The sequence below is a fragment of the Lithobates pipiens genome, unplaced genomic scaffold, assembly GCF_037356315.1.
Source record: "Lithobates pipiens isolate NorthernLeopardFrog02 unplaced genomic scaffold, aLitPip1_a1.2 Scaffold_30, whole genome shotgun sequence".
NCBI lineage: Eukaryota > Metazoa > Chordata > Amphibia > Anura > Ranidae > Lithobates > Lithobates pipiens.
In genome coordinates, this window is record NW_027507791.1 from 89,146,021 (window position 1) to 89,218,109 (window position 72,089).

General features: G+C 45.1%; 1 pseudogene; it reads right to left on the reverse strand.

The window, feature by feature from the left end:
- Window positions 1-4,893: 4,893 nt before the first annotated feature.
- Window positions 4,894-51,776, reverse strand: LOC143942227 (GATA zinc finger domain-containing protein 1-like; annotated as a pseudogene).
- Between the last annotated feature and the right edge of the window lie 20,313 nt (window positions 51,777-72,089).

Genomic DNA, 72,089 nt, shown 5'->3' on the forward strand with positions numbered 1-72,089 from the left:
AAACCTGGGAACCTGAAGCGTGGAGGCAGAAGGGTTGGTAGGAAGACCAACGGGTACCCGTTAAGATTTCAGGAGAGGAAGTGCTTATGGAAATGCACTCGGAAGAAAAGTTGGGAAGGTTGCATCAAAGCTCATAGCAGAGTGACAGTAAGGCTTAGAGGGAGACACCAGAGGAGGCATTGGGTGGAGTTCCCCGTTAGGAGAAGCGAGGTTGGACAGGAGGGTACTTCTGTAAATGGTATCTGGCACAGAGGTGCCAAAAGTAACTTGGGTGTTCCGCCCTCGGGGTCGAAACAAAGGGGGGGGGATATGTGGTAGTACGGAATCTCCAATCCTGGGACCGGGTTTTGGGAACAGCCAGCAGTCTTGCTGGATGATTACACAGGTGGGTCTTGGGCTTAAAACAAAGCCAACACCATGGTTCTGGGCTCCACCCTCCCGAGGAGTCCAGGCGTGTAAGGGAGAAGAAGTGTGCATGTCTGCACAGGTCGGTCTGTCAGAGCAGACAGAGGGTCCAAGCTTGTGGGCTGAAAGAGAAGCTGTTAAAGAGTGCTGAGGTACTGGGTGTACAGGAACTCTGTTAAAGAGCCAAGAGGGCTGCAGCAGAAGTCTGAGCAGCAGTGCTGCTAAAGAGAGCCAGGTGGCTTGGTATTTTTGGTTCTACATACATTACTGCTGTGGAAAGCTGAAACCCCTGTGTGGGCAACTATTTTGTTATCTGACTTTACTTTCTTTAATAAAAGTGGGCCTACGAGCCCTTAAACGACATCTGGTGTGGATCCAGCTCACTGGTAAGCTCTACCTTTAAGCTAAAATAACCCCCAAATATTACAATATATATATATATATATATATATGTATATATACATTTTTCATTCATTTATTTCATCAGCACTTAGCACTTTTAAAGGACTTCTTTGGCAGATTTGCGCAGGACTATTTATTCACTTTTATTATAGTAACTCTTAGTCTAAAAAATCAAAAAAATAATAATAAAAATTAAAAATTAAAAGATAAATAAGAGGCCCCACATTCGCGTATGGTGCGTGGGGCTAATTTTGGAGAATGACCCCATAATAGCGACACTCCAGCTGTCAGACCTATCTGCTGCTGAGGATGCAAAGCATACGCAAATGTGGGGCCTCTTATTTATCTTTTAATTTTTAATTTTTATTATTATTTTTTATGGCCCCCCATTTATCATCTCTCCTGATCACATTCTTATTTTCATCTCCATTTTTTCTTTTACCATTTATTTCACTCCTTCGGTCATTCCGTTGTTTGTCTTTTTATATCCATTATCATTTATAATTTTTCCCCTTTATATTTTATATATATATATATCATATTTGATCATATTATATATTTTATTATTTTTCCATTATTCTTTAAATTTTTTACTATTTATTTTCATTTGTATTGACCCCTTTATTATTTATTATTTTTAATTTCTTATTTTTATTATCAATTTCTAATTTTTATTATTAATTTCTAATTTTTATTTTTTTTATTATTTTTTTATTTTATGTATTTATTTTCATAATTTTTCATTCATTATTCATTATTTTTCATTCTTATTTTCATTTTTATTTTTTATTTTTCATTTTCACTTTTTATTTTTATTTTTTCTAATTTTTCCATCCACATTTAGTTATGACCCACTTCCTATTATCTCTTATTTTATTTTTCTCCACTGACGCTTTCTCTTCCACCACCATCCGTTTTCTTTCCTCCCCTTTGTCACTATTTCTTTCCAGCTTATATTTCATTAGTGCTTTTCCATTTATTCATATACATCCATGCCCAATTCTTTTAAGTCTTACACAAGGGGTTAATTAGATTCAGCCTGTCTGCCCCCTTATACAACCCAATGTCTCTTATTCCCGGGTTGCCGTATGCCGCTCCAGCTTTGAAAAAGCGCATGCGCGTGAAAAATGTAAGTGGCGAGTTGGCATGGCAACCCCCTCACTACGGAGTCCTCCACATAACAACCAGCCACTCTGGCAAGGGGCGTCGCACATCTGACCCGTGCATTGCGTTCCAAGCCTCTCCCCATGCCAGGCGAACGTCACCTTGTGTTCTACACTGGACTTCACTACCCAGCCTGCACCACATCTCTCCTTCAGAGCCCTAACCACCATATGGGCACGCATCCAGGAGCAGGACACCCCCCTACAGGCTAAGAGCGGCGGCGTCCCAGTCTTCTCGTCCATCTACTAACAGTGAGTGATTTCAGGAACACAGCTCCTCTCACCTGCACCTTACAAGTATTTTCCCACCAAGCACCGTAATTTCTCTTCCCTGGGTGAGGATTTTATGTAACCATTAATCCCCCGTGCTCTAGCTGGTTGGCGGTAGTGAAGTCGTGTTGTCTTATAATCACAAACACAGACTTTAGGGGAGGCATATCACAAAAAATCTGCCATTTTACACTGTGACTCTATGTTACGATTGATGGATTTTTTGCTTTTAAGATCCCAGGAGGATCGGATGTCTTTGTCATTGTTTTTTTAAATCTTTATTTAATAAATGATTTTTTTATGTTTTATCATATCACATCATAAGTTTCTTTGGTGTGCTGTATTCTGCTGGTTGTTTTCAAAAATTACCGTCAGAACATACAGTGGTGTGAAAAAGTGTTTGCCCCCTTCCTCATTTCCTGTTCCTTTGCATGTTTGTCACACTTAAGTGTTTCGGAACATCAAACCAATTTAAACAATAGTCAAGGACAACACAAGTAAACACAAAATGCAATTTGTAAATTAAGGTGTTTATTATTAAAGGTGAAAAAAAATCCAAACCATCATGGCCCTGTGTGAAAAAGTGATTGCCCCCTAAACCTAATAACTGGTTGGGCCACCCTTAGCAGCAACAACTGCAACCAAGCGTTTGCGATAACGTGCAATGAGGCTTTGGGGGAAATGGGGCAAACACTTTTTCACACCACTGTACATATAAGAGAATGTACAGTAATGCATAAGAAAATGCACTGATAGAGAGCACCAACTTGAGTAGCGGACAAAAATGGCCCCCAAACCACATGACCCACCTCCAAGCACTGTCAGATGGACAAACAGCTAGTTGATCCACCCCACAAGTTTAATATTGCCAAATAAACCGTAGAGGGCTAAAAGTCCAGCTATAAACGAAAAAACAAAAAACAGGAAGACTCAGAAAAAAGGACGAATAATTGTATCGATCACAAACAATATAAATGATAAGTTGCCAAACAGCGCAACAGCTGGGGATAAAAATCCTCCTGATATTTTTTTATAAATATGCTTACATAAAACCTGAAAAAATGGATCACATAGAGATATGACTCTAATGAAAAGTGCCAATACGCTTGGTAAATATCAATTCGATCTTAAAAGGGACTGAAAAAATAAATCCCTAAAATAAACAATAAAAAATGAAGGAATATATACCTAACGAAATGTGAAAAGAAACTGTATAGATCTTCAGTGTGTATTAAACATACGCTGAAGAAAAAAATCCAACAATTAGCCAATGGCTCATAACTATGTATCGCATATAGCAATGGGGGCAAATAGAGGTAATACATATATACGGTGTAGTGACACAGATGACTAATATAAGAGCCGGTTGTATATATTAAAGTAATCCATAGTAATTTTACACCAAATCCATTGAGCTTCCAATTAAAGAAAATTTCGATCTACACTGCTGCCCCTAGAATCTAGGGGGACATGTTCCAAAGCCGAGAATTTAATAAATTATGGATTAAATGCATGAAAAAGGCCAACGTGTCGGCTAATAGCTGTATCCATTTTTTTCTTTTTTATAGGTTTTATCTGATCTCTGATTCTGACACAAAATTGTCGCTTTGTTTTCCCCACATAGAAGCCATCGCACAGACATCCTGCTAAGTAAATTACGTGTCTGGCAGGTGACTCTATGTTTAATGGCGTGCCACTTACCGTTAGGTCATTTAAATTTGGAATGAGAATCCACGTAACAACACACATCATAATAACCGCACGGGAAAGTACTAATATTAACATCTCTATTTACTGAGTTAGTTCTGTTGTAATGACTCTGTACAAGTTTATCCTTTAGTGATGGAACTCTTTTAAATGTAACTTCTGGAAATTGTTTGAAATATTTACTAGCAATTGGGTCAGCCATTAGAAGTGGCCAAAATCTGTTCAAAATTTGTTTCAATTCCTTGTGTTGGTTCGAGTAGCGAGTAATAACTCTAACGGTTTCACATTTGTTTGAACGTCTAGTGGAAAAAATAAGAGACGTTCTATCCCTGAATTTGACCCAATTATAGGCTCTTTTCAGACATTTATGACTGTAGCCCCTTCTTTTTAGTCTCCAATATAAATCTCTTGCTGTTAATTGGAAATCAGATTCCTTACTACAATTTCGCTTCAAGCGTAAGTATTGACTATAAGGAATGCTGTTTACAAGTGAGGTAGGGTGGAAGCTGCTGGCATGCAGAATTGTATCCCCTGCAGAGGGCTTTCTATAGAGAGAAGAATTGAGTTTACCATCAGTATCCAGGGAAATGGTTAAATCTAGAAAATTCACTTGCATTTGGCTATTATGCATTGTGAATTTTAGATTGAAATTATTGTTTGAAATTAGACACAAAAATTGGTCTAATTCTGCTTCGGTACCTGACCAGAAAAAGAGGACATCGTCTATATAGCGAAACCAAGAGATGATATTATCCAAAAATGGCATCAGATCATCTCTTGAAAAAGTGTCCTTCTCCCATCCCCCCCAGGTACAGGTTAGCATACGATGGGGCACATTTTGTCCCCATCGCTACTCCCTGCACCTGGAGGTAATGGGAGGAGTCAAAGATGAAAATGTTGTGTCTCAGAATATACTGGAGTAGATCTATAACAAATTGGCTATATTTCAAAGAGGATCAACTCTTTCAAGTAAGAAAGCCCGCACAACTTCAAAGCCCTTGTCATGGGGAATTGTGTTGTACAGGCTCTCTATTTCCAAAGCCACCAACCAGGAATCAGGAGGGAGAGAAATTCCTTCAATAATTCTTAATAAATCAATTGTATCCTTGACATAAGAAAACAACGATGTTACATGAGGATGTAAGTAACTATCTACTAAAGCGCTAGCATTTTCAGTCAAACTGGAGCACCCAGAGATTATTGGATGTCCCGGGGGGGTTAGTTAGTGATTTATGAATTTTAGGCAACACGTAAAAAGTGGGTCAATGACCCCCTGCTTATAAGCCTTGAAAATAATACTGCGATAAAGTGTATGATAGTTATCAATAACGGTTTTAGAAATAGGGCGATACCATGCTTTGTTGGATAAAATATTTTGACACATAGTAGTATATTGTGATGTTTCCACGATGACTAGATTTCCACCTTTGTCAGCAGGCTTAATAATTAAGTCTGCATTGCTTTGCAGAGATTTAATCACTGCTTTTTGTTGCAAAGTAAGATTAGCTGGCATAGTTGACGAGAGAGATGAATTTTCAATAGCTTTCGATGTTTGCTGAATGAATGCCCAGATATTGGGATTTGTATTAAACAAAGGAAATACTCTAAATTTAGGTTTGAAAGGATTGAGGGGGGAAGGACATGCCAGCAACTGACAACCCCGGTGCGGAGATTGCTCCCGAGTCGACGCCGTCAGCATGACCCTCCTCCCAAAGTTCAATCAAATTTTTCAAGGCATGAGATTCAGCAATATTTTCTTGTAAATTTACATTAGTCAGTATGGGAGAATTCTGTTGTTGGTTTATCAAACATGACCCTATATAAGTCTCCGACATAGGGACCCTCCGCCCTGTTCTGACGTAGGGCGGGCAGGGTCTCCACCACTGCGCGTCGACGTCATGTTTCCAGCGCCGGATGTTTGGCGTCCTCGTGGCGCACTTATACCGGCTGCCCGGTTTTCCATCTCCGACAATTTAAGGGCTCGCGGCTGCCTAGCCTGGTTGGCATGGCAGGCAGCTGTTGGCACCTCCCTTACCCTTTTGGATGTCGGGTTCTTGACGTTGGGGGTAAGTCTATGGCGGTGCCCTCTGCATGAGTCCTCCCCCCTGTAGGTTCTCATACCCAGGTCTTTTTTGATCACTCCTTTTTGCAATCACATGTACAATGGTTTCCTTACCTCCATCCACGTATTCTTAGGTACTCACACATTTGCATCTCCATTTCCTATTTTTTGTTTAAGATTTAATTCCCCCCCTTTTTTTTTTTTTTTTTGCAGTTTTTTTTACCACTTGATTTCGTTTTCTGATTCTTTACTTCTCAAGTCTTTCCATTTTTACTTCCTTCACCAATTTTTCTTGATTTTTAACTTTTTCTTGCACTCTTCACCTCTTCCCCTTTTTCCTTTTCTCAGTATTATACTTCACTTTCACATTCACTTGTTACACTCAGATTTTTTGACTGTTTTATTTTTTAGATGTCCCTTTATTACGAGCCACTCCATCTTCAACACTGAATTTGTGTCACATTCTACACCTTGACCTGCTTGGGGTGTCATTTGTGCTTTTTGGGTGTCACTTGAGTTTTGCCCCCTCAACCCCGGTCTATGGCATTTTTGGCCGGCCTGACTGCCAATGTGCCGCACCACCTCTGCGCAGGTATATATGTAAGTTTATGGGTCAAGTGTACATATGGGTTTCTTCATATTGTATATTTGTCCACTTTTTCCCAGACCATCCCAAATATGGTTGTTCTCTCTATTCATAGGTTACCATCACGGTCTTTCTCCTGACGAGTGACAAAAAGGTGTCAACTTCCGTGTTGTGTACACAATTTTTAACAAAGAATGGACGTTCCTTTTTGATTTATCCCTTTTTTTGTTTTTATTTTTTCCTAAGTGACACTTCAGTGTGTCACATACCCATATATAACTGGTGCTTACTGAATGTGAAGTTTCTCATGTATTTACTATTAAGTCCTTGATGGAATGTATATTTTGATGAAATTGAAAATATTAATGTATGGTTATGTGCAATAATATGTAAATATATGACTATTCGAATTTATTTTTTTAACAAAATATATTTTTCTGCTTCCGTGTGCCTCATACAAAGTCCCGCCCATTGCTCCCCCTTTTTTTCTAAATATTGAACCCAGGATGGAGGAGGGGATCTGAACGGCCCCTTCTACCTCATTTAACCACTTCAATACAGGGCACTTAAACACCTTCCTGCCCAGACCAATTTTGAGCTTTCAGCACTGTCGCACTTTGAGTGACAATTGCGCGGTCATGCTACACTGTACCCAAATGAAATTTTTCTGAAGCCACAGCCGGGTGCCCACAGTTGCAATGCCGCCGCCGCCGAGAGGAGGGGGGATGAGCGGGGCTTCGTTTAATAGAGGGAAAATTCTCCTAACAGAGCATTTTTTCCAGTGACAAACATCTAATGCCCTGTACACATGGTCAGATTTTCCAACGGAAAAGGTCCGATCGGATTATGTTGTCGGAAAATTTGATCTTGTCTGGGCTCTATCGGACTTTTTTCCAACGGAAATCCCGACGGAAAAAGTTTGAGAGCTGGATCTAAAATTTTCCAACAACAAAATCCGATCTGACTTCTTCCGATCGTTTGTAGAGAATTTCGATGGACAAAGTGGCACGCATGCTCAGATTAAATTATGAGACCAAAGCTATTGGCTACTAGACATGTGCATTCGTTTTTGTCTGAATGCATTTTCGTCCGAATTTCAGCTATTTTCATTTTCGTTTTGACAAGCGATAACGAAAGCACAGAATTTGAAAAACGAAAGATCCGACATAAATAAATGCTTTATTTTCGTTTTCATTGTTACAACAGTTCGATATAGAATAGGAGATTCAACATGACTCTGACAATAACAATCTGTGTCTATAGAACCTGTGGTCGAATGTGCCTAACCTTACCTCTATTTGCCCAAGATTATATAGAGAAAATATTCAACAGAGAAAAAAGATTTGACAGAGAGAAAAGATTCTGCAAGTTACTGTCCTAAAAAATGTTTGGGGACCCAGGTCCTGCCCCAGGGGACATGTATCAATGCAAAAAAAAGTTTTAAAAACGGCCGTTTTTTCGGGAGCAGTGATTTTAATAATGATTAAAGTGAAACAATAAAAGTGTAATATTCCTTTAAATTTAAATTTCGTAGGGGGGGGGGTGTCTATAGTATGCCTGTGAAGGGGCGCATGTTTCTGGTGTTTAGAACTGTCCCTGCACAAAGTGTCATTTATGCAGGAAAAAAAGTCCTTTAAAATCACTCGCAGCTATTATGAATTGTCGGCTCCGTAATACAGAGAACACTCATTGAAAGTCATTGATAAAATAAATAAATAAATAAAAAGCATGGGGGTCCCCCAAATTCAATTACCAGGCCCTTCAGGTCTGGTATGGATATTAAGGGGAACCCCGCGTCAAATAAAAAAAAATTGACGTGGGGGTCCCCCTAAAAATCCATACCAGACCCTTTATCCGAGCACGCAACCTGGCAGGCCGCAGGAAAAGAGGGGGGGACGAGAGAGCACCTCCCCCTCCTGAACCGTACCAGGCCACATGCCCTCAACATTGGGAGGATGCTTTGGGGGTCTGTGACCTCTCAAAGCACCTTGTCCCCATGTTGATGACAGGGGACATGTATCAATGCAAAAAAAAGTTTTAAAAACTGCCGTTTTTTCGGGAGCAGTGATTTTAATAATGATTAAAGTGAAACAATAAAAGTGTAATATTCCTTTAAATTTCATAGGGGGGGGGGGGGTGTCTATAGTATGCCTGTGAAGGGGTGCATGTTTCTGGTGCTTAGAACTGTCCCTGCACAAAGTGTCATTTATGCAGGAAAAAAAGTCCTTTAACCGGTTCCCGACCAGCGCACGACGATGTACATCGACAGAATGGCACGGGCAGGCATATTGCCGTACAGGTACGTCCAATCTTCAATGCTGCCCTGACATCGGGAGCGTGCCACCGGTGGCGCGCTCCCGCGCTGGTCGGGAACCCTGTGAGTCTGGTCGCGGGACCCGCGGAATACCCGCGATCGTCTCACGGGACGGCTGAATGGAGGAAATGCCGTGTAAACAGCATTTCTCCATTCTGCCTAGCAACTAGTGACGCTGATCTCTGCTCCATGTGATTGGAGTAGAGATCAGTGTTCACTAAATGAAAGCCCAACCCCCCCACAGTTAGTAACACACCCCTAGGAACACTTAACCCCTACACTGCCACCCACTGGTTAACCCCTTCACTGCCAGTGTCATTTACACAGGATTCACTGCATTTATATAGCAGTGATTACTGTATAAATGACAATGGTCCCAAAAATGTGTCAAAAATGTCCGATGGGTCCCCCACAATGTCGCAGTCACAATAAAAATCGCTGATCGCCGCCATTACTAGTAAAAAAAAAAAATAATAAAAAATTATTAATAAAAATGCTATAAAACTATCCCTATTTTGTAAACGCTATAACTTTTGCGCAAACCAATCAATAATCGCTTATTGCGATTTTTTTTACCAAAAATATGTAGAAGAATACGTATCGGCCTAAACTGAGGGAAAACATTTTTTTTTATATATTTTTGGGGGATATTTATTATAACAAAAAGTTAAAAATAATGAGTTTTTTTCAAAATTGTCGCTCTATTTTTGTTTATAGTGCAAAAAATAAAAACCGCAGTTGTGATCAAATACCACCAAAAGAAAGCTCTATTTGTGGGAAAAAAAGGACCTCAATTTTGTTTGGGAGCCACGTCGCACGACCGCGCAATTGTCAGTTAAAGCGACGCAGTGCCGAATCGCAAAAAGTGGTCTGGTCTTTGACCAGCAAAATGGTCCGGTCTGTAAGTGGTTAAAATCACTCGCAGCTATTATTATTTGTCGGCTCCGTAATACAGAGAACACTCATTGAAAGTCATTGATAAAAAAATAAAAAAAAATAAAAAAAAAAAAAAGCGTGGGGGTTACCGAGATAACCCTCTTTAAAAATAGAACGTACATCGGCGCGCGCTGGTCGTTAAGTGGTTAAAGTGTAATTCCACTTTTTATGGGGGAAAAAACAAATTTTTTTTGTGTACACACGACCGGACTTTCTGGCAGAAAAGGTCCGATGGTCTTCCCGACGGTCTTTCGACAGAGTTACGACGGACCTTCCGAACGAACGGACTTGCCCACACACAAACGGACTAAAGTTCGTTGGAAAGTCCGTTCGTTTTGAATGGGATGACGTACGACCTATAGCTGCCCTTGCGCCGTATTTGGTCGTTGGACCAGCATACAGACGAACGGTGTTCCCGATAGGAATTGAGTCCGTCGGACAGATTTGAAACATGACCTATTTCTAGGTCCGTCTGAATTTTTTAAAGAAAAAGGATCGGACTTTACGACGGAATCATTCCATCGGATAGTCCGATCCTTTTTCTTTAAAAAATTCAGACGGACCTATTCTGCCCGAAGGTACGGTCGGCATTATACATGGAAAGCATTCTGGCAAACTATACTGCACCGATCTACAGTACCTGCTTCTGTTTGTACTGGAATCCACCTAATTCCCATGTGCTGCACCTACTTCTCCAGTGTTAAGTGGAGGATCTTCTTGCTGTAGTCACATAATCAGTCACAAGGATGTAGCGACAGAACAGCCAATGCCAGTGTAGCGCTGGCTCCTGAAGAGCACTCGCTATGTGTTTTTGGCATTTAATATTCCTGGAACCGCAGTTTGGTTTTGGGTTTAATTACTCTAAATTTTGGCCTCAGTACCAGTCTGGCTGGATTGCATTGTGTTCTGCTTGACCATAGGTGGCGCTGTCATCTATGGCAGGTGCTAGAACGTAGTCTAGTTGGGTGCATTAAGTGCCAGTTCTCTCTCGGAACCAGCCCAGTGGGAGTGTCACTCTTGCTGTGTATTCTGGGAGAGGGTACTTAAGGTGCGGAAGTCACGTGCTTCGATGTTCCGGTCCAGAAGTGCTTTCTGGCTGTTTGGTCCTGGTCCTCCTAACCAGCCCCCAGGGCTCTCATGGCCAGGGGTGTGGATCCACCCGACTCCAAGTCTCCAGCCTGGCTAGCCCGAGGCAAAGAAACTGAAAGAAGGATTTGAAGGTGGTCCGTCACACTTACATATACCCAGTGAAGTGACTGGCTTCAGGTGATACAAATCCTCCTACATAAGTTTTATGTGTTTATCTGCATCCCTCTTGTCTATACATCTGTTTAAAGTACAGAATTTATACAACATTTCTCAACTCCAGAAGGCAGGGGCAAGGATCTGATGTCACACACTGCACGGCATATATCAGGAAGCTAAGTGTAATCTGATACCTGAGTGGGGGGGTGGACACCCCCATCCAACACAGTCTCATAGGGAAGCATACACACCCACAGTTTCCATGTAGGGGTGGTGTTTCAATCGTACAGAGAGTTTCTCGGTTACTGGACATGTAGGACACCATAGCTATAATGTAATGGGGCCCATTACATTATTGCTTTAGGCCTAGGCCCCCCTGGCCTGACCACCAACATTCACCAGGGCCCACCCACTGGCCGCCCCAACAAATCTGCCCACTGACCATCCCATCTTTAGTGCACTCACTTTTAGCTTAACACTCTTACAACTTAATATATTCTTCATCCCATCTCCTCCTGCTCCAGTCCCTTGTCCTCCATCCCATGTTCTCCCCCTCCAGTGTCATCTCCTCCATCCCATGTCCTCCCCCTCCTCCAGTCACATCTCCTCCATCCCACATCCTCCTCCTCCTCCAGTCCCATCTCTTCTATCCCACATCCTCCTCCTCCTCCTCCAGTCCCATCTCCTCCATCCCACATCCTCCTCCTCCAGTCCCACCTCCTCCATTCCTTCTCCTCCTCCTTCTTCGGTCCCATCTCCACCATCCCGTGTCCTCCTCCTTCTCCAGTTCCATCTCCCCATCCCATGTTTACTATGCTCAGTTATCAATGGACACAGCAGCAATCATTACTGATTGCACACTATGCCCATTCATTTACTAAAGGAAGGAGCTTGTAAATTACACTGCTCTGCATCCCGACAGATGCTCCTGTGTACCCGCAGGCAGGAAAGGGAAGCCTGTAGAGTTGTGGGGGGGGGGGCCCGAGCACACAATCGGGGCACACAGAAGGGAACTCGATGTAGGCAAGGGAGGGGGATTGGTGTGGTGGGGGGCTATTATAGGAACTATGTGTAGCCAAGTCCCGAGCCTCTCCAGGCCCAATGGTGACCTCCAGAATTTCAGCTACTCACAGTTATCCCTGGTAATGAGGTGGATTGTCCCTTAGTGGTGACAGCTTCCATTCTACCTCTATCCACGACAGATCCTCTGGGCCGGCAAAACCATTACTTCTGGTTGGACTGCAAGCCGCAATCCCAACCTTACAATGAATGCCATAGAATGCCTTAAGGTGAAAAAAGACGAGGGTGTGAAACCCCCTTAATGGCGTAGATTCAACAAGGTTCAACAAGGTGTTGGAAACATTTCTCAGAGATTTTGGTCCATACTGCCATGCAGGGCCGTTTGAAGGAATTTGGGGGCCCCAAGCAAAATGGACATGGAGACCCCCCAACCCCCCCCCCCCACACACGCACGCACGCACGCAAAGCCTACAGGAATCACAACATAGCGATACTGTTTAAGTTCACCAACACTTTATATAAATAAAAAAGGTTTACAGTGCAAATACTGCTGGTGCATATAATGTGCATAAAAATGGAACATTTGCCACAGTGTACTGTAGAGTCTTTTCTCTGCTTTGTAAATTTTTTTAAAAAGCTTTAATAAATATTACCTGATTCAAAAAAGAAGCAATAAGATGGAAATGGGATGGTAAAGAAAGAAAATGGGAAGAAAGCTATGGTAATTGTTTATATTATGGTCAGCAAGCTACCATATTTTTATTGCTAAATAGGTCTTGATGACTGCCTCCCCCCCTTACTACTCCCCCCCATGTTCTTTTTAACCCCCCTCCCTGTTACGCGCGGCAGGAGATTCAGTTTTCTGTTTCTGGGCAGCCGGACTGAAAAGAAGTGAGCACTCAGTCCGGCCGGGAACAGGAAACTGAATTTCATGTACCGCATGGACTGCAGGAGGAAGGAAGAGGAGCTAGGCCATGCTACAGACTGCAGCTTATAGGAAGTGGTGGCACGGCTGGGGCCCCAGGCCAGCTTGGGGCCCCAAGCACTTGCTTGTTTTGCCTGTCCTGTTGCGACGGGCCTGCTGACATGATAGCATCACACAGTTGCTGCAGATTTGTTGGCTGCACATTCATGATGGGAATCTCCCGTTCCTCCACATCCCAAAGGTCCTAGTCTTTTGGATGAGATCTGGTGAATGTAGAGGCAATTGGAGTACAGTGACTTCATTGTCATGTTCAAGAAACCAGTAGTGACATGATTTGAGCTTTGTGACATGGTGCATTATCCTGCTGGAAATAGCCATCAGAAGATGGGTACACTGTAGTCATAAAGGGATAGATATGGTCAGCAACAATACTCAGGTAGGCCATGGCATTCAAACGATGTCCTAAGGGGCCCAACATGTGTCAATTAACATAACACCCCCCACTCCCACCCCTGAGAGTTAAGTGGTGGTGATCACCATCCACCCCCCCCCCCCCCCGAGGGGCGAAGACACTAGACACTCTGAATGTGCTTTACCTTGCCATAGGGGAGAAGTAAGAGCTGGGCCGCTCCAGTGAGCACACAATGGGACATCCTCCTCCCGGCCACACAGGAACTGGAAGTGTGTCTTGAGACACACGTAGCACCCTTTACTTAGGTAGGTGCTAGAGTGGAGATTTTTTGTCAGTGCAAGTAAATTTAGGCAGGCCTGACTGGAAGCTTGGCCTGTTTATTTTGATCTGTGTGGGCTGGGAGTGGCTCAGAGTATACTTGTGACTCACAGATAGCATCATCTTTCAGTTAGCTCCCTCTGGCTTCTAGAGGATTCTAGAAGGAAAGAGGGGAAAAGAGATGAAGCTCTCTGAAGGTGTCTCAGGGGGCTCTGACCAGTCCCCAAATAGGATTGGCAGGGGGCAGGCTCCTTTGATATACCCTGGGCCAGCCCAGCTGGGAAGTAGTTGTAGGGTGGAAGAAGAGATACAGCTCCACATCAGACCACAGCAGACCCTCACAGGCACCTTCCGGGAGCATAACACACAGGACCCAGGACACCGCTAGCCAGCCAGCCCCCATCTCAGGTGAGAGCCCAGAGAGATCCCCTTTATATCACACATACACCGCTCAGCAGCCACATGCAGCACCCCCCCCAGGGAGGGAAGATAGGGACAGGGGAGAGAAGAGAGGAAGGTGAGGGACCCCCGAATTGACCTCCCAGGGAATGCCCAGCCACTCAGCCCCACCGAGGTAGGGAGAGCTGTACTTATCAGTCCCGACGAGCTGGGAGACATTCCATTGCAGAACTACTCACTGATCAGTACAGGGTAGCTGCTGGCCCGGCATACTATGACGCAGACATCAGTAGCCCAGTCATATGTGTGCCCCGGAGCATAAAAGCTCACAGACCACCTCTGGAGCTGAGGTTTCGTCGTGGCCTGCCGAGCCATAGCTGCAGCCTGCACATGCTCGATGGCCAGACTGGGGAGACTACAAGGATAAGGGTATCCAGCCTGTCACCCAGCCGGCTGTTGATAGCAGATCACAGGATCATTCATCTTGTGCAAAAAATCAAGCTTCTGCATAAAAAAGTATGGACCGATATGTCCGCAGGGTTCCTAGGTCCTTCTCCTTCACTAGGCAAAATACAACTGAGATCTGTCTGCAGAGGGGAGGGTTGTTACCCAAGGGACCGCTCCCACTGGGCGGAACTAAGAGTTCTGAGTGTTGTATTACAACTAATGCCTAGTATTCACCTAGTGATAAGGCTAACAACCCATTTGTTACAGAGAGGAGCTGTGTCGGTCGGTGAATATAAGAGAAATCTTTTTTTAGCAAAATAGTCCCTTTAACCACTTTCAGACGGGGCCATTTTGCTGGCTTAAGAGCAGAGCACTTTTTGAGATTCGGCACTGCGTCGCTTTAACTGACAAAATTTACATATTTTTTTCCCACAAATAGAGCTTTCTTTTGGTGGTATTTGATCACCTCTGCGGTTTTTATTTTTTGCGCTATAAACAAAGAAAGAGCGACAATTTAAAAAAAAAAACGCATTATTTTTTACTTTTTGCTATAATAAATATCCCCCAAAAATATATAAAAATAAACATTTTTTTTCCTTAGTTAAGGCCGATAGGTAATTTTCTACATATTTTTGGTAAAAAAAATCGCAATAAGCGATTATTGATTGGTTTGCGCAAAAGTTATAGCATTTACAAAATAGGGGATAGTTTAATGGCATTTTTATTAATTGTTTTTTTTTTTTTACTAGTAATGGCGGGGATCAGCAATTTTTATTGTGACTGCGACATTATGGCGAACACATCGGACATTTTTGACAAATTTTTGGGACCATTGTCATTCATACAGCAATCAGTGCTATACAAATTCTTGATTCTTGTGTAAATGACACTGGCAGTGAAGGGGTTAACCAGGAGGGGGCAGTGCAGGGGTTAAGTGTGTCCTCGGGGCGTGTTGTTAACTGTGGGGGGCGTGGCTGTGTTTTAAAGATCACTGATCTCTGCTCCAATCACACGGAGTCACTTGTTGCTAGGCAGAACCGGGGGATGCTGTTTACATCGGCATCTCCCCCTTCTTCCTCCCCGTGAGACAATCGCGGGTATCCCCGTGGCGATCCAGTCCACGGGACCCACGATCGGACTCACGGAGGTCCCGACCGGCGCACACGTGATTGCATGGCAGCAAATTCAAAGGGACGTACCTGTACGTCCATTTGCCTGTCCGTGCCATTCTGCCGACATACAACGTCGTGTGCTGGTCGGGAAGCTGTTAAAGTGGTTGTAAACTCAAAAAAAATGAAAAGAAATAAAAGCCCACAACCTACAAGACAAAAGGCATGCGCAGGTTTAGGAGATACTCACGGTACCTACAGGTAAGCCTCATTATAGGCTTAGCTGTAGGTAAGAGTGGTAGTACAGGGTTTACAACCACTTTAATGAAATCTCCGTTTATGTTCTTGCAACGTTACATTCTTAGATTGAATATGCTAGGATTGTGATAAGTCAATGAAAATAAAAAAATAAGGTATCTGCCTACATTTTTCAGCTTAAAAATATGCCGCTTCCTTTGCCTTTGGTGGAAACCTTCTTTTCTACAGCAGGAACCGACTTATACTTTGTATTCCTTAAACAGACAGATCTTCTGTGAATTTCCTGCTTGGACTATGGAAATGGGAAAAAAAAAAGAAAGATGGCAGTTTTTTCAAACTGTAAATACTGCAACTATCTGCAAAATGTATAATAGTTAAAAAAAAAAAAAAAAAAAAAAAGTCTGTCATGTTCAGCCCCTAAACCCAGGACATATGTTATAATGAAATACTGACCTATGTCCACGTATCCACCAGTTTCAGACAAAATCCATCGGAAAAAATCTGACGGATTTTGTGGTCGGAATGTCCAACCGTGTGTATGGGGCATTATTCACAGTAGGGTCATTACAAAGAAGGGGAGTTTTTTATGCCTGGCGGTAAAGATATTTTACCTCCACATATGGAAAGGCTTCTTCACAGTAAGCCCTTGTACACACGGTCGGAATGTGTCCTATCGGACCGTTTTGTCGAATATTCCGACTGTGTGTGGTATGCATCGGCACTTCCCACCAGGCATCCTTCGAGGCTGTGGATCGGCTCCTGTAGTTGGGGCAGGAGGAAGAGAAGGAGGGTGTTGGTCGACCTCCTGGCTGCCACTTACCACAGCCTCCCCCTGACTGAGGTCTTCCTGTGTATGAAAAGGGGACATAGTTTTAGTTTTTTGATCATCAATCACACCATTTTGTGCTCCTGGCTTTTGCAAATTGAATGTTACCAAATAGAACAGACTATCCTTCTGAGACCAGCATTTTTCTTTCCCGTCCCAATCATTTTTGGTCACTACTGTCTCTTGATATGTAAACCACTTTGTTAAATCACAACTTACTGATCAATAAGAACATCTAGTTAGCATCATTAAATGTAACACAAGAAATATGTTCAACAATGCAATACCTGTCTCAAGCTGGGCCCCACCACATGTTGCTGCCTGAAAGGCCCAGGTTGGACGTTGGAAGCCTCAGCTGGGGGTGAAGGATGCCTTGAAGGAAGACTGGAGAGTGGTGGCCTGAGTGGTGGCCTGGGTACCCCCTGGTCTACCAGAAAATGCAGCCTCTCAAACTAAACCATCCTGGGGCAATAAACGGCATCTGGATCTCCTGCTCTCAAGGACTCCAGGTGCTTCTTTCTCTCCCTGAGATATGTAATCTTCATGGCCCCAATTTTCCTATTCAGATAGGCACCAAAGAAAGAAGTTTCTCCAGCGCTGCATTCCTCTTTCTTATGTCGTCGTAAAACTCGTTGTGGAACTGCCACAGGCAGGGCATCTCCTTGTATAGTTCGAGGAATAGCCCCATAAAATTTGGGTTTTTGAATGGATCCATATTGTCTGCAAGACACAACACAAGACAAACCCTCAAATCCTAATAATGCCATTAAAAACCCTCCTAATCTTGTCCCAACATCGGCCTAGATAGAAGCAGTCTAGTCTAGTGATGCACCAAGTTAAAAATTTTATCTTCGTTTGCACGATCGTCGCGTCTGCGCCTCACTCTCTTCCCAGATCGTACGGACGATACCTGACGTTCTTTCTAGACTATTCCCCACCCCTTCGCTTCCGGCGCAGTGGGGAGAGCACATGGCGGAGAGAATGCAGGTGCGCACTAATAATAGTTCCACTAACGAGGAGGAGTGTGAGGAAAGCCCGGAGCCTGAAACGTCCCGATCCAGGAAGAGAAGATTTAACGCCTCAAATATGTCTTTTGGAGAGATGTTGGAGATGGTGGACATATTGAACAGGACCGACTATGATGGGAAGTATGGACCTTACCCAAACCCAAATATCAGAAAGGCCAAGATCATGAATAAAGTTGTGAAGAGTCTTCATAAGAATTTTGGGGTAAGACGATCCAAGGATCAACTGAGAAAACACTGGTCAGACCTGAAACTGAGGGAGCACGAGCAGTACCTAAGGATCAAGCATGTTCTTAAAAAAAGTAAGTAGTTGTCGTGTGTTCATATGATTATTCTTGCTTGCATACTGCTCCATGTGCTTTGATTTCATGTAGTGCATTTTAAAATGGCCACTTTCAAGTTCATGGTTTCATTCGTTCGTAAGAAACATCGTTCTGCAGGTAAGTATTCCAGCTTAACAAAGTGTCCACAATAATGTTCTCACCTTGGAACTCGGCCAAAAAACAATTGTACAACACTTCCAAGCAATGTTTCATATTCCTATTTCTGCCCTCTGTGTGCTAATTTTTTTATTTTTACATTCTCATAGGGGAGAGAAGACTCGGCAAGTATGAGGACACCAGGGACCACACCCCTCCCAAAGAAGGGCAACTTCGAAAACCAGAAACAGAGGAGCAGGAGGAGGAGGAGGAAGGAGAGATCGTTGAGGTTGGGCAAATTGTCACCACAACAGGTGAGTGTCGGAGAACACAGCTTCCGGTAAGCTCATCAATGTATGTCACCATATTTTTATTACATGGTGTTTTTTTGCTTTGTTTTGTAGGTGATGTGGAAGAAGATTCCCGTTTTACCAGTGAACATGCCCAGATCCTGATTGGGGAGATAATGGGTGCAATCGGGATTTGGAAAATATACAGCAAAACATCAATGATGTTAAAAATAAAATGAAGAACATCATTGATGTTTTGGGGAGAGTGTGAAACAGAAAAAACTAGATAGGGTTTTATTTTTTATATTTTAAAACACAACTTTTGTATTTATTGAAATTACAAATTTGGAAGATGCACAGATTGTGTAAACATGTACTATCTCCCATCATGGGGGATCAATGTCCACTTGATTGAGAGCTGAATGCCTAAATAATGTGTGATACTTTGGGAAGCCCCTCCTTAGTTACACTATTGGCAGCCCACCAGACAGGTAAGAAGTGTCATAATCCCAAAAAGAAAAGAAAATGGAAGCACATTTTGACATTCTGCTATTACATATCCAGCTAATTAATATGTTAAAAAACAAAATAAAAATAGCATTTGAAAGTATTGAGGCAGGCCCTTGCACTACATGCTTAGGTGAATTCATCAATAAATGTGATCATCAAAAAGGTAGGTATAGTGTTTATTGGGTTTGGTAAAGTCATCAAATAGAGGATTGCTATCACTTGAGCTAGCAGTTTGGGGGAGGGGGGTTCCTAATGTGTTTGGCACAACCCCAAAAATTAAAAAAATGTGACTCTGCATGAATTGAAGCACACACATCATATTTGTAGACATTATAGGGGGTGTTTAGGGGAAAGCAATACTATGGAGCTGACAAAAGATATGGGTAAGTGACTAGACTATAGTTTTATGGGCCAAGAAGAGCATGGTGGGGAAGTTAGTGAGGCAAATATGCCTGAGGACAAAGGGGCAGAGCATATAAATTAGAGCATATTGCAATGATGGTAATTAGGGAATGAGGAAAGAAATGCAATACATTAGCAATCATGAAATACATAGAATGTGATGTTTAAGGAGAAAACTTACCTTCATATAGTCCTTCTGCAGGACCTGAATGATGGCAGAACAGGTCTCTGGAATAATGATCCCCAGAGCCTGGGGGGAGATGCCTGTAGAGAACTTGAGGTCCTGAAGGCTTCTCCCTGTCGCCAAGTAACGCAACGTGGCAATGAACCTCTGCTTTGGAGTGATGGCTTGCCGCATGCAGGTATCCTGCCTGGTGATATAAGGGGTCATCAAAGCCAGCAGACGGTGAAAAACGGGGTCCGTCGGGGCGTGGCTTGACCTTAGCCAAGATGGCAGCATAAGCTCAGAGCTCCGGTGCAGTGCGGGATAACGGAGCGGCTCACGGAGCACAGAGGTGCTGGATTGCAGCCCTATAGCGGCGGTTCGGTCCGGGCAAAGTTTGCAGACATGTCCAGGAGGAAAAGAGCGGAGAGGAAGCCCCGCAAACTGACTGCATACTTCATGCAGCCGCCGAGACAGCATGGCCAAGATGGCGCCGGCGCGTCCTCCACTCCGCTCTCCACATCCAGAAGCCTGGAGCGATCCGCAGACAAAGCACAGACTAGCGGGGAACAATCCCCGGGGGACTCACAGGCATCCACCCCGCTGACCAGAAGTCCAGCCAAGGCCAGGAGCAGAAGGGACAGCTCTGATCCACACCAGCAGCACGAGGTGAGATCCCCCTTGACTCCCAGGATGACACTAGGGAAATCCCTGACTCCATTACTGCCTTTCCTACTTCGAATCAACCTGTTCTTGACACCACCCTCAAAGACATGCTTATCTCTTTGCGCAGCACTATTCATACAGACATGATGTCTTGTATGAGAAGGTTTAGCTCTGAACTCAAGGAAGTGGGAGACAGGGTGAGTCATGTTGAAAACAAAATGGGGGAATATGCCACCACCATAAATGATCTCATTGATGCCCATGACTCAGTGGAGGAAGAGCAACATTGGATTAAAGCTAAGCTGGCAGACCTGGAAGATAGGGCCAGGAGGAACAATGGGAAGCTCAGGGGTATCCCTGAGTCAGTGACCCCAGCAGACCTGCGCCCCTATGTTACCAACCTACTGACCACCCTTATGCCAGATCTTTCGTCTATAGAGGTATCTATAGACAGAATTCACTGCATCCCTAAGCCTTCATTTATTCCTGAAAATATCCCCAGGGATGTCCTCTTTCGAATGCATTTTTACCAGACCAAGGACCGTCTAATGCAAGTTACCAGGAGAGGGGAGCACCGCAACACAGAGTTTGCTAACATTCAGTTCTATGCGGACCTCTCACAGCACACTTTGCAACTCCACAAAAACCTGAACAACATCACCAAAGTTCTGAGGAACCACAGCATCAATTACAAGTGGGGTTTTCCCACTAAGCTGGTTGTGAACAGGGAGGGGTCTAATTATGTGATTTCTTCACCTGACAAGGGCTTTCAGCTTCTAAGGAAATGGAAGATCCTCACCGACGACTCTCCCCCACCCTCTGATACACGTAGCCCACAAGGTCGGTCGCAAGCTGAATAACTGCACTAGGACACTGGAAGTTAGTCTGGCTGCTTGCTGGCGGCCGCTGTGCACTTTTTCCCAGCCCTTTCTGGGCCCCGCCTGACGGAGCCGTGCTCTGTTGGTCAATACAGACCCCACTTACCTGAGCAGATAAGATCTGCACACGGGTTATAATAACCCTCCTTTTACTCAGTTTTTGTTTTGGTTATTTTTCCCCCTTTCCGTCTTTCCCGCAGGAGCTGTCTGTGCTACTTCCAAGTCCAAGTCTTTCCAAATCCAAGATTCCAACACTCTCACTATTTGGTGAGGCCATGGCGGAGACAATCTACTTACCGTTTCTACGCCGCTACTACTCCAAGCTACACCCGGATGTGCTCGGCTGTAAGTACAAATGTTTCCCCGTGAACAGCACCCCGTCCTATAGATGTCATGCCGCTTAACATCATGTCAGTCAATGCCCACGGGCTAAATCACCCGGCTAAGAGATTTTCTCTGTGGAAAGAGGCCCAGGTATCGCACTGTGATGTGCTTTGTGTTCAGGAGACGCACTTTCATAAAGATTCCCCTCCCAAATGCACCTCAAGAGGTTTCCAACACTACTTTCTATCTAGCGCCCAGCAGAAGAAGAGAGGCACCATGATAGCTATTAGAGATACTATCTCCTTTACATTGCACCAGGAACTGTCCGACTCTAATGGTCGATACATCATATTAGTGTGCGATATTAACAATACTCGGTATACACTAGTGAATGTCTATGTGCCTAATGTCCGTCAGATCCGCTTCCTGAACAGACTTATGAGAAAAGTAGATAAAGTTCGACAAGGAGCACTGTTGTTATGCGGAGACTTTAATATTGTACCGGATCCCAAGATGGATTCAACCTGTGCTTCCGTTAGAAAATCTCACTCTCTGAACAACTTCTCAGAACCAATGATATTTTTGATGTATGGCGCTGTAGACATGCGGATGAGAGGGATTATTCTTTCTACTCTCATCGGCATCGTTCTTATAGTAGGATTGATCTCTTCCTCTCGGATAGGTGGCTCCTCCAGAATATTATGCACACTAAAATTAACTCAATCACATGGTCAGATCATGCATCAGTGCTGATCACTATCGCAGATAAAAATCCCCCCAACGCCGCCTATTTGTGGCGAGCTAATTCCCAACTAATGCAAGACCCCGCTACCAAACGCTTATTGGAGGAGCGCCTCTCTGAGTATTTTCAGATCAATGCTACCCTTGAGATTTCTCCTGTCACAGTATGGAATGCCCATAAGGCAGTTATTCGTGGAATTTTTATTCAGCAGGGGGCACGGTTAAAGAGGCAGAGGCAGAAGCAGACAGACGACCTTCTCAACCAGATTACAATTCTAGAAAATCTGAACAAAACCACTCTCCATCTTACCATGTAGCTTTAGGACGTTTGAGGCATGAACTCAGATTCGTGTTATTGCACAAGTTTGAGCGTATGGAGCAGAGGTTAAAACTGTCCTTCTATTCCACGGGCAATAAGGCCGGGAAGGCCTTGGCGCGTAGACTTCAGGGACAACGGTTTAAATCGAAGATACCTCATTTGCTCAACCCCAAGACTAATAACAGGGAATATGATCCGCAAAGGATAGCTGATTCTTTTAGCGATTACTACGAATCTCTCTACAATCTGAGCAAAGATAGTTCTACCCCACAGCCTTCTAGGGAGGATATAGCGAGGTTCTTAGCAACAGCGAAGATCCCTACTTTAACTCCTGAACAGCTAGATAGCCTGAATCTGCCTTTCACGCTTACTGAGATTTGTAGGACTATAGACATATTACCAAGCAACAAATCCCCAGGTCCTGACGGGCTGACCGGAGAATATTATAAGATTTTCAAGGCTGTCCTAGGTCCCCATCTTCTCAAGGTCTATGAGAATGCTGCTGCCTCTGCCCTCTTCCCGCCAGAAATGTTGGAAGCAATTATTGTGACTTTGCCTAAACCGGGCAAGGCCCCGGAGGTTCCTCAAAATTTTAGGCCTATATCCTTGTTAAACAATGACCTAAAGATATATGCTAAAATGCTGGCACTACGCCTGATGCCGATGCTACCTACTATCATTAATGTTGACCAATCGGGTTTCACTAAGGGGCGACAGACCTCGGATGCCACGAGGCGTGTTATAAATGTAATTGATTTGGCACGGGCTCGGCGAACGCCTTCTCTGCTCCTTGCTTTGGATGCGGAGAAGGCGTTCGACCAGGTCCATTGGGGTTATCTGTCTGGGGTGCTGGGTGCATTCGGTTTTACCGGCCATATTTTATCAGCCATATTGGCTCTATACACCTCTCCTTCAGCTAGGGTATACTCCTCTGGAATGATGTCGAAGCCTTTCCAAATTACGAATGGCACCCGACAGGGGTGTCCATTATCCCCCCTGATCTTTAATATGCTTATTGAGCCATTGGCTGCGTGCATCAGACAAGACCCTAATGTTCATGGGTTCGAAATCAATGGTCGCAAACACGTGATCGGACTTTTCGCAGACAACGTGATTTTAATGCTTTCTAGACCATCGGCTTCTCTGCTGCATGTTACCAAGATTCTCGATAATTTTAGTAAAGTCTCCTATTACAAAGTGAACTCCTCCAAGTCCTATGTTCTGGACCTGGGGATTCCCTTACACGAACGGAAGCTCCTGCAGAATACTTACCCTTTTCTATGGCAAGATTTGGGGATTTCTTATTTAGGGATTACGTTAACCCCCCATCCTAACCAACTCTTTAAAGCTAATTATATTCCTTTGGTGGACAAATTGAGGTCCGGTCTCCAAATCCTCAGTAAACATATTCTCTCCTGGTCAGGACGCCTTGCGGCGTTCAAAATGCAAATACTGCCCTAGCTGATTTATATCTTCCGGACGGTCCCTGTTCCGGGTACAAACCAATTTTTTAGTAAACTACAGACTATGCTCTCAGGATTTCTCTGGGAGGGTAGGAGAGCTAGGAGCGCGTTCAAAAAATTGAGTAAAGCTAGACAAGCTGGGGGTCTCGGCTTGCCTGTGTTCTGGCGGATTATTACAGAGCAGCTATCTTAGCTCAGCTGAGAGACTGGTTTGCTAACGAACCATCCTCGCTGTGGGGGGCAATAGAGCAGCATTGTGTCCCGGGTAACAACTTGAGAAACTTCGCCCTGGCATTCCCGCACTTGGCGCGGATGCCGGCTGGTCTTCCACTCCCGGTGTTGGCATCCCTGCGTTCATGGAAACTACTGGTTTCTACACAACCCCGGAGTGGTCTATCCTCCACAATACAAATACCCATATCAATCTTAACATTACTAATCCTGGAGCTCTCCTTGCAAACTTGGTATAACTCGGGAATCCATTGGGGTCATGACCTGTTTAGTGAATCCAAGCCTAAACCCTTTGCAAAAATGCAAGAGGAGTACGGACTAGCGCACTCGGAATACTTTAACCACTTCCCGACCGCCGCACGACGATGTACGTCGACAGCATGGCACGGGCAGGCATAAGGGCTTACATGTACGTCCTTGCCTTCCCGCGGGTCGGGGGCCCGATCGGGCCCCCGCCCGGTGCCTGCGGCGGTCGGTATTCATTCGGGAGCGATCCGGGATGAGGGGGCGGCCATTCATTCATGGCCACCCCCTAGCGATCGCTCCCGACGAATAGAAATCCTTCGTCACATCACTTCCTCTCCTGTAATGTAAACACAGGAGAGGAAGTGATGTAATCTCTCCTCCGTGTCGGTATTTTTCGTTCCGACACCGAGGAGAGAGGATCGGTGAGTTGCACCAACACGACACTACAGAGTAGAACATGCCAGGCACACTCACACCCCCCCGATCACCCCCCCAATTACCCCTGCCCCCCAGTCACAGTGACACCAATGTCATTTTTTTTTTTTTTTTTGCATTGGTGTCATTTGTGACTGTAATAACTGTTAGGGCAGTTAGGGTTAGCCCCCTTTAGTTCTAATGTACCCCCCTAACCCCCCCAATAAAGGTTTAACCCCGTGATCACCCCCCGTCGCCAGTGTCACTAAGGCTGGGTTCACATTGCAGCGGTTTATGAGAACGAATGTGATTCGCACCGCACTGCAGTGCAAATCACATCTGATCTCTGTGCGATTCGAGTTCAGCCATACAGATAGTATGGCTGAATTCGCATCGCACCCGCCGCACCCGCCGCAAATTCGCACGGGACCCTTTTTTTGGCCCGCAGCAGAATCGGATCGCATGGGTGTTCACACCATGCGATCCGAGTTTGCAGATCGCACTGCGATATGCGAACTGATCTGGGGGTGTCATTAACATTTCACTGACACTCCCAGCAGTTCGCATAGGGCAGTGTGAACTGCCGCCGGGAGGCATGCGATGCGGGAACCCGCCGCGGATTCGTGGCGTTCCCGCATCGCTCCAGTGTGAACCCAGCCTAATAAGCGATCGTTTTTCTGATCGCTGTATTAGTGTCACAGGTGACGCTAGTTAGGCAGGTAGGTATTTAGGTTCGCCGCAGCTTTTTATAGCGCCAGGGACCCCCATATACTACCGCATAAAGCCCCCTGATTGCCCCCTAGTTAACCCTTTCACCAGTGATCACCATATAACTGTTACAGGTGACGCTGGTTGGTTAGTTATTTTTTATAGTTTCAGGGCACCCGCCATTTATTACCTAATAAAGGTTTAACCCCCTGATCACCCGGCGGGTGTCATTTGTGACTGTAATAACTGTTAGGGCAGTTAGGGTTAGCCCCCTTTAGTTCTAAGGTACCCCCCTAACCCCCCCAATAAAGGTTTAACCCCGTGATCACCCCCCGTCGCCAGTGTCACTAAGGCTGGGTTCACATTGCAGCGGTTTATGAGAACGGATGTGATTCGCACTGCACTGCAGTGCAAATCACATCCGATCTCTGTGCGATTTGAGTTCAGCCATACAGATAGTATGGCTGAATTCGTGTCGCACCCGCCGCAAACTCGCACGGGACCCTTTTTTTGGTCCGCAGCAGAATCGGATCGCATGGGTGTTCACACCATGCGATCCGAGTTTGCAGATCGCACTGCGATATGCGAACTGATCTGGGGGTGTCATTAACATTTCACTGACACTCCCAGCAGTTCGCATAGGGCAGTGTGAACTGCCGCCGGGAGGCATGTGATGCGGGAACCCGCCGCGGATTCGTGGCGTTCCCGCATCGCTCCAGTGTGAACCCAGCCTAATAAGCGATCGTTTTTCTGATCGCTGTATTAGTGTCACAGGTGACGCTAGTTAGGCAGGTAGGTATTTAGGTTCGCCGCAGCTTTTTATAGCGCCAGGGACCCCCATATACTACCGCATAAAGCCCCCTGATTGCCCCCTAGTTAACCCTTTCACCAGTGATCACCATATAACTGTTACAGGTGACGCTGGTTGGTTAGTTATTTTTTTATAGTTTCAGGGCACCCGCCATTTATTACCTAGTCTCACTAGTGTACCCCTAAATTTAGGGGTGTCTACTTTCCAAAATGGGGTCATTTGGGGGGGGTTTGTGCCATCTTGGCATTTTATGGCCTTCAAAACTGTAACGCCCTTAGAAAGCCTGAAGGCGGTGCTTGGTTTTCGGGGCCCCGTACGCGGCTAGGCTCCAAAAAAGTCCCACATATGTGGTATCCCCGTACTCAGGAGAAGCAGCAGAATTTATTTTGGGGTGTCATTTCACATATGCCCATGGCATGCGTGAGCAATATATCATTTAGTGACAACTTTGTGAAAAGAAAAAAAAAAAGTTTGTAATTTTCCCGCAACTTGTGGCAAAATATAAAATATTCCATGGACTCAACATGCCTCTCAGCAAATAGCTTGGGGTGTCTACTTTCTAAAATGGGGTCATTTGTGAGGGTTTTGTGCCATCTTGGCATTTTATGGCCTTCAAAACTGTAATAGGTAGTGAGGAGTGAAGTCAAATATTTACGCCCTTAGAAAACCTGAAGGCGGTTCTTGGTTTTCGGGGCCCCGTACACGGCTAGGCTCCCAAAAAGTCCCACATATGTGGTATCCCCGTACTCAGGAGAAGCAGCAGAATTTATTTTGGGGTGTCATTTCACATATGCCCATAGCATGTGTGAGCAATGTATCATTTAGTGACAACTTTGTGAAAAAAAAATAAAAAAAAATTAAAGTTTGTAATTTTCCCGCAACTTGTGGCAAAATATAAAATATTCCATGGACTCAAAATGCCTCTCAGCAAATAGCTTGGGGTGTCTACTTTCTAAAATGGGGTCATTTGTGGGGGTTTTGTGCCATCTTGGCATTTTATGGCCTTCAAAACTGTAATAGGTAGTGAGAAGTGAAATCAAAAATTTACGCCCTTAGAAAGCCTGAAGGCGGTGCTTGGTTTTCGGGGCCCCGTACGCGGCTAGGCTCCCAAAAAGTCCCACATATGTGGTATCCCCGTACTCAGGAGAAGCAGCAGAATTTATTTTGGGGTGTCATTTCACATATGCCCATAGCATGTGTGAGCAATATATCATTTAGTGACAACTTTGTGTAAAAAAAAAAAAAAATATTTTTTTTTGGTCATTATTCAATCGCTTGAGGCAAAAAAATAAAATATTCAATGGGCTCAAAATGCCACTTATCAATTTCCTTAGGGGGTCTACTTTCCAAAATGGGGTCATTTGGGGGGGGGTTTGTACTGCCCTGCCATTTTAGCACCTCAAGAAATGAGATAGGCAGTCGTAAACTAAAAGCTGCGTAAATTCCAGAAAACGTACCTTAGTTTGTAGATGTGACAACTTTTGCGCAAACCAATAAATATACAATTATTGACTTTTTTTTTACCAAAGACATGTGGCTGAATACATTTTGGCCTAAATGTATGACTAAAATTGAGTTTATTGGATTTTTCTAATAACAAAAAGTAGAAAATATCATTTTTTTTCAAAATTTGCGGTCTTTTTACGTTTTTATCGCAAAAAATTAAAATCGCAGAGGCAATCAAATACCATCAAAAGAAAGCTCTATTTGTGGGAAGAAAAGGATGCAAATTTTGTTTGGGTACAACATTGCATGACCGCGCAATTACCAGTTAAAGCAGCGCAGTGCCAAATTGTAAAAAGACCTCTGGTCATTTACCAGCAAAATGGTCCGGTCTGAAAGTGGTTAATTACTATCGAGTCCAGTCTTACATTACCGGCAAACATATTACACCTTATAAGGTTCATTGGCATGTCAAACAGTATCTTGATAGTGGGAGCGAGAAAAAAGGCGGGATCTCATTATTTTATAACACTCTTGATGACAAATCTTTGTTAGAAAAGACTGGGCCCATGTTGGCCTGGGAGAGAGATCTTGGTATCCCTATCTCCGAAGAGCAATGGAGTTTAGCTATCCACCGCACATATTCTGCCACCAAATGCACCTCCCTGTGGGAATTAGCGCACAAAACTACGCAAAGATGGTATCTTACTCCGTACCGTTTAGCCAAGTTCAACTCTTCTATCTCTTCACTGTGTTGGCGGAATTGCTCCCAAATGGGGACTATCCTCCATGTACTGTGGTCCTGCAGTAAATTAGCTGGGTTTTGGATGAGAATTTTTGAAATATTCCGTCAGGTCACCGGAATCATACTGCCCCCCTCCCCTGCCTTGGCATTGCTTAATGTAGGGATAGAAGATATTCCGCCTTCACTTGCGCGCTAATAGCCTCAAGCACGGCGGCAAGTCTGATACCTAGCCCCACCTCAGGATCAATACCCTGATCAGGATCATCATCTTAGGCCCATAGTACCATCAACAGCATCCACAAACCATGTGCTACTTCAAATACTCAGCTGAAGTTCTGCACAGACTAAGGAACATCAACACCACATTGCCATCTTCCATACAAAAAATACTTCAAAGAGAACAACTATTAAAAACCGGACGACAACCAGCTCCCAACCACAGGAAGACATCTACTCGACCACTACAATTAGATTGCGCCTTGATTAACGCCAGGTCTGCAGTCAAACATAGACTGGAAGTACACGACTTCATCATCAAGAACAATGTAGACTGCCTCTTCATCACCGAAAGCTGGTTAACCTCTGACTGCAACACCATCCTCACCGAATTGGTGCCGGAAAACTACAGGATCCTAACCGAACACCGGATAGGGAAAAAAGGAGGAGGCCTAGCAGTGATCTTTAAAGGTCACCTGAATCTCACTAAACCATCATCTCAGAACCCAGTGTCTTTTATGGAAACCCTGACGCTACATTTTCAACCAACACCCCATGACACCACTCATATTCTACTGTGCTACAGACCACCGGGACCAAAGGCCAATCTTCTTTCACCCCTCACGGAATCCTTTGCAATGCACACCCTAAAATTCAAAAATTTCCTGGCACTCGGAGATTTCAACCTTTGGGCAAACGAGCCTAAAGACCCCATCGCGACTGCCTGCATCAATCAACTAGAAGAACTGGGTCTACAGCAACTGATAAAGACTCCCACACATGGGTCAGGACACACCCTGGACCTCATTTTCAAACAGAACATCGACGTCAACATACTCGACAACATAACTCTGCCATGGACGGATCACCACGCTATCAAATTCAAAATCACTACCAACATCACCAACGCAAAACGGAAACCTGTAACAACGCACTGGACCAGATCGCATAAAAAACTGTACTCCGAAGCCTTCAAAACCACTCTGTCCAAAAAAATATCTACAATAACTTTAAACCACTCTACGGAGGAAACACTCAACTCCCTGAACAAGGCATTACTGCAATCAGCAGACTCGGTAGCACCAAAACGCAGGGCTCTCATCAGGAAGAAAAATGCTGGATGGTTTACTAGTAGTGATGGACGAACTTCCGACGGGACGTTTCGCGAACGCGAAATGCGAACGGACCCAAACGTTCGCGAAACCGACCGTTCGCCGCGGGCCCCATTGACTTCAATGGGAGGCGAACTTTGCAAACCTTCATGTCGAATTTGCGGCCACGTGGTAATTATTAGGGGGTAAAACGTAGTCCCACCATCTGGACAATGACATAATACATGTATGAGGTGAATTTGGGATCGATAACTACAAGCATTTTTATTTTATTTGGGAAATTGTTCTAACAATTCAGGACTATGGAGCTAATGAAGGCAATGGAGGAGAGGGAAGGTCAGGGACCAGGGTAGGCAAAGAAGAGGGTGCAGGAGATGATCACCAGCAGCGTGACATACCGGAATGACACATGCACCGTGATAGAGGCATCTGACAGCAGCACCGTAATACAGAGCACTGACAGCAGCACCGTGACATACAGCGCTGACAGCAGCACCGTGACATACAGCGCTGACAGCAGCACCGTGACATACAGCGCTGACAGCAGCACCGTGACATACAGCGCTGACAGCAGCACCGTGACATACAGCGCTGACAGCAGCACCGTGACATACAGCGCTGACAGCAGCACCGTGACATACAGCGCTGACAGCAGCACCGTGACATACAGCGCTGACAGCAGCACCGTGACATACAGCGCTGACAGCAGCACCGTGACATACAGCGCTGACAGCAGCACCGTGACATACAGCGCTGACAGCAGCACCGTGACATACAGCACTGACAGCAGCACCGTAAGCAGCCCCAGGAGGAAGTCAGCACAGCACAGGGATGGTGTGATCCCCTCATAATAAGAACCCCCAGGAGGAAGTCAGCACAGCACAGGGATAGTGTGATCCCTTCATAATAAGAACCCCCAGGAGGAAGTCAGCACAGCACAGGGATATCATAAGCAGCCCCAGTAGAAATATGACACCGCTCAACCTCTTCAAAGAGGAGGGTAGGGGCATATAGTACGGTGTGCTTTTTTGGGTCAAGGAAGTGAGCCAAATGAATTAAGAAGGTCTGTGTGCTTGATTAAAAAAATAGTTTATAGACATATACATGGTCTACTGGTCACATGTGTTGAATTCCTCCGAGATCCATGCCTCATTCATTTTTAGAAATGTGAGGTAGTTAACACTGTGGTGAGCTAGGCGAGTACGCTTATCGGTCACAATCCCCCCTGCTGCGCTGAACGTCCTTTCGGACAGGACACTGGATGAGGGGCAAGCCAACAGTTCGATTGCAAATTGGGCAAGCTCTGGCCAGAGGTCAAGCCTGCCCACCCAGTAGTCTAGGGGTTCATCACTCCTCAGAGCGTCCACATCGGCCGTTAACCCAATGTAGTCGGACACCTGACGGTCTAGGCGTTCCCTGATGCTGGATCCGGATGACACCTGTCGATGGGTCGGCTGAAAGAATGACCTCATATCCGAAGTCACCAACACATCTTCAAACCGGCCTCTTCTTGCAGGCGCTGTTGGATTGGTACCCGCAAATCCTTCTCTGGGAGTGGGAATTGCTCCTCTGCCAGCGCACGCAAAAGCAGAATGCAGCATTTCTCGAAGCAAGGCCTGGAAGTGCTGCATTCTGACAGCCCTCTGCGACGGCGGTAACATTTCCGCCATTTTGTGTTTGTACCGGGGGTCTAAGTACGTTGCCACCCAGTACTGGTCCTTGACCCTCATGCTTTTTATACGGGGGTCCCTATTAAAACACTGGAGCATGAAGGCCCCCATTTGCACTAAAGTGGAAGCGGTGTGGTGGCCTGGCTCCTGCTCATCATCCAGGATAATGTCGTCCTCTTCATTCTCCTCTCCCCATCCTCGCACAACAGGGATCCCAGAAAGGTTTAAAGCATGCTCTTCTTGCTCCTGCTCATCCGCCCCGGCACCATCCTCCTCTGACTCCTCATCAGACTCCTGTTGTTGACTTGTCTCAGATAGAGTAGCCCCCCCTGGGAATTCATCCAGCATTGCGACTTCCTCATCTTCCCGCTCCTGCTCCTCCACAGCCTGATCAATGACACGACGCAATGCACGCTCCAGAAAGAAGGCATAAGGTACCATGTCACTGATGGCGCCATGGCTGCGACTGACCAGTTTGGTGATCTCCTCAAATGGCCGCAGAAGTCTGCATGTGTCGCGCATGAGCAGCCACTGGCGCGGTGAAAAAAAACCCAGCTCCCCAGAACCGTTTCTTTCGCAGAGTTCATACAGGTAGACGTTAACTGCACGTTTCTGCTGGAGCAGCCTATCAAGCATATAGAAGGTTGAGTTCCATCGCGTCGGGCAATCGCAAATAAGACGTCTGACCGGCAGATGGTGTCGCCGCTGAATGTCAGCAAGGCGAGCCATGGCCGTGTAAGATCTTCTGAAATGGGCCGAGATTTTCCTTGCCTGCCGCAAGATGTCCTGGACCCCAGGGTATTTGACAAGGAATCGCTGCACGACCAAGTTTAAGACGTGTGCCATGCACGGCACGTGCGTGATTTTGCCCTGTTTCAATGCGCTAAGCAGATTGGCACCGTTGTCACACACCACTTTACCAACTGTCAAATTGAGCGGTGTTAGCCACTCATCTGCCTGTGAACGCAAAGCTGAAAGGAGTGCCGGGCCAGTGTGGCTCTTTGCTTCCAGGCACAACAGACGCAGCACGGCATGGCAACGTCTCACCTGGCATGTGGAATAGGTTCTGGGGAGCTTGGGCGGTGCAGTGGAAGAGACGCTAGCAGCGGAAAAGGAGGAGGCAGCTGAGGAGGAGAGGGAGGAGGATGGAGTAGGAGGAGGAGAAGAAGAGTCAGGCCTGCATGCAATCCGTGGCGGTAAAACCAAATCTACACGGGTGCCACGGGTTACATGCTTGACGGCCGTCAGAAGGTTCACCCAGTGGGCAGTAAAACTGATATACCTTCCCTGCCCGTGTTTGCTAGACCACGTGTCTGTGGTCAGATGTATCTTGGCACCGACACTGTGTGCCAGAGATACATTCACTTGCCGCTGAACATGGCCATATAGCTCTGGGATGCCCTTCTCTGAGAAATACTTCCTTCCTGGGACCTTCCATTGTGGTGTTCCAATGGCCACAAATTTGCGAAAGGCCTCCGAGTCCACCAGTTTATATGGCAGTAGTTGGCGGGCTATGAGTTCTGACAAGCCAGCCGCCAACCGTTGGGCAAGAGGGTTATCCGGCATCATCATTTTTTTACGCTCAAACATTAGGCCCACGGAAGCCTGCCTTTTTGCAGAAAAATGTGAGCTTGGCGTGATGGAAGGTGGAGTGGAGGACAATTGTGAGGAGAGAGGAGAAGGAGAAGTAGAAGACGAGGCTGGACGGTGAGAGCCTGCAGTGTGGCTTTGTGTGTTCCGTTGCTCCCACTGGGCTCGGTGATGGCTGCTCATGTGCCTTCTTAAGGCGGTCGTCCCTAGGTGAGTATTGGGCTTACCGCGACTAACGCGTTGACTGCAAAGATTGCAGATGGCAACGCTATTGTCAGCAGCGGACACGTTAAAAAAAGCCCACACTGCGGAGCCATGTGCCGGTGTCCTGGGAGCGCCAGATGTGACCGTACATGGTCGATGACTCGCTCCTGATACATTTGCAGTCTGCTTTGTCCCTGCTGTGCAATGTAAGTCATTGCTGCTTCTCCTCCCTATCTGCTGGTCCATATCTCCCTCTGAACTCCCCTCCTCTTCCTCTCTTGTGGGCACCCACGTGACATCACTAGACACGTCATCATCAACGTCACCTTCCCCACCGCTATAAGTAGAGATCTCGGAGTAGGCAGCAACACCGGGGACCAACCTCCTCCTTGGGCTGATCTGGGTACTGGCGTCAGACTGCTGAGTAGCGCTTGTTGCTACCTCCTCTTCCTGATCCAATACCAAGAGTGGCTGCGCATCAGAAATGTCCTCTTGATATGGATCGGAAAATAATTCCAGTGACTCAAGCGGAAGGTATGTGGTGGTGGTGGTGGTGGTCGTGTTGTTGGTGGTAGTGTCTTTGTGGGTGCACATAGCAGAGAGTGAAGAAGAGGGTGCAGATCGAGAGGATGAGGAGGGTGCAGAAGAGTAAGGCTGAGCGAGCCACTCAACCAAGTCTGGTGCATCCTTTAAAGTAATTGAACGCACCTTCTGCAACTTCCCACTTTGGCTCAAGCCTGTTGCTCCTGCCCTACCCCTACCACCCCTGCGGAAGGGCCTGCCTCTTCCTCTGCATGTCATTTTTTAAATGACCCTGTGACAAAACTCTTAGTCCCTATACCGCTGAAGGACTGCTGCAGTATAGGTGAGCGGTCAGCAGTGGTGCACGTCAACCCTATCTATTGTGGACCTATAGCGGTCCTTACAGAACAGCAGACTGTACCGCACTCAAGCCTATGTACCGTAGCACCCTATACCAAGTTACCAGTCCTTATAAGAACTTTTGTGGACCAAGCAGGTTGTGTATTAGTGTTTAGCAGACTGTACGTCAGTCCCTATACCGCTGAAGGACTGCTGCAGTATAGGGCAGCGGTCAGCAGTGGTGCACGTCAACCCTATCTATTGTGGACCGATAGCGGTCCTTACAGAACAGCAGACTGTATCGCACTCAAGCCTATGTACCGTAGCACCCTATACCAAGTTACCAGTCCTTATAAGAACTTTTGTGGACCAAGCAGGTTGTGTATTAGTGTTTAGCAGACTGTACGTCAGTCCCTATACCGCTGAAGGACTGCTGCAGTATAGGGCAGCGGTCAGCAGTGGTGCACGTCAACCCTATCTATTGTGGACCGATAGCGGTCCTTACAGAACAGCAGACTGTACCGCACTCAAGCCTATGTACCGTAGCACCCTATACCAAGTTACCAGTCCTTATAAGAACTTTTGTGGAACAAGCAGGTTGTGTGTTAGTGATTAGCAGACTGTACGTCAGTCCCTATACCGCTGAAGGACTGCTGCAGTATAGGTGAGCGGTCAGCAGTGGTGCACGTCAACCCTATCTATTGTGGACCGATAGCGGTCCTTACAGAACAGCAGACTGTACCGCACTCAAGCCTATGTACCGTAGCACCCTATACCAAGTTACCAGTCCTTATAAGAACTTTTGTGGAACAAGCAGGTTGTGTGTTAGTGATTAGCAGACTGTACGTCAGTCCCTATACCGCTGAAGGACTGCTGCAGTATAGGTGAGCGGTCAGCAGTGGTGCACGTCAACCCTATCTATTGTGGACCGATAGCGGTCCTTACAGAACAGCAGACTGTACCGCACTCAAGCCTATGTACCGTAGCACCCTATACCAAGTTACCAGTCCTTATAAGAACTTTTGTGGAACAAGCAGGTTGTGTGTTAGTGATTAGCAGACTGTACGTCAGTCCCTATACCGCTGAAGGACTGCTGCAGTATAGGTGAGCGGTCAGCAGTGGTGCACGTCAACCCTATCTATTGTGGACCGATAGCGGTCCTTACAGAACAGCAGACTGTACCGCACTCAAGCCTATGTACCGTAGCACCCTATACCAAGTTACCAGTCCTTATAAGAACTTTTGTGGAACAAGCAGGTTGTGTGTTAGTGATTAGCAGACTGTACGTCAGTCCCTATACCGCTGAAGGACTGCTGCAGTATAGGTGAGCGGTCAGCAGTGGTGCACGTCAACCCTATCTATTGTGGACCGATAGCGGTCCTTACAGAACAGCAGACTGTACCGCACTCAAGCCTATGTACCGTAGCACCCTATACCAAGTTACCAGTCCTTATAAGAACTTTTGTGGAACAAGCAGGTTGTGTGTTAGTGATTAGCAGACTGTACGTCAGTCCCTATACCGCTGAAGGACTGCTGCAGTATAGGTGAGCGGTCAGCAGTGGTGCACGTCAACCCTATCTATTGTGGACCGATAGCGGTCCTTACAGAACAGCAGACTGTACCGCACTCAAGCCTATGTACCGTAGCACCCTATACCAAGTTACCAGTCCTTATAAGAACTTTTGTGGACCAAGCAGGTTGTGTATTAGTGTTTAGCAGACTGTACGTCAGTCCCTATACCGCTGAAGGACTGCTGCAGTATAGGGCAGCGGTCAGCAGTGGTGCACGTCAACCCTATCTATTGTGGACCGATAGCGGTCCTTACAGAACAGCAGACTGTACCGCACTCAAGCCTATGTACCGTAGCACCCTATACCAAGTTACCAGTCCTTATAAGAACTTTTGTGGAACAAGCAGGTTGTGTGTTAGTGATTAGCAGACTGTACGTCAGTCCCTATACCGCTGAAGGACTGCTGCAGTATAGGTGAGCGGTCAGCAGTGGTGCACGTCAACCCTATCTATTGTGGACCGATAGCGGTCCTTACAGAACAGCAGACTGTACCGCACTCAAGCCTATGTACCGTAGCACCCTATACCAAGTTACCAGTCCTTATAAGAACTTTTGTGGACCAAGCAGGTTGTGTATTAGTGTTTAGCAGACTGTACGTCAGTCCCTATACCGCTGAAGGACTGCTGCAGTATAGGGCAGCGGTCAGCAGTGGTGCACGTCAACCCTATCTATTGTGGACCGATAGCGGTCCTTACAGAACAGCAGACTGTACCGCACTCAAGCCTATGTACCGTAGCACCCTATACCAAGTTACCAGTCCTTATAAGAACTTTTGTGGAACAAGCAGGTTGTGTGTTAGTGATTAGCAGACTGTACGTCAGTCCCTATACCGCTGAAGGACTGCTGCAGTATAGGGCAGCGGTCAGCAGTGGTGCACGTCAACCCTATCTATTGTGGACCGATAGCGGTCCTTACAGAACAGCAGACTGTACCGCACTCAAGCCTATGTACCGTAGCACCCTATACCAAGTTACCAGTCCTTATAAGAACTTTTGTGGAACAAGCAGGTTGTGTGTTAGTGATTAGCAGACTGTACGTCAGTCCCTATACCGCTGAAGGACTGCTGCAGTATAGGTGAGCGGTCAGCAGTGGTGCACGTCAACCCTATCTATTGTGGACCGATAGCGGTCCTTACAGAACAGCAGACTGTACCGCACTCAAGCCTATGTACCGTAGCACCCTATACCAAGTTACCAGTCCTTATAAGAACTTTTGTGGACCAAGCAGGTTGTGTATTAGTGTTTAGCAGACTGTACGTCAGTCCCTATACCGCTGAAGGACTGCTGCAGTATAGGGCAGCGGTCAGCAGTGGTGCACGTCAACCCTATCTATTGTGGACCGATAGCGGTCCTTACAGAACAGCAGACTGTACCGCACTCAAGCCTATGTACCGTAGCACCCTATACCAAGTTACCAGTCCTTATAAGAACTTTTGTGGACCAAGCAGGTTGTGTATTAGTGTTTAGCAGACTGTACGTCAGTCCCTATACCGCTGAAGGACTGCTGCAGTATAGGGCAGCGGTCAGCAGTGGTGCACGTCAACCCTATCTATTGTGGACCGATAGCGGTCCTTACAGAACAGCAGACTGTACCGCACTCAAGCCTATGTACCGTAGCACCCTATACCAAGTTACCAGTCCTTATAAGAACTTTTGTGGAACAAGCAGGTTGTGTGTTAGTGATTAGCAGACTGTACGTCAGTCCCTATACCGCTGAAGGACTGCTGCAGTATAGGGCAGCGGTCAGCAGTGGTGCACGTCAACCCTATCTATTGTGGACCGATAGCGGTCCTTACAGAACAGCAGACTGTACCGCACTCAAGCCTATGTACCGTAGCACCCTATACCAAGTTACCAGTCCTTATAAGAACTTTTGTGGAACAAGTGAGTTGTGAATGTTTAGCAGACTGCAGCAGAAGGGCAGCAGTCAAGTATAATATCCTTTCTATATTTGGAAGAAAGAATATTATACATGTACAAGCCTATTACTGTACCACTGATACCAGTCCTGAAAAGAACCTTTGTGGAACTAATAATAACAGCAAGTCTTTAAAATTACCCTCACTGCCTGACAACACTGCTTCCTTCCTGTCCCTATACAAATTGGCAAAAAAAGAGAACGATTAGTGGTTACTGGAACAGCTCTTTTGTGGACCTTGATAGTAACAGCTAATGATGATGATGATGATGATGATGATGAAAGACTAATCTGGCTGTCCCTGTAGCATACACCGTCCTTTCCCTTTCTCTAAACTAACAAAAGACACTCAGGCTGCTGCAAGAATCAGCAGCACAGCAAACCTATCAACACCTAACACCTATACCAGTCCTGAAAAGAACTTTTGTGTACCAAATAGCTAGTGGTTTATCTCTCCCTACTCCACACAGGAACCTGTCCCTATCTTAACAGAAGAAAGAATGTAAAATGGCCACCGGATCGGGTGTATTTATAGGTTAGGGGGAATGTACAAGTGTCCATGTGCTGTCATGTCTCAATTGGCTGTCCTGTATCACATGATAAACGTGTCACCAAAGGTTAAAGTTCTTGTATACATTAAACACGTAAGTCCGCCGCGGCGAACGACGGAAAAAGGCGTTCGAACGTGCGGACCGCGAATGTCGGAAATTCGCCGCGAAACGACCGCCGGGCGAACCGTTCGGCCATCACTATTTACTAGCTCCCTCTCCGTACTAAAGCAAGAACGCAGAAGAGCGGAAAGAACATGGAGAAGAAATCCCACCGAGGAAAACCTATTTAACTACAAAGGTCTGACAGAGAATTATCGGAAAGCAATCTTCAAAGCCAAAAAGGACCACTTCTCATATACAATCTCAACGGCCGCAAACCAACCACGGGAACTGTTTAAACTGGTTAATCAATCAATGAATCCGGTGTGCCTAGAACCCCCAGAAAACGAATCCCAGGATTACTGTGACAAACTGTCTGATTTTTTCATCGATAAAGTCAAAACCATCAGGGAAACAATTTGTCAGAAGAAAACATCCAACCTCAGCCAGCAAATACATAAAGAGGATGTCCGCACCAACATACCGCAACCGCCAAAATTTTCACTATCCCCAATTACCATAGACACCGCAAAAAACATCATTAATAAACTGCGTGACAGTACCTCACCTATTGACATCATCCCCACAAAACTACTGAAAGAATGCTCCGACATCGTGGCTCCAACCATAACCCACCTCATAAACCGATCATTCCACGAAGGGATTGTTCCCAACATCCTCAAACAAGGCATCGTCAAACCTCTACTCAAGAAACCAAACCTGGACCCTCAGGATCCAAACAACCGTAGGCCGATTACAAGCCTCAACACCATTTCTAAGATCATGGAGAAAGCTGTAGTACATCAGCTACAACGTCACCTGGATACTCACAAACTCCTGGACCCGCTGCAATCAGGCTTCCGCCCGGGTCATGGAACAGAAACAGCTCTCCTCAAGATTTGGGATGACGCCCTCGAAGCAGCAGATGACGGAGAGCCGTGTCTCCTCGTACTGCTAGACCTAAGTGCAGCGTTTGATACAGTAGATCACAATACTCTACTCGTCCGCCTCACAGAAGTAGCCGGAGGCCAAGACATAGATCTCCAATGGTTCGCGTCCTTCCTAGGAAATCGGTCACAGACAGTGAAACTAGGAAAATTCCTCTCCGAAACTCGGGCAGTCACCTGCGGAGTCCCTCAAGGCTCTCCGTTGTCACCCGTTCTCTTCAACATTTACATTCGCCCACTCCTTCAAATCATCAGATGCTCAGATCTCTGCTTCCACTCTTACGCTGACGACACGCAACTTTATTTCCGGATCAATGGAAAAAAAGATCACCAACAACAACTTGAAAACTGCCTCAAATCAATAGAGGACTGGATGACCACCAACTCCCTCCAGCTGAACCAATCAAAGACAGAGCTTCTTATCTTACACCCAAATCATAAGCCCACAACCAAAACCTCCTGGTCTCCACCAACCGTCTTTGGGCAGACTATCTCCCCAAAGACCAAAGCGAAGAGTCTCGGGGTTATTTTAGACGCACAAATGTCAATGGATGCGCAAATAGGATCTGTAGTCAGTCGATCTCACCATCTGCTGCGCATGCTTCGCAGACTCATCCCTTTTATCCCAAAGAATGACAAAGCAGTGGTAGTTGGAACAATCATTAATTCACGACTGGACTACGCAAACTCGCTTTACATAGGATTACCACAATATCAACTTGCGCGATTACAACTGATCCAAAACACGGCGGCAAGGCTGATAACAGGAAAAAAACCCTGGGAATCCATTTCTCCTTCACTGAGGAGCTTACATTGGCTAACCGTAAAAAATCGGATCAGGTTCAAGACCCTTTGCCTCACCCACAAATGCGTGCATAGAGAAGCTCCGCAATACCTAATGGAGAAAATAAATCATTACACACCAAACCGCAGTCTTCGATCAGCCAACAAAAACCTCCTCCTCGTGCCCAAAGCCCGGTATAAATCCAAGGGTGATCGGAGATTCGCTGTCCAAGGGCCTCGGCTATGGAATGCGCTACCAATCAACATCCGCCTGGAAGAAAATCACCTGGCTTTTAGGAAAAAACTCAAGACCTTCCTCTTTTAGCAGATGATCAAAGCTCGCCACAGCGCCTAGAGGCGATTCAGTTCGCATTGTGCGCTATATAAGTATTTCATTCATTCATTCATTCACTTAGACAGTTTACGACCCACTTGTTCTTGGCCGCTAAATTAGTACTTCTCAGGATTTGGAAATCCCCTCACCTTCCGGATGTCCCAGAGGTCATTCGGACTCTCGCTATTCACTATAACTATGAGCTAATCTTGGCATCGGCATCGGGCAAACGTACTGCTTTTCTAAATAATTGGCAACCGTGGTGCGACTGGTATAAGGCTAATGTACCATAGCCAATTGATGTAATACACCTTACCTTTTTTTACAACCACCGCCTTTTGGCGAATGGCAGCATCCTGCTTTGGAACCTAGTTATGGCTTCCTTCCCCCCCCCTTTCTTCCCTACCTGTTATGGTTTTTTTTTTTTTTCCTGTTTATTTTATGACTTTCTTTATGATGTGTAGTAGCTATCATAGGGAGTCAGCACTGTTGCATTTTGAGTAATTCTTATACCTGCGGAGCAATGGTAATGCATGTTGCTGGATTTTTCCCTTTTTTTTGCACGACACACGATTGTACAATGGATCTGTCCGGGCTCTCCTTTGGGGGTGCAGTTAGATCCCGCAAGGGGCCCCTGCAGTAGGAGGGCAATACGGTCCTAGTTAATGGAGATAATATTTGCATAGCAATGTGTGTTTGTAATGTATCACATTCTCCTGCTATTTTCGCACTTACTTTGTAAATGGAATCTGTCTCTATTGTCTCCTTCTGAAGCGGACTGTTATAACAAAATGTTTTATGTACGAAAGTCAGTTTGTATATTTTATGCCCTGTGAAAAACCTGAATAAAAATTTATTGTTTAAAAAACGGGGTCCGTCATCCGGAGATAACTCCTGAAATCATCAGGATTATTCTCGCGGATCTCACGTAGCAAAGGCATGTGCGAGAACTGGTCACGCTGGCGCGACCAATTCTTGGTCCACAAACGCCTCCCCTCCCTGTTCATGGACCGGGCTTGTGTCAAAGTAAGAACCCCAACACGAAGCCCCTGCACAGCACAAACTCTACGATGAGTACGTAAACGAAACATGGTTTCAAAATGGTCGGCTCGTCAGAACGGACAACAGAAAGCACCAATAAACAGCAAGGCCTGAAAGAACGACCTGAATAGCAGAAGCAAGCAGACAATAAGAAATGCCTTTCAAAGCGTACTATACCAAGATATAGTCCACAATGAGAAACAAATACTTACTGACTGCACGCACTGATTATAAGATACGCACACACAAGCACAAACCGAAGAGCAGTAGCGATCTGAATCACAAATCTGAAAAGCGCAAATCGTCTCTCACCAAACTTCTACTAACACGAGATCAGCAGAAGGAGCCCAAAGGGTGCCGGACGTGGTGCTGAACTTCCCTTTTCTAGTCCTGCCGTACACGCCTTACGTCACCGCGTTCTTGGCAACCGCAAATTCCGACAACTTGGTCTGACCGTGTGTATGCAACAGTTTCGGACAAAATACGTCGGACAAAATCCAACGGATTTGGTTGTCAGAATGTCCGACCGTGTGTACAAGGGCTTAGAGTTGTGAAAATAGAATAGACTTCCTCAAGAACAAGAACAACTGGCTAGCTCAGTAGACTGTTTTAAAGAAAAAGGAGCTGGATGAATTCCTAAATACAAAAATATAACAACCCTAAAGATTGTTAATCCCGGGAATATCCCACTGCCTTCAGCAGTACAGGAAGGAATTTTTTCTATTGCTGGAGCATATTGGACAATGCTTTTATAGGGTTTTTTCTGCCTTCCTCTGGATCGACTGTGGTTAAAAGGTTCTGTATAGAGAGATGTTCTATTGGTTGACTTAGATGGATTGGTGATTTTTTTCAACCTATATAACTATTATTTGTGAATGATTTTTGTTTAAAAATTACTTAAAATTAGAGCTGCACGATTCTGGCCAAAATGAGAGTCACAATTTTTTTACTTAGAATAAAAAGATCACAATTCTCACGGCGTAAAATCTTCCACATTAGACAAGAAAAAAAATAAATAAAATGGGCTGTTACTGGTTAACTTTTTTTTTTTATTTATTTAAAAAAAATTGCATTCGAAAGACCTTGCAACAACCACCATTTTATTCTTTAGGGTGAATAAAAAATATGGAAAGGGTGGGGGAAAACACTGCGCTATGATTAAATTGGAAAAAAAAAAAAAAGGACAGCTGCCAACACTTAAAACAAACAAAGTTCAACAATCAAAGGGTAAAAAATAGTGTAGCGCTTCTACAATGGTGAATGTGATAAATACGCACATAAGCAAAAAATTGTGTATATAGAAAATGGTCACATGGGGAAGTCCATAATCATATTAAACAAAAGTCCAATACGAATGGATAAACAATTTCGTGATGTAACTGGTACAGGGATGATTAGACCGCTTCAAGAGAAGTAGAGGACTTGCTAATCAGATATGCCCATGTAAATCAGCTTGTCTGTAGACATTAGAAAGATAGATGAATACTCTTACCAACTGTGTTGGACTCACACGGTCGTATGACGGTTGAGTCTAGAAGGCTTGGGGTCCTGACCTAGGACCAAAGAGTGGATCGATGAGGGTCCGGCAGAGTGATGAGGAAACTCCAAGCAGCAGTGAACCATGCGATGTATCTCACGGATGTAGCGTCAGGGTGGTTTCTCATCCAGCTCAGACGTGACACGATCAACACAGGTGACCCCGAAATTGGGATGGAGGATATTGTGGGTTTTAAGCCAAAAAAAGAAAAGGAAAAAGAAAAAGAAAGCTCCACATGGTGCGGGTCAGACGGTCTTAAACGGCAAATTTATTTAAAAGTCAAAAAATATAATAAAAATTTATGACTTAGTGATCACATAAAGGCTGAGTAAAAATAGAAATAAAAGCAATGTGGGGTGCCAACAGCTAGCCCGACGCCCTTCGACAGGGGCATGGTGGGACCCACCACATTGCTAACAAATTTATGGAGTTTCTGAGACAGCTCCGCCTACAAAAAGAGGCGGGGACTTTGGTCTGAGACAACCCCTTACAAATAAAATAAACAAACATGAGAAAGGCTTATTCCGACATAGTATGCAGATTCATATAACCAATCTATTATCAATATGGGATAGTGCCCTTTCATATAGGTGCTCAAGTTAAATTTGACAACAAAAAAGGTATAACAATGACAGTAAGCGTATCTCACGCATTGGTCCCATCTGTATTTCCCTTATCATCTGTATCCAGAGGGGACCAGCGCGTGAACAATACACACACGGTGCTACATCAAACGCATAAACATGGCTGCCACACATATAGTATTACCACCACATATGCTGGGTTTCAAATCTGTCCCCCAGAGTGGTTTACTCACAGTTGTGTTCTATCAGGATAAGTCTATATGTATCAGGATGGCGGTGGCTGATGATAATCTGCTGTTATATATGGTCAAAAACATACTGGCGATATGCAGTTGAAACGGAATGTATATATGTTGCCATAGCAACCAATGCTGTGTGGAATATGCATTGACTTAATTCCGGTCGTATGACGAAATTACGTCGTGACGTTTAAAACGTTTGTAATGCCCCAACCAATCGCTGGTCCGCGCGTTACATCGCCGTGAGGGGAGGTGCTAGTAGGGACGTACGTCCCTCACACCACGAGGCCCAGACGCACCAAAATAACACGTGGCGCGTCTCCCTCACTTGGCATGTAACCAGGGAGGAGGGGCATGCAGACTTGGCGCCCTACGGCCGCGTGTTGCACGCCTCCCATCCCACGGCGTGACGTGCGGCGTCGTTTCTCCGTTCAGAACATGTGACGTAACCACGTCAGATCAAGGCATGTTGCGGCGTCGTCCCTCCGTTCGAAGTGAACGGAGCGTGTGACGTAACCACGCCATACCAGAACACATGTCCGGTCTAGTCGGAACCATGGCAACCAGTCCCCCGACTGTATGGGAACCGTCGCCATGGGGAGAGAGACGCCGTGAGGACAAATTATCACAAATTCTACACTGAAATTCACATACCAGATATTTAAGTGAATAGTCTCAAACATGGAGAATAAAAATAAAACATTGTAAAATATGGACGTCAAGAGTACATGCGCCCAAAAGTGGGCAAAGATAAATTGGCACAAAATGGGGCATGCATGACAAGGACGCACACTATACATAATAGAAAAGTAAAAAATATATAATAATATATATGTATCCCATAACGACACTGCATTTATCCTGGATCACATCTGGCTCAGGGGAAGAATGCAATGCTGCACATGGGCATACGTATATATAGTGTGAAGTTGGGCAGAAATTCAAACGCATATGTAAGAGACTGTGGAATGAGTCTATAAGTTTGGGTGTGGGAAAACATAAAAAACCAAGTTAAGGTAGAATCAGTAGGAAACACAGTGTGCTCACATGAACTCAATAAGAGTAAAAAACATACCAAAAGTATGTGAGACATGTTCAAAAGAAAAATGTCTCTCACATAGTTAAATAATGGCGATATCTATAAGGGAATGGTATACTAAAAAATGAAAATAAAATAAAAATAATGGTGGGGTGGGGAATTAATAACCCAACCCCAGTGTATTAGGCCTGATTAATAAAGCTGTTGATGTCCCAGTCTGTATTCATGCCATGGGGGGAGTAGCACCTCAATTCGTAAATCCAAAACGTCTCGAGGCGAGACACCCCCCGTAGGCAGGAATCCCCCCTCCAGCTTGGAACAAATTTGTCTATGATCTGGAACCGTGTGCCTGTAGGGTCTCTATTATGTTGTTCAAGGTAGTGTCTCGGGACTGTGTGTTTATCACAGCCTTTTTTGATTTTACTAAGGTGTTCATTGACTCTGATTGAAAAATTACGAATTGTACGCCCGACATATTGCTCATTGCAAGGGCATGTTATCAGATAAACTATGTATCTAGTGGTACAGGTGGTGAAGTGTTTCATAGGGTACGTACGTTGGGTAGCCGTAGAAGTGAAGGAATCACTCCTCCGTTTACCCAGCATATTGTGTATGCACACATTACATTTTCTACAGGGGAAATATCCTTTGCTCTGTGGGAAAAACTGGATAGGTCTAGGGATGTCTACTACATTGGGGGAGACGTCACTTTGTATCGAGCGAGCTCCCCTATAGATAATTCCAGCTTTCTCAGGGATTGTTCCTCCTAAAATTTTGTCACTGCATAATATCTTCCAGTGTCTGTTGATAATTTTCTTTATCTCCTTATGTTGTGTAGAGAAAGTGGTGAAGAATGACCACTTAAATTTGTCATTCGTTTTTATTTTAGATTTCTTTTGGACAAGGGACGTCCTATCGGTCTGTAAGGCTGTTTTGATATCAGCACCTAGAACGCATGGGTCATAACCCTTGTCTATAAACCTCTTGCGGATGGTATAGGATTGGGAAATGAAATCACTAACATTAGTGCAGTTGCGCCTCAGTCTGAGGAATTGGCCACGTGGAACGGATTTCAGCCATTGATGGTGGTGACAGCTGTCTACAGGAATGTATCCGTTCCTGTCAGTTGGTTTAAAGAAAGTTCTCAAGACTAGGTGTTTCTGCACTACTGTGATTTCCAAATCCAGAAAATGTATGTTAGTAGTGCTGGCTTCAAAGGTCAAATTAATACCGCGATCGTTGTTGTTAAGGGTTGCCATGAAGGTATCTAGAGACGACCGACTGTCTCTCCACAGGAGGAGGATGTCGTCTATGTATCTTGCCCACAGTACCAGTTCAGGCCTGTCCAGGGCATAGACGACATCCTCCTCCCATTGGGCCATAAACAAATTGGCCAGACTGGGTGCATATTTTGCCCCCATGGCAACACCTTTGATCTAACAATCGGACGACCTGGTGGATTCACAAGGTCCTTATGTAATACATAAGGACCTTGTGAATCCACCAGGTCGTCCGATTGTTAGTGGTATAAATTCCATTACTTCGAGAATAGGGAAATATATAGATTCCTATCTCCAGCCCTTAGTAAGAAGTGTACCATCTTATTTACAGGATACTGGTGACACCATTCGATTATTAGAGAACATTTACCTTAGTAAAATCAAAAAAGGCTGTGATAAACACACAGTCCCGAGACACTACCTTGAACAACATAATAGAGACCCTACAGGCACACGGTTCCAGATCATAGACAAATTTGTTCCAAGCTGGAGGGGGGATTCCTGCCTACGGGGGGTTTCTCGCCTCGAGACGTTTTGGATTTACGAATTGAGGTGCTACTCCCCCCATGGCATGAATACAGACTGGGACATCAACAGCTTTATTAATCAGGCCTAATACACTGGGGTTGGGTTATTAATTCCCCACCCCACCATTATTTTTATATTATTTTCATTTTTTAGTATACCATTCCCTTATAGATATCGCCATTATTTAACTATGTGAGAGACATTTTTCTTTTGAACATGTCTCACATACTTTTGGTATGTGTTTTACTCTTATTGAGTTCATGTGAGCACACTGTGTTTCCTACTGATTCTACCTTAACTTGGTTTTTTATGTTTTCCCACACCCAAACTTATAGACTCATTCCACAGTCTCTTACATATGCGTTTGAATTTCTGCCCAACTTCACACTATATATACGTATGCCCATGTGCAGCATTGCATTCTTCCCCTGAGCCAGATGTGATCCAGGATAAATGCAGTGTCGTTATGGGATACATATATATTATTATATATTTTTTACTTTTCTATTATGTATAGTGTGCGTCCTTGTCATGCATGCCCCATTTTGTGCCAATTTATCTTTGCCCACTTTGGGGCGCATGTACTCTTGACGTCCATATTTTACAATGTTTTATTTTTATTCTCCATGTTTGAGACTATTCACTTAAATGTCTGGTATGTGAATTTCAGTGTAGAATTTGTGATAATTTGTCCTCACGGCGTCTCTCTCCCCATGGCGACGGTTCCCATACAGTCGGGGGACTGATTGCCATGGTTCCGACTAGACCGGACATGTGTTCTGGTATGGCGTGGTTACGTCACACGCTCCATTCACTTCGAACGGAGGGACGACGCCGCAACATGCCTTGATCTGACGTGGTTACGTCACATGTTCTGAACGGAGAAACGACGCCGCACGTCACGCCGTGGGATGGGAGGCGTGCAACACGCGGCCGTAGGGCGCCAAGTCTGCACGCCCCTCCTCCCTGGTTACATGCCAAGTGAGGGAGACGCGCCACGTGTTATTTTGGTGCGTCTGGGCCTCGTGGTGTGAGGGACGTACGTCCCTACTAGCACCTCCCCTCACGGCGATGTAACGCGCGGACCAGCGATTGGTTGGGGCATTACAAACGTTTTAAACGTCACGACGTAATTTCGTCATACGACCGGAATTTAGTCAATGCATATTCCACACAGCATTGGTTGCTATGGCAACATATATACATTCCGTTTCAACTGCATATCGCCAGTATGTTTTTGACCATATATAACAGCAGATTATCATCAGCCACCGCCATCCTGATACATATAGACTTATCCTGATAGAACACAACTGTGAGTAAACCACTCTGGGGGACAGATTTGAAACCCAGCATATGTTGTGGTAATACTATATGTGTGGCAGCCATGTTTATGCGTTTGATGTAGCACCGTGTGTGTATTGTTCACGCGCTGGTCCCCTCTGGATACAGATGATAAGGGAAATACAGATGGGACCAATGCGTGAGATACGCTTACTGTCATTGTTATACCTTTTTTGTTGTCAAATTTAACTTGAGCACCTATATGAAAGGGCACTATCCCATATTGATAATAGATTGGTTATATGAATCTGCATACTATGTCGGAATAAGCCTTTCTCATGTTTGTTTATTTTATTTGTAAGGGGTTGTCTCAGACCAAAGTCCCCGCCTCTTTTTGTAGGCGGAGCTGTCTCAGAAACTCCATAAATTTGTTAGCAATGTGGTGGGTCCCACCATGCCCCTGTCGAAGACATTTATGTCGAAACGCGTCGGGCTAGCTGTTGGCACCCCACATTGCTTTTATTTCTATTTTTACTCAGCCTTTATGTGATCACTAAGTCATAAATTTTTATTACATTTTTTGACTTTTAAATAAATTTGCCGTTTAAGACCGTCTGACCCGCACCATGTGGAGCTTTCTTTTTCTTTTTCCTTTTCTTTTTTTGGCTTAAAACCCACAATATCCTCCATCCCAATTTCGGGGTCACCTGTGTTGATCGTGTCACGTCTGAGCTGGATGAGAAACCACCCTGACGCTACATCCGTGAGATACATCGCATGGTTCACTGCTGCTTGGAGTTTCCTCATCACTCTGCCGGACCCTCATCGATCCACTCTTTGGTCCTAGGTCAGGACCCCAAGCCTTCTAGACTCAACCGTATACGACCGTGTGAGTCCAACACAGTTGGTAAGAGTATTCATCTATCTTTCTAATGTCTACAGACAAGCTGATTTACATGGGCATATCTGATTAGCAAGTCCTCTACTTCTCTTGAAGCGGTCTAATCATCCCTGTACCAGTTACATCACGAAATTGTTTATCCATTCGTATTGGACTTTTGTTTCATATGATTATGGACTTCCCCATGTGACCATTTTCTATATACACAATTTTTTGCTTATGTGCGTATTTATCACATTCACCATTGTAGAAGCGCTACACTATTTTTTACCCTCTGAATAAAAAATATATATAATGTTTGGGGGTTCTAAGTAATTTTCTATCAAAATATATATATATTTTAACTTGAAACCAACAAATGTCAGATTAAGGTTTAGTGTTTAAAGAGGAAGTAAACCCTGATGGGTTTACTTCCTCTTTGATTCCCTGCAAAGGTAAAGCATAATGGACTACTATGTATCGCATAGTAGTCCATTATGTGTCACTTACCTGACACATACTCACCGCTGTCCCCTGTAGTCCGGAGCTTCCATCTTCTTCCATATTCTCGCGGCATATCGCCGTTAACTGCGGCGTGCTCAGAGCGCCTGCACGCCGCTGTCTACAGGGCATGTGCTGTAGACAGCGGTGCCTGTCTTTAGGCAAATATCTCCTAAACCGTGTGGGTTTAGGAGATATTTCTTTGACCTACAGGTAAGCCTTAATCTAGGCTTACCTGTAGGTCAAAGTGGTTTGTAAGGGTTTACAACCACTTTAAGTGGTTAAACTTTTTTCACTCACATTGACAAATTGTTACAATGTTTATACTTAAGTTCAACTGCTAAAGAATGTTGTGAGTCTGTTGACTGGCCAGTTTTTCTCTTCCTTTCTTTTGATGGCTGTGACTTCAGAAGAGCAGAGAATTATTTGCATAGAAATAATTGTGAAACACTTTAGTCAAGATCGCAATAACGATTCTTGACGATTAATTGTACAGCTCTACGTAAAATATATTTTGCGATACAATGCTTCTTACTGCATGCTGACAGAGCTGAATAACTACCTCATCCCTCAAGTGTACTCACCTAGAGAAGCAAAGGCAAGGGCAGGTCTGGTATTGAGAGCTGATTACTGAGTGCACTGGGTCTAATGGGTGGCTACTGGACTGCAGTCAGTCATACTTAGACGCCCTGTGCAACTGGGAGGATGAAAATTGGAGTGTTTACAATAATCCCCATCTAGGTATCTTATTAATCGGGCTTTAGAAATCGTTTATGCATTTACTTAACTCTGTACAGTGCGAAGAGACCGTTATTTACTTTTCTGTTCTAGTGTTGAGCTACATGAAGGCTCCCCATATTCATATACGGTTTAACCTTAAACTGCATAGAGTATTCTTTACTGTCAGAGCAGTAAGGATGTGGAATTCTCTTCAACAAGCAGTGGTATCAGCAGGGAGCATCAAAAATTAAAAAAAAAAACGATTAGATGGGCACCTTAACCGCTTCCGCCGTGGAAGATTTTACCCCCTTCATGACCAGAGCACTTTTTGCGATTCGGCACTGCATCGCGTTAACTGACAATTGCATGGTTGTGCGACATTGCACCTAAACAAAATTCGCCTTTTTTTCCCCACAAATAGAGCTTTCTTTTGGTGGTATTTGATCACTTCTGTGTTTGTTTGTTTTTTTGCACTATAAACAAAAAGTGAAAAAAGTATATATTTTTTACTTTTTGCAATAATAAATATCCTCCAAAAATCTATAAAAAACTATTTTTTTCCTCAGTTTAGGCCGATATGTATTCTTCTACATATTTTTGGTATAAAAAAACTAAAAAAAAACGCAATAAGCGTATATTGATTGGTTTGCGCAAAAGTTAGAGCGTCTACAAAATAGGGGATAGATTTATGACATTTTTATTATTCTTTTTTTTTTACTAGTAATGTCGGCGATCTGAAATTTTTATCAGGACTGTGACATTATGGCGGACACGTCGGACAATTTTGACACATTTTTGGGACCATTGGCATTTTTACAGCGATCAGTGCTATAAAAAAATGCATTGATTACTGTAAAAATGTCACTGGCAGGGAAGAGGTTAACACTAGGGGCGATCAAGGGGTTATTGTGTTCCCTAGTGTGTGTTCTAACTGAAGGGCGGAATGGACTGTGTAGGGGAAGAGATAGATCGCTGTTCATACATGAACAGATGATCTGTCACTTCTCTCCTCAGAGAACCAGAAACTGTGTTTACACACACAGTTGCCCTCAAATTGAATTGAATGTTGACAGAGCTGAATAATTGCCTCGGCCCTCAGCACAAGTTTCCTCACCTAGACTTGCGTTTCAGAGCAAAGCAGGGGACTTTGGTCATTGCCTGCATGCAGCTCAATGCTAGGACAGAAAAATAAAGGGCTTTTCATGCTGTACAGGACTGAGTGTCAGTTCACAAATGGTCATTCATATATATATATATATATATATATATATATATATATATATATATATATATATATATATATATATATTATTTATTTATTTATTTTAAGTTTTTGCAAAACTTGTATGCTAAAACAGTAGTTCAGCTTCAATGCCTGATCTATCCCAGTAGCTAATACAGTGGTAAAATCATATTTGACAGGATAATGCAAAAACAGACATTAGTGGTCAGTACCCAACCCGACAATTGTATTTATAAAATGGCACACCTGTTTAGTGCTGCCCCCATTATTCTGTTGGGAGGTGAAGGCGCTGGCAAAGCTGGAACTGCTGGCACCAGTGCTGCCCCCTCCACTGGTATTTTCAGTGCATCTATTGCAGAGATTTTCCCCCTGGTTTCCTTTCTTCCATATAGAAGACGAGGTGGTTTTGTACATATTGCATGTTGGCTTCAGTCCAAGAGGCATCTATTGAGAACATCAAAATGAGTGGAAATAACAATAATAATAATAATAAAAAAGATATACACAAGCCCACACACTACCAGTTATATCTAGAGCAGCCTTTCTCAACCAGAGTTCTTCTAGAGCAGCCTTTCTCAGCCTTTTCAACCTTTGAAATAGTTTTCCGGTCTCAGGGTACCCCTGCTAAAAATTTGAAATCTACAACTCATGATACAATAGTGTGATGGTCAGTGTTAAGAATGGTCCTTACACTTGTGGTCATTGGGAAGAATTACCTCCTTACAGATAGCTAAAATGGACCAATGGAGTTAGTGGGAACTTATCCGAGAAGCAGAAATTGCATTTGAAGTAACCCCTAGCAACCTTTGAAGAAACCCTAGGGTTGGGAATCAGTGCTCTAGAGGTTCCTTGAGCAATTCAGCTGACTCAGTTAAGTAACCCCTGACAACAAAGATCTTTTTAGCTATCTGAAAGAGTGGGGATTATTTTCAATGACCACAAATGTAAGGAGCATTTGTCCCAATGACCATCACATCATGACCTGTAGATTTAGTAATCATTAATAAGAGTTTCTTTGTGTTAAAGAGGTTGAGAAAAGCTGATCTAGGAGGAAAATATGGTAAGAGAATGCGTCACAGTAATGGGGTGGGTACTGAGCTGGGATGTTTTTCTTGTAAAGGCTATGGTATGGAACAGGCAGGGTATGACATGAACGCAAGAGAGTGAAGTGTATATATGAAAAAGACCACAAAAAAGAAAAGTGCGCACTGACATAGTGCGTTATCCAAAAACCATTGTTTTATTATTCTTATAAAAAGTGATAAGTATTATACTCACTAATTAGCAATTGCATCACATAGTACATAGTACATAGTACATGTTCATCACATAGTACAGCAATGTTTAGTCCACAGTACATCAAACCATGTAGTAGGAGGTAAAGATCCAAAAGGTCAATGCGTTTCGAGGACTAGCCTCTTCCTCAGAGCCCTCTGAGGAAGCACTCAAAACATTAGCCTATTGGATTTTTACCTTCTGCCACATGGTTTGATGTACTGTGGACTGAACATTGCTGTACTATGGGGAGCTTTGATGCAATTGCAAATGTATGAGTTGTAGCAGAGCGTCCCAGAGAGAGCCAGGAAAAGTCCTGTTCGGGGTTTATATGTCTCCCAGGCTCCTCTCGTACACGTTCCGAAATCTCTGATCCATGGTCCAGTTCGGGTCTTAGTCCTCTTCCCCAGACTAATTTAAGCTCACCTGAGCAGACAGCCTTTGCTCTCTGCCTGGGACATACAGACCATGTTGGTTTGTGAAGAGGAAAAGGTTAGTAAAAGCTGTTAAGCAGCTTATGTAGAGACTGACAAGCGGTAGGCTTGTTCAGCTTGGTAGTGAGGGCCTGCCTATTGTATAGTTAGAGCCGAGACACAGCTAGGACTTGTGTTTTGCTATTTTTTCATTTGTTTGTTTTCTGGAACACTGCACAGCACCTGTGTATGGACTTGTATATAACATCAAAATAAACACAGCACTGTTTGTCACTACATCCCTGGATTTGGTATCTGTGCCTGAGAAACTGCTCACTCATCCCAGGGAGGTTTGTACCTGCTACCTGTCCCCCAGGTTACATATGGTGGAGAATGCGGGCAGCTGTAGTAAGTTACTACTTAAAAGGCCAGTACCTAGAGTGACTAAAACATGGAGGAAATCCTAAAACAATTGATGATATCCAACGCTACACAACAGCAAACAAATGCTGAACTACGGCAAGCCAATGCTGCACAGCAGAAAACAAACGCTGTACTCAATGCTGCACAACAGCAAGCAAACGCTGCACAGCAGAAAGCTAATGCTATCGCACAGGAGCAAACCAAGGTGCTGTTGCAACAGATTAGTGCTGTACAGGAGAAAACAAATGCTGCACTACAGCAAGCTAATGCTATTGCACAGGAGCATTCGCAGAGGCTGTTTGAACAGCTAGCCACTGATGCCAAAGCGGATAGAAAAACCTTGATGGAGGTTGTGGAGATGCTAGCAAAGCGGTCACCTGTTAAAGTTGATGTTGGAGACAACTCCTCAGCCATCCATGTGGGTCGCTTCCTTTCTAAGATGACTACAGATGATGATCCAGAGGCCTTTCTGCTAACGTTTGAGCGGACTGCTGAGAGGGAAGGTTGGCCTAAAACCCAGTGGGCAGGACTGGTTGCTCCCCTGCTTTCTGGAGAATCGCAGAAGGCCTACTATGATTTGGAATCAGCAGAAGTGGGAGACTATGAAAAGGTCAAACTGGAAATCCTGGCACGAATTGGTGTCACTTTCGCAGATGTTCGACCTAATTCACCTGGTGAGGAAATGGCTACAGCCGGAGTCCCTGTCTGGGCCACAAATAGTGGAGCGTGCGGTCATGGACCAGTTCCTGAGGTCACTACCAATTCCCCTGCAGAGGTGGGTGAGTCAAGGAGACCCCAAATCGGCGGACAACCTGGTGGAACTCGTTGAAAGGTACTTTGTTGCAGAAAACCTGGTCACCACCCCTACAACTGCACGGACTTTCCACCCAAAGCCACGGTCTCCCCAGGCAACCGGTAAGACTGTTCCAGGGGAAGTGGGTGGTAAAGATGGCAAGGAAATAGGGGGGAGGAATTTTTTTGCCAGGACTGAAGTTTGGCGTCCCAAACAAGGGAAGCCATTGCCTGTCAGCAAACCAAACTGGGGAAACGTCAGGTGTTTTCGTTGCCAAGAACTGGGACATGTTTCAGCAAATTGTCCATTGACAGATGAATTTTCCCATTAGGAGACAGTCTATGTTTGCAGCTGTTTCATGCGCTGCAGCGCCAAATATGGGAAAACCAATGTGCCAAATGACTGTTAATGATAAGCCTATTACAGCCTTGCTGGACTCTGGAAGTCTAGTGACTTTGGTTACAGCTGAAATGATTGAACCTGTGAATTGTCATGCTAAAAAAATTGCTGTGACCTGTATTCATGGGGATACCAGGGAGTACCCTGTAACCACTGTTCGGTTTAAAACTGGCTTAGGTATGGTGACCCATCAGGTTGGACTTGTCGCCAACTTGGTGCACAGGGCCATCATTGGTAGGGAATTCCCTAAATTTTGGGAACTGTGGGATCGTCTGACCCGGTCGCAGTACCTGACTCAGTGGCAAAGCCAGAACTGGGTACAGGGGATTCCTCTCAGGGCTCCCCGGGTTTTCCTCTATCGGTTATGGCAGGAGAACTGGAGGAGTCTGAGGAAGTCCCCACCACCAGTAGGGCTGGACAGCCGTCTGCTGAATCCGAGCCTACGTTGGAGTTTTCTGACCTTAATGTGCACAAAGAAAATGTTGGTACCGAGCAAAGAAAAGACCAGACCCTTGCCCAGGCCTGGGAAAATGTAACAGTGGTTAATGAGGTACCTGTCGAACCAGGGGACAGGCCCTGTTTTCCTTATTTCAGCAGCAATGAGGATTTACTGTATCGTGTATGTAAAATGAATGATGAAGTGGTTGAACAGTTGGTGGTCCCTAAGCAATACAGACGGGTGGTGTTGGAACTTGCCCATGGGCACTTGCTAGGAGGCCATTTAGGGGTTGAAAAAACGACTGAAAGGGTGTTGCGTAGGTTTTACTGGCCCGGGGTACAGAAAGATATTGAGAATTATTGTCAATCCTGTCCTGTGTGTCAGATGTCAGCCCCACTACCCCACTTCCGAAGTCCTTTAGTGCAATTACCTATTATTGAAGTGCCCTTTGAGAGGATTGCCATGGACCTTGTGGGTCCACTCCCCAAGTCTGCCCGGGGTCATCAGCATATCCTAGTAATCATGGATTATGCTACCCGTTACCCTGAAGCGGTTCCCTTACGCACCCCATCTGCTAAAAACATTGCCAAAGAGCTGTTTATGGTGTTCAGTCGGGTGGGCATCCCTAAAGAAGTCCTTACAGACCAGGGCATCCCATTTATGTCGCGAATAACTAGGAAGCTCTGCAAGTTGTTTAACCACTTCAGCTCCGGACCAATAAACACCTTAAGGACCAGAGGTCTTTTTGCAATTTCGCACTGCGCTGCTTTAACTGGTAATTGCGCGGTCATGCAATATTGCACCCAAACGAAATTTGCGTCCTTTTCTTCCCACAAATAGAGCTTTCTTTTGATGGTATTTGATTGCCTCTGCGATTTTTTTTTTTTGCGATATAAATGGAAAAAGAGCGAAAATTTTGAAAAAAAATGATATTTTCTTCTTTTTGTTATAAGAAAAATCGAATAAACTAAATTTTAGTCATACATTGAGGGCAAAATTTATTCAGCCACATGTCTTTAGTAAAAAAAATGTCAATAAGCGTATATTTTTTGGTTTGCGCAAAAGTTATAGCGTCTACAAACTAGAGTACATTTTCTGGAATTTACACAGCTTCTAATTTATGACTGCCGATCTCATTTCTTGAGGTGCTAAAATGGCAGGGCAGTACAAATCCCCCCCAAATGACCCCATTTTGGAAAGTAGACACCCCAAGGAAATTGCTGATGGGTATGTTGAGCCCATTGAATATTTATTTTTTTTGTCCTAAGGGATTGAATAATGACAAAAAAAAAAAATTTTTTTTTACAAAAAGTTGTCACTAAATGATATATTGCTCACACATGCCATGGTTATATGTGGAATTGCACCCCAAAATATATTCCGCTACTTCTCCCGAGTATGGGGATACCACATGTGTGGGACTTTTTGGGAGTCTAGTCGCGCACGGCACCCCGAAAACCAATCACCACCTTCAGGATTTCTAAGGGTGCAAATTTTTGATTTAACTCCTCACTACCTATCACAGTTTCGAAGGCCATAAAATGCCAAAATAGCACAAAACCCCCCAAAATGACCCCATTTTGGAAAGTAGACACCCCAAGCTATTTACTGAGAGGCATGTTGAGTCCATGGAATATTTTATATTTTGCCACAAGTTGCGGGAATATTACAAACTTTTTTTTTTTTGCACCAAGTTGTCACTAAATGATATATTGCTCACACATGCTATGGGCATATGTGAAATGACACCCCAAAATACATTCTGCTGCTTCTCCCGAGTACGGGGATACCACATGTGTGGGACTTTTTGGGAGTCTAGTCGCGCACGGCACCCCGAAAACCAATCACCACCTTCAGGATTTCTAAGGGTGCAAATTTTTGATTTAACTCCTCACTACCTATCACAGTTTCGAAGGCCATAAAATGCCAAAATAGCACAAAACCCCCCCAAATGACCCCATTTTGGAAAGTAGACACCCCAAGCTATTTACTGAGAGGCATGTTGAGTCCATGGAATATTTTATATTTTGCCAAAAGTTGCAGGAATATTACAAACTTTTTTTTTTTTTGCACAAAGTTGTCACTAAATGATATATTGCTCACACATGCTATGGGCAGAAGTCAAATTACACCCCAAAATAAATTCTGCTGCTTCTCCCGAGTACGGGGATACCACATGTGGGGGACTTTTTGGGAGCCTAGCCACGTACGGGAACCCGAAAACCAAGCACTGCCTTCCGGATTTGAATATAAAATGCTATAAAAAACAAACTAACCAGAGTCACCCGTAACACTTATACGGTGATCAGTGGTGAAAGGGTTAACTAGGGGCAATCAGGGGGTTCAAATTTTTATTAGGTAGTATATGGGGGTCCCTGGCGCTATATAAAAACCTGACGGGGAACCTAAATAACTAACTGGCTAACCAGCGTCACCAGTGACACTTATACTGTGATCGCTGGTGAAAGGGGGTGAAAGGGTTAACTAGCAGCAATCAGGGGGTTAAAACCATTATTGGGTAGTATATCGGGGTACCTAGCGCTATAAAAACCTGGCGGTGAACCTAAAAAAATAACTAGCTACCTAGCGACACTAGCGACACTGATGCAGCGTTCAGAAAAATTATCGCTTAGTGACACTGGCAAAAGGGGGTGAAAGGGTTAACTAGCGGAAATCAGGGGGTTAAAACCATTATTGGGTAGTATATCGGGGTACCTAGCGCTATAAAAACCTGGCGGTGAACCTAAAAAAATAACTAGCTACCTAGCGACTGTAGCGACACTAATGCAGCGATCAGAAAAACGATCGCTTAGTGACACTGGCAAAAGGGGGTGAAAGGGTTAACTAGCGGCAATCAGGGGGTTAAAACCATTATTGGGTAGTATATCGGGGTACCTAGCGATATAAAAATCTGGCGGTGAACCTAAAAAAATAACTAGCTACCTAGCGACACATGCAGTGATCAGAAAAATGATCGCTTAGTGACACTGGCAAAAGGGGGTGAAAGGGTTAACTAGCGGCAATCAGGGGGTTAAAACCATTATTGGGTAGTATATCGGGGTACCTAGCGCTATAAAAACCTGGCGGTGAACCTAAAAAAATAACTAGCTACCTAGCGACTGTAGCGACACTAATGCAGCGATCAGAAAAACGATCGCTTAGTGACACTGGCAAAAGGGGGTGAAAGGGTTAACTAGCGGCAATCAGGGGGTTAAAACCATTATTGGGTAGTATATCGGGGTACCTAGCGATATAAAAACCTGGCGGTGAACCTAAAAAAATAACTAGCTACCTAGCGACACATGCAGCGATCAGAAAAATGATCGCTTAGTGACACTGGCAAAAGGGGGTGAAAGGGTTAACTCTAGGGGCAATCAGGGGGTTAAATCTTTATTGGGGGGTGATAGGGGGCTACCCTGGACCTAACACTAACTGTCCTGACAGTTTTTACTGTCACAACTGACACTGAATGCATTGATCAGTAAAGAAATGATCAATGCAATCAGTGACACTGTGACTGGGGGGGAGGGGGGGCGGGGGGGCGATCGGGGGGGGGTTTGTGTGCCTGTGTGTACCTACATGTCAGTGTAGTGTTGGTGCACACTTACTATTAGTCTTCTCCTCGTAGTCCGGTCAAAAAGACCGCCCCGAGGAGAATGACATCACTTCCTCCTTCCTGTGTAAACAATACACAGGGGAGGAAGCTTCTCATTGGCCAGGAGCGATCCAGAGGGGGTGGCCGAAAACCAACGGCCATCCCCTCATCACGGAGCGCTCCTGGACCGAATCGGACCGCCGTAAACAGCGGGAGGGGGTCCGATCGGACCCCCCACCCGCTGGAAGGCAATCACCTAGATGTACGTGATTGTGCCTGCCTGTGCCATTGTGCTGAAGTACAATGGCAATACGGCGGTCCTGAAGTGGTTAAGGTGACACAGTTGCGAACCTCAGTGTACCATCCTCAAACGGATGGCTTGGTGGAACGCTTCAATAAGACGTTAAAGAGCATGTTAAATTTGGTTGTTGACAAGGATGGGAAAAACTGGGACTTCCTGATACCATACTTAATGTTTGCCATCAGGGAGGTTCCCCAGTCCTCTATGGGGTACTATCCCTTTGAGTTGCTTTATGGGAGACACCCTCTGGGACTTTTAGACATAGCCAAAGAAACTTGGGAGGGGGAGCAGACACCCCATAAAAGTGTCATTGTGCACGTCGCTCAAATGCAGGAGAGGATTGCAACAATCATTCCAATGGTAAAAGAACACTTACTGCAGGCCCAGGCAGCCCAACAGAGAATATACAACAGGCGGGCCCAACTCCGGGTTTTCTCACCTGGTGACAGGGTCCTGGTGTTGGTTCCTACTGTTGAGAACAAGTTCCTGGCTAAGTGGCAGGGTCCCATTGAAGTAATTGAAAGAGTTGGGGAAGTCAACTACAAGGTGTATCAACCAGGAAAAAGGAAGCCCGAGCAGGTTTACCAGGTAAACCTGTTAAAGCCCTGGAAGGATAGACTGGCGTTAACTGCGAGGTCCATCCCGGTAATGCCTAAGGGTACTGAGTCCCCTCTGATTCCTGAGGTCACAATTCCAGATACCTTTTCATGTTCCCAAAAACAGGAAGCTAGAGAGTTCCTGATAAGGAATAGAGAGAAATTTTCAGAGTTACCTGGCATGACTTCAGCAGTTCAGCATGATATTGTTACTGAACCTGGGGTACGTGTCAAGCTCAAACCATATAGAATTCCTGAAGCGAGGAGAAAAGACATCAGCAATGAAGTTAAAAGAATGTTGGAGCTGGATGTTATTGAGGAATCCAATAGTGACTGGTCTAGCCCCATCGTGTTAGTCCCAAAACCGGATGGCACTTGGAGGTTCTGTAATGACTTCAGGAAGCTTAATGCAGTGACAAAGTTACCCAATGCCCAGAGTAGACGAACTTATAGACCAACTTGGCAAAGCTCGCTATATTACCACTTTGGACTTGACAAAAGGGTATTGGCAAATACCCCTGACTGGTAGCGCCAAAGAGAAGACTGCATTTGTGACCCCGGAGGGTTCATTTAAATATAAAAAAATGCCTTTTGGGTTGCAAAATTACCCCGCGACATTTCAGAGGGCCATGGACAGGAACCTAAGACCCCACCGACGATATGCAGCAGCCTATTTAGATGACATAGTGGTATATAGCGCTGACTGGGAGTCTCACTTGCCTCGTGTCCAGGCTGTCCTTGATTCCCTCTTCAAAGACGGTTTTACAGCAAATCCAAAAAAATGTGCCATTGGTCTAGAAGAAGCCAAGTATTTGGGCTACACTATTGGCCGTGGTGTCATAAAACCTCAAGTGAGTAAAATAGAAGCCATCCAGGAGTGGCCATGTCCTGCAAACAAGAAGCAGGTCAGGGTCTTTCTTGGCATTGCGGGGTATTATAGAAGATTTATTCCAAACTTTGCAACTATAGCTGCCCCTCTGACAGACCTGACGAAAAGTAAAGACTCTGTAATGGTGAAATGGTCCTCAATAGCAGAGGAGTCTTTCCAAGTCCTGAAGAAGGCTCTTTGTGCACAGCCAGTACTGTACTCCCCCGATTTCTCCAAAGATTTTTTGGTTCAGACAGATGCATCTGATGTTGGTATCGGGGCAGTACTATCGCAGGTACACAATGGGGAAAAACACCCTGTGGTGTACCTAAGCAGAAAGCTCAATGACCATGAGAAAAAGTATGCAGTCATTGAAAAGGAATGTTTAGCCATAAAGTGGCCCGTGGATGCGCTCAGGTACTATTTGTTAGGGCGCCAGTTTGAGTTAGTAACTGACCATGCTCCCTGAAATGGATGGCCCAAAAGAAGGAGACTAATAGACGGGTGAACCGGTGGTTTTTGGCTCTACAGGATTACTCCTTCTCCGTAAAACACAGGCCAGGTGTTGAGATGGGGAATGTAGATGCCCTGTCCCGTGTTCACTCCTGTTGGGCCACAGGTGTTCCAACCCTGGGGTTGAAACAAGGGGGGAGGATATGTAGCAGAGCATCCCAGAGAGAGCCAGGAAAAGTCCTGTTCAGGGTTTATACGTCTCCCAGGCTCCTCTCGTACACGTTCCGAAATCTCTGATCCATGGTCCAGTTTGGGTCTTGAACCTCTTCTCCAGGCTAATTTAAGCTCACCTGAGCAGACAGCCTTTGCTCTCTGCCTGGGACATACAGACCATGTTGGTTTGTGAAGAGGAAAAGGTTAGTAAAAGCTGTTAAAGAGGAAGTAAACCCTGATGAGTTTATTTCCTCTTTCATTCCCTGCAAAGGCAAAGCATAATGGACTACTATGCATCGCATAGTAGTCCATTATGTGTCACTTACCTGACACAGGAGCCAGCGAAGTCACCACTGTCCCCTGTAGTCCGGCGCATCCATCTTCTCGGTGGGGTCTCGCAGCTCCGCCGCTGTCATTCGGCGAAGCCGCGATGACGTCACTCCCACGCATGTGCACCGGAGCCGACACGCGTGGCAGCTCCGTCGTTGAAAATGCCGCGCTCAGTGCGCATGCGCCCCGTAGACAGAGGTGCCTGTCTTCGGGCAAATATACCTATACGGTTTAGGAGATATTTCTTGGACCTACAGGTAAGCCTTAATCTAGACTTACCTGTAGGTCAAAGTGTGTTGTAAGGGTTTACAACCACTTTAAGCAGCTTATGTAGAGACTGACAAGCGGTAGGCTTGTTCAGCCTGGTAGTGAGGGCCTGCCTATTGTATAGTTGGAGCCGAGACACGGCTAGGACTTGTGTTTTTGCTATTTTTTCATTTGTTTTCTGGAACACTGTACAGCACCTGTGTATGGACTTGTATATAACACCAAAATAAAAAAATAAAAATAAAAAAGTTTGTCACTACATCCCTGGATTTGGTATCTGTGCCTGAGAAACTGCTCATCCCAGGGAGGTTTGTACCTGCTAACTGTCCCCCAGGTTACAGAGTATAATACCACTTTTAATAATAATAATAAAACAATGGTTTTAGGATAATGCACTAGGTCGGTACGCCCTTTCTTATTTGCGGTTCCAGTCTTCCTCAGTCTTATGAGGGCAGCAAGATGATTTTTATCCTTATTAAGCCAAGATGGAGATGTAGCCTACTCATCTTGAACAGGCACACTCCCAATCACACAAGAATGTGTGTTTGTGACCATTTATATATAAAGGACAACTGGGCCAAAAATCAAGGTGGTATTTAAGAGTAAAATAATATTCATACTTGGCCTGAAAAAGGATATTTTGTGCATTCTCAAACTACCCCAGCTGTGACAATCATCCAAACAGTACACAGAGCGCATTACCTGAGTTGCACTGACAAACTGCTACTTACTTTCAAATATTAAAAGACCCTTCATCTACAAGTCACCTGTAAGAGATGAAAATGATAGATTACCATTATATATTATGATGTATTTATTTATTAGATCACTACAATTTTAAAGTGACTGTCAGACATGTTTAACTTCGGCTCTTTTGCTAGATATAATAAAAAAGTTACTGAGTCCTAGAATAATATACAAAGTCCAAGAATAATATGAGTTACTGAGTCCTAGAATAATATAAGAAGTCCAAGAATAATATATGAGTTACTGAGTTTTAGAATAATATACAAAGTCCTAGAATAATATGCGAGTTACTGAGTCCTAGAATAATATGTGAAGCCCTAGAATAATTCCCTTATCTGCAGTCCCAGTGTGAGTGGTTTCACACTGGGGCTGTGCGCTGGCAGGACGTTAAGGGCTTTCAAACTGAAAATGCGGGGGCGTTGCCGGTAAAGCGCTGCTAGTTTTAGCGTCCTTTTAGAGGTGGTTTTCGTCTGCTAGCGGGTGCTTTTAACCCCCGCTAGCGGCCGAATAAAGGGTTAAAAGCGCCTACAAAGCACGAGGTGCTTTGCAGGCGCTTCAGAGGTGCTGCTTATTGCTTTCAACAGGCAGGACGCTTTAGGAGCGGTGTATAAACCCCTCCTAAAGTGCCCTAAAGATACTGCTTGCAGGACTTTTTTTAATGTCCTGCCAGCGCACCGCCACAGTGTGAAAGCACTCAGGCTTTCACACTGGGACTGCAGATGAAGCATTTTTCTGGCACTTTACAGGCGCTTTTTGTAGAGCTAAAGTGCTTGAAAAATTACTCCGGTGTGAAAGGGGTCTAAAAAAAGTCCTGCAAGCAGCATCTTTGGCGTATACACTGCTCCCAAAGCACCCCTGCCCATTGAAAGCAATGGGCAGCGCCGCCAAAGCGCTTTTTTTTTTCTTTTTTTTTTTGCCACGTCAGCGAATCTTTACCTGAGACTATAAATCAACTTGACGTTCATTGTTGTCTCTTGGAATTAATCTTCACATCATTGTGGCTATTTTCTTGTTACTTACTTGTATAATTAAATGTAAAATATTTATACAACTTTTATTTCATGTTCTTAAAACTATTCTTGTATCTTACTCCCATTATTTCACTAAAGTTATATTAAAGTTATACTACCCCCCCCCCCCCCTCCCCTATCCCCTTGTCAGTAGTATCCCTACTCCTAATATCCTGGTCTTTATGGTCTTAATTGTGCGGAGAAACTCCAATCTCGCTTAAATTGTTTCCAACCTCTCCATTTTTTTTAGAAATATTACCCTTTCCTCTTCTTCTCTCAGACTCAGGCTTTCCATATTATATATTTCTTCTACCGCATCTACCCACTCCCATGTTGTTGGGCACTCTACCTCTCGCCATTTTTTAGGGATCAGTTTTTTCGCAGCGTTTAATAGATGCGGGATGATTGTATCCTGATATTGTTTAACCCCGCCCTCCGTGCCGTGAAAAAGTACTATCCAGGGGTCTGGTTTCAATGCTGTTTGAGTTATTTCCTTGATCATTTGGAGGATCTTTTCCCAATATAGCTTAATTTTGGCACACTCCCACCAAATATGTGTCATGGTACCTGTTTTTCCACAGCCCCGCCAGCACTCGGCGGTCCCGCCTTGTTGGTATTTAGATACCTTATCCGGGGTGTTATACCATCGGGAGATAAGTTTGTAGTTCATCTCAGCTGTTTTATTATCCCTTGCCGAGCAGTGTGTCATTTTCAATATTTTATTTATTGTTTCTTTACCTTTTTGTGACCCCAATTCCCTTTCCCATTTGTTTATATATGGCGGCGTATCTTTCCAGCTGGTCCGCATCAATAGCCCATATAGCTTTGATATTATGCCCTTTGCTCTGTCAGCCGTACAAAGTTGTTCCACCCCTGTCAATTCCTCTTCAGATCTAATCGGCTGGGGTAGTTTTTCTATGAAACGGGTCAGCTGGAGATATCGCCATCTATCCCTTCTCATGTATCCCATGTGCACTAACTCTTCATGTGAAAGAAGTTTCCCTTTTTTAATTATATCTTTTATTTGTGACCCCTCTAGTCTTATCCAGTTCCCTCCTATCACCCCTCTACCCGGTGGGAAGTATTCATTGTCTTTTAAAGTTATCAGTGGTGAATTATAGTGTCCATTTAATCTTTTATACTCCTTATCCCATATCTTCAGTGCAATCTGTGTTATCTTATTTGTGTCTATATCTAGTGCCCTGTATTTTGGGGGATTCCATATTATCTTATTTAATTGTGCTTTACTGTATATATATTCTAAATTAACCCATCTTTTTTCCTCTTTTTTTTTCCCTTTTACCCATTCGACAATTCTTGATAAGACTACCGCCTTAAAGTAATATTGTAAATCAGGGACCGCTAATCCTCCCCTCCCTTTTTCTTGTTTTAATACTCCATGGGAGATCCTAGGTTTTTTATTGTTCCATATATATTTACTCATTATTGATTTTAATTTTTTGAAATAGCTGGGTGGAATTTCAACTGGCAACATCTGGAATTTATATACGATTTTTGGAAGAATAAACATTTTAAACACATTTATTCGGCCTATCCAAGAGATCGGTCTATTACTTGCTCTTCTGAGTTCAGTTTTTATTTCATTTAATAGAGGGATAAAATTTAAGCGGTATATCTTATCCAGAGTATTTGCCAATTTTACTCCCAGGTATTTCAAATCTTTTGTCCATTTAAATTTACTTTGTTCTTGGATTAGTTGTACTTCCATCACACCTACATTTATATTGAGGATTTCAGATTTTGTTTGGTTGATTTTGAAGTTTGATAGTTTCCCGTACTCATCCAGGGCCTTTGTTATCTTGGGCAGAGAATCTACCGGATTACTTATATAGAACAATACGTCATCTGCATATGCTGCAAGTTTATGTTCCTCTTGCCCTGCCTTAATTCCGCTTATTTCCGGGTTGTTTCTGATTGTCGCGAGTAGGGGTTCCAACGAGAGCACAAAAAGAAGAGGAGACAGTGGGCATCCCTGTCTGGTCCCATTTTCCATCTCAAAGGAAGAGGAGGGCAACCCGTTGATGTTTACAGTCGCTGTCGGGTGATCATACATCATTTTAATCCATTTGGCCATCCTAGGGCCAATGCCCATTTTATCCATTGTCTGGAACATAAATCCCCAATCGACTCTATCAAAGGCCTTTTGGGCATCTGTTGATAATAGTAGCGCCGGGGGTTCCGTCTTCTTCCTTTGAGATAGAATCAATAAGGTTCTCGCCCCATTGTCCTTTCCCTCTCTCCCGGGGATAAACCCAGTCTGATCCGGATGTACTAGTATATTCATTACTTTTTTCATTCTATTTGCTAATACCTTAGAAAACAGTTTAGTATCCTCATTTAGGAGTGATATTGGTCTGTAACTTGTGCACTTGGTCTCGTCTTTTCCTTCTTTTCGTATGATCGTTATTGAGGCAGATAGCGCCTCTTTACTCATGGAGTATTCTGTCCCAATCCCGTTCATATACTTACAGAGTTTCGGTACTAGAATATTCTTGAACCTTTTATAGTAACTAATTGTCAGACCGTCTGGTCCCGGGCTGTCAGGAAGATCCTCCTCACGGACGTCTGAGCGGCGAAAGTCGCAGAAGATCTTTTGCCCAGTTTCAGGAGCGTTACCGCGATCAGCGGTGCGCGCGGGAGCGCGCACGCGGGTGCGCGCGCGGCCGTTTGACGCAAATTGGCACCAATAGCGCTATTTAAACTGGAGCCATGCTTCAGTGCTTTGCTGCCTGATCAACAGCGTTCCTGTGCTTCCTGGTGATCCGTATCTGAACCTGTACCTGTACCTGTATCCTGATCCGTATCTGAACCTGAACCTGAACCTGTACCTGTACCTGTATCCTGATCCGTATCGAACCCGGCTTGTTCCCGACTCTGCTGATTGCTGCCTGCCTCCCCGACTTTGGCTTTGTACCCGACTACTCTTCTGGATTCCGTTTCTGTACCTGATCTGCCCGCCTGTGCCTGACCTGGACTGTTACACCATCCGTCAACTGTAAGTTGCTTGCTGTTGTACTACAGGACACCTCCCAGTCCACCGCAATATTTGGCTGTACTCCTTCTGCGTTTGTAGCCTTCTATCTCTGGCTGCAGACTACTGGACTCTTCCACTTCCGCTTATCCATTGCACCTGCATCCGTTGTTGGACTACAATACCCCTCCGTTGTTTGTCACCTCCTGCAATCACTTGTATGCCGTTGCTGGACTACAAGAACCCTTCTGCTGTTTGCTGAGCCTTATCTCACCTTTGCCTGCATTCTGACACCGGACTACAATACACCTCCTCCTTTAACGGTCTTCTGCCTCTACCACCTGCTATCCAGTCAGGCACTTGTGCCCCTCTGTGCTCCTGAGCCCCTGTCACCACTACCAGGGTCTCTCGAGTCAGAGGTTTACGAGAGGCCACTCCCTGCACTCCGGGCTCTGCTTAAAGGTACGTGACAGTATCAGGCAGCCATGTCTGAGCCCACGCAGGGAGATTCGGCCATGGATGATTTATGCCGTCATCTTGCTGGACTTACCCAGGCTGTTAAATCTCTACAAGAAGGCTATTCTCGGTTGGAAGAGCGTGTCCAGGTCTTATCTACCACAGGCCCTACCGTGTCAGGAACTTCTTCTGCGCCATCAGTGGTTATGTTGCCCCCTGAACCCAAGGTCCCAACCCCGGAGAGGTTTTCGGGAAATCGCAGCAAGTATAGAGCTTTTCGCAATGCCTGTGAACTATTTTTTGCACTTCAACCCAGAACTTTCTCTCTAGAATCCACTAAGGTGGGTTTTGTTATCTCCCTCCTATTGGGTGAGCCCCAGGCTTGGGCCCACCGCCTTTTGGAGCAAAAGGAAACCTGCCTTAACAACCTGAATACCTTTTTTCAAGCCATGGGTTTGCTCTATGAGGATCCTCAACAGGCGGCCACAGCGGAAGCAGCTTTATATTCCCTTCAGCAAGGCCGCAGAGCAGCAGAGGACTATGCGTCTGAATTTCGGCCCTGGAGTTCCGACACTACCTGGAACGATGCCGCTCTGCGATACCAATTTCGCACGGGTCTCTCTGAACCTCTAAAGGATGAATTGGCCCGGGTGGGTGTTCCAGCAACTCTTGAAGCCCTTATCAACCTCTCCATCCAGATAGACAGACGTTTGCGAGAACGGAGAGCAGAACGCACTGCCGGGCCGTCCCGACCAGTCTGGATGTTACCCCGTGTACCTAATCCCCCTGCACATCCTGCTGCTGACACGCCTGAACCCATGCAACTGGGCTTACTTAGACCAACGCTCACCACCGAGGAACGACAACGCCGGCAGTTCAACAATCTGTGTCTTTACTGTGGGGAATCCGGACATTACGTGAGATCCTGTCCTGCCAAATTCCGTAAGCATTCTTCTGTATTTTCTCCTGTTTTACCTGCTGTGCCTAGTAATGCTACTCACCTGGCTGTTCCCGTCTCTCTTCAGCTACCCGGAGGGAACATTCAAGTCCCCGCAATAGTTGATTCTGGAGCGTGCAGTGGATTTATGGACTTATCATTTGCCCAAAAGTTCCAAGTGCCCTTACGGCCCAGGGTGAAGGGGTTGTCTGTACACCTTGCCGATGGGTCAGCTATCAAATCAGGACCGGTGACACAGGAGACATGTCCTTTGACTGCTACTATTTCCGGTAACCATCAGGAACAACTCTGTCTGGACATTATTGAATCTCCTCTTTTCCCTATCATACTGGGTATGCCCTGGCTCCGGGCACACAACCCGCAAATAGACTGGTCCACCGGAAACATCTACTTTCTCTCTCCCTATTGTCATCAACACTGCTTCCAAGAATCAATTAAGGTCTCACCCCATTTAATGTGTATGGAGACCGACGTTGAGACACGCCAGCACGTTCCTGAGGCCTACCACGACTTCTTGGACGTGTTCAGCAAGAAGAGGGCAGAAACACTTCCCCCTCATAGACCCTACGATTGCCCAATTGAGATCCTTCCCGGAGCCGAAATCCCTTTCGGGAGAATATTTCCCTTAACAGAAGTGGAATTGGAGACTCTCAGGACTTACATTGATGACAATTTGAAAAAGGGGTTCATACGTCCTTCTACGTCCCCAGCTGGGGCAGGAATCTTTTTTGTAGAAAAGAAGGACCATTCTCTCCGCCCTTGTGTTGACTACCGGGACTTAAATAAAGTTACAGTCAAGAACCGGTACCCACTGCCCTTGGTACCCGAATTATTTCAGCGCCTTGGATCAGCTAGTATCTTCACAAAACTGGATCTGCGCGGAGCCTATAATTTGGTCCGTATCCGAAGTGGGGACGAATGGAAGACTGCCTTCCGCACCCGCTTCGGACATTTTGAATATCTCGTAATGCCCTTTGGGCTGTGCAACGCTCCTGCGACTTTCCAGCATTTTGTGAATGATATCTTTAGAGATTTTCTCGACCTGTTTGTTATAGTATACCTGGACGACATCTTAATTTTCTCCCCCTCTCTGCCAGCTCACAGGGAACACGTTAAGAAGGTTCTCACTCGGCTTCGCCAACACGGCTTGTACGCAAAACCTGAGAAGTGCGAGTTTGAACGTCGCAGCATTCAGTTTTTGGGGCTGATTATTTCGGTGGATGGAATCAAGATGGATCCGCAAAAAGTTTCGGCCATCCTGGACTGGCCAGCCCCTACTGATAAGAGAGGAATTCAACGCTTTGTGGGGTTTGCGAATTTTTATCGAAAATTCATCAAGGGATTTTCTACAATCATCGCTCCAATCACCAGATTAACGAGACAAGGTATTAAGTTCCAGTGGACTCCGGAGGCACAGGCCGCATTTTCTTCCCTTAAAGAACAGTTTGTGTCAGCATCTGTCCTGAAGCATCCTAATTCTGCGCTACCCTACATCCTTGAGGTGGATGCATCCGAAGTTGCAGTGGGAGCAGTCCTTTCTCAGAGACAGGGCCCCAAGGCTTTATTGCATCCGGTGGCGTTTTTCTCACGTAAGTTGTCTGAAGCGGAAAGGAATTATGATGTCGGGGACAGGGAGCTACTTGCTATCAAAGCTGCACTTGAGGAATGGTGCTATCTCCTGGAGGGGGCAGCCCATCCCATTCTGGTATACACTGACCACAAGAACTTAGAGTATTTAAAGACTGCTAAGAGGCTGAAGCCGCGTCAGGCCAGATGGGCACTTTTCTTTACAAGATTTTCCTTCCACATTACCTATAGACCCGGATCGAAAAACACCAAACCCGACGCGCTATCCCGGATGTTCAGCGAGCCCGAAGTTCTTCAACCCACAGACACCATCCTTACGCCCGGAAATTTCCTTATGCTCCAGGAAGATCTTCTATCCCAACTTAAGCAGGCTTCATCTTCAGCTTCACATCCCTCAAACACCACCTTACTCTCTAGCAATGACTTATTATGGCATGAAAATAAGATCTACGTGCCCCAACAACTACGGGTTGCTGTACTTAAGTCTTGCCACGACCACAAGCTGGCCGGTCATTTTGGGGTACACAAGACCGCCAAACTTCTCCAACGCAACTTTTGGTGGCCTCAGCTGCTAAGAGACTGTAAACTTTATGTAGAATCTTGCATTACCTGTACCCAGAACAAGAGTAGCAAGGCCAAAGCCTGGGGGTTGCTGAAACCACTCCCCATCCCGGAAAGACCTTGGAAAATGATTTCCATAGACTTTATTGTAGAACTACCACCGTCAGAAGGCTTTACCACTATCCTTGTGGTGGTCGACAGATTGTCCAAGATGGCTCACTTTCTGCCCATGAAGGGTACACCTTCTGCCCCTGAGACCGCAAGGATCTTCATTAAGGAGATTGTAAGACTCCACGGTATACCTGCGAACATTGTTTCCGATCGTGGAGTACAATTTACATCAAAATTTTGGAGAGCTTTATGTAAATCCTTGAAAATTGATCTTTCGTTTTCTTCTGCCTATCATCCCCAGACCAACGGCCAGACCGAACGAACAAACCAGACCCTTGAGCAATATTTGCGTTGTTATTCTTCTTTTTCCCAAGACGATTGGGTGTCCCTTTTACCACTTGCCGAGTTTGCCTACAATAACTCTGTTCATTCTGCAACTAATCAATCTCCCTTCTTTGCGAACTATGGTTTTCACCCTCAGTTCTTATCAGCCAATATCCCAGAATGCACGGTTCCAGCAGCTCAAGAAACTTTGAACTTTTTCTGCATCAATAACAAGTTGCTTCAAGAAACGATGGCAAGAACCCAAGAGCGCAACAAAACAGTTTTTGACAGAAAGAGGAGAGGGGAGCTCGATCTAAAACCCAGAGATTTGGTTTGGTTATCTACTCTGAATCTAAAATTAACATTTGTGGGTCCTTTCCCAATCACCAGGAAAATTAATAATGTGGCTTATGAACTGAAATTACCAGAATCGCTGCGTATTCACCCGGTGTTTCATGTGTCCCTCTTAAGACCTTCAATCCAGGATCCCTTCACTGATCGGAACGTGGGCCCTCCTGAACCTGTGCTTATTAATGGTGAAGAAGAGTTTGAAGTAGAAGCAATTTTGGATTGCAGAAAGAGACGCAACCAGGTCCAGTATCTGGTGAAGTGGAAGGGGTATGGTCCAGAAGAGAACTCCTGGGAACCGGAGACTGGCATCCACGCCAAGAGGTTGGTTCTGGCATTTAAAAGATCTCACCCAGGTAAGATGTCCCAGTTGGGCATCCGTAGGCTGCCCATTGGGGGGGGCAATGTCAGGAAGATCCTCCTCACGGACGTCTGAGCGGCGAAAGTCGCAGAAGATCTTTTGCCCAGTTTCAGGAGCGTTACCGCGATCAGCGGTGCGCGCGGGAGCGCGCACGCGGGTGCGCGCGCGGCCGTTTGACGCAAATTGACGCCAATAGCGCTATTTAAACTGGAGCCATGCTTCAGTGCTTTGCTGCCTGATCAACAGCGTTCCTGTGCTTCCTGGTGATCCGTATCTGAACCTGTACCTGTACCTGTATCCTGATCCGTATCTGAACCTGAACCTGTACCTGTACCTGTATCCTGATCCGTATCGAACCCGGCTTGTTCCCGACTCTGCTGATTGCTGCCTGCCTCCCCGACTTTGGCTTTGTACCCGACTACTCTTCTGGATTCCGTTTCTGTACCTGATCTGCCCGCCTGTGCCTGACCTGGACTGTTACACCATCCGTCAACTGTAAGTTGCTTGCTGTTGTACTACAGGACACCTCCCAGTCCTCCGCAATATTTGGCTGTACTCCTTCTGCGTTTGTAGCCTTCTATCTCTGGCTGCAGACTACTGGACTCTTCCACTTCCGCTTATCCATTGCACCTGCATCCGTTGTTGGACTACAATACCCCTCAGTTGTTTGTCACCTCCTGCAATCACTTGTATGCCGTTGCTGGACTACAAGAACCCTTCTGCTGTTTGCTGAGCCTTATCTCACCTTTGCCTGCATTCTGACACCGGACTACAATACACCTCCTCCTTCAACGGTCTTCTACCTCTACCACCTGCTATCCAGTCAGGCACTTGTGCCCCTCTGTGCTCCTGAGCCCCTGTCACCACTACCAGGGTCTCTCGAGTCAGAGGTTTACGAGAGGCCACTCCCTGCACTCCGGGCTCTGCTTAAAGGTAC